This window comes from Emys orbicularis, chromosome 5 (assembly GCF_028017835.1).
Source record: "Emys orbicularis isolate rEmyOrb1 chromosome 5, rEmyOrb1.hap1, whole genome shotgun sequence".
NCBI lineage: Eukaryota > Metazoa > Chordata > Testudines > Emydidae > Emys > Emys orbicularis.
This window is the reverse complement of record NC_088687.1, coordinates 25,290,875-25,362,963: the sequence shown is the minus strand read 5'-3', so window position 1 is coordinate 25,362,963 and position 72,089 is coordinate 25,290,875. Positions and strand designations below refer to the sequence as shown.

Here is a 72,089-nt window from a genome sequence, read left to right as displayed (position 1 = left end):
ACCTTGGGCCTACATGTTCCCTTCACATAAAACTCCTGCTGAAGTCTTGCGTGAGTCAGATGAGCAGGGCATGGCCCCTTGCGATGGCATTCATAGACCTTATGCTGCAATAGCCACTAAGGAGTTAATGGCCAGAACTGCTACTCCCCCACCTGTGGCTCATTATTTGACTATCAAAAGCCATGATAAAAAACTGCAGCTCAGGCAGAAGTGGGCTACTGTCAGAGAGGCAAGGGAGCATCCCAGCGGAGAGCTGGCAAGGAGCTGCTTTAGAAACAGACCCAGAAACCCAGGGGGAGTGGGGTGAGATTGCTGAGAAACAGTTAAAAGGGACTGGACTTTCTGCACCTTGTCAAGCCCTTGGGAGGATTACAAGACAGGGATTGAAGAGTAGCTGGCATAGGCAGGCATGCTGGAACAGTTTTTATAGTGAGGGTGCTGATGATGGAAATCATGTATTTGGTGTTTGTTATTGCTGCGTCAAGCCAGGGGGTGTGGCAGCACCCCTAGTTCCAGCACCACTGTGCCAAGGCCAGATGACCAGGTGAATGGGGTCTTAAGGGCCAGCGTACCCTTAAATAGTCCCTTGGGGAGAGGGAACAAGCCCTCTCTCGTCTCTGTATCAGATGCTGTCATGCTAGACAATGTTTCATAACAGTTTTTCAGCAGCCTCTATGTCTCATTTAACACTATTATAAAAGGTCATTGTCTTATGTATCCACAATATTGTTTGGTAAGAGTCCATGCACACACGCCCCGACACTCTACTTTGAACCTTCTCAGGTCATCCTAGATGCTGTATGCACTGTTACTGCATTCACTAGTCCTGAATCTTTGTCTGGTTAAAGATACAAAGAGCTCCAGTTTGCCTTTATTTATGCCCTGCATTTTGGAGGTTAGTAAAAAAAAAGAAAAATTGGCAGAGGGAGGAGAGTGGCTCACTCCTGTGGTGGGACTGATAAGAAGCAGGACTGGAAGTATGTTGCTGTGAACTTTGGGAGAAGCCATGGGGCTTGGTTCACTTACACTGATATGAATCAGGAGTAACTCCACTGAAGTCAATGGAGTCAGTGATCGAACTGGGAAGGGGAGACTGGCTAATCAGTTCTGATCTGTGCACTTACATTGGATACATTTGTAAGGACAAAAATAAGTGGTGCTGAGTTCCCTCAACTCCCACTGATTTCAGTGGGAATGGAAGCCACTGAGTGGCTTGCAGGATTGTGCCCATAATCAGACTCTTCATCGCCCACTCAGAGGCCAGATTCCCTACTGTTCACTTGGGGTGCACATTTTCCTCACCCCTCAAAATCACTCCCCCAAATAGTTGCTCAGAGCAATCAGTAGTAAAGGGGAAACCAGCAGCCACGGTGGTGTTTCTAAGCCTCATTTCATACATAGCATGAAAATAACGATACAAATAAAAACCGCAGCAGGAAAAGTGACCCTGAAAGTCGCATCCCTCAGTTGTGTTGTTAAAGATATTGCTTACCAAACACTGAGGCCTCCTGTCACATGTCATTTGCAATACGCCTCTCCATGCTGCCTATCTTATCTTTACTCCCAGCCAGCTGGCTTCCCTAGAAAGAAAGCCACAGAAAGGTAGTTACACCCCACTGTCCAACTAATACCATATTCACCGGGAGACTTCACTAACGGAAAAGATGAAAGGGACAGTACAAATTTTATTTTAAAAAATGTCTATCCCGGTCATTTTCTAACATACCTGCACTTTAGGACTATGACTGATACATTTTTTTCCTTTGCATCTTTGAGTTGTTTTAAAGACTTTTCTCTCCCCTGCTGTTGTTTGTGTGTGTCACCCACCAGGGAGTGCCTGGGGGTGGGGGGCCCAACACCAGCAGCAGCAGATTTCCATCAAATTTCTGGATGTTCATCTGTTAGCAGAGAAACAGCAGCAGCTTCTTCCCAGTCCTCCTTCCCTGCAGCCCTTAGCTGCTTGCAGCCTGCTTCCCAGACTTGGTGATTCTGAATCTGAGCTCGCCTGAAATTTGGGATTGTTCAGACTGGGATTCCAGTCCATTCTCCTCGTAGATATAGGATCAAGTCATGAGGTTCATATCCAGTTCCAAATATCCCCAAAATTCAGGGGTTTGGATCCAGGGGATTCTAGTTTAGGTCTATATATAATAGGAAGTATTATAACCTCAGGCAGGATTCCTTCAAATACAGAGCCACTGATTTACATATTTTTAAAGACAGATCTGAGTATTACACATAAAGAAGGGTAAGGAGATACATGAGGTAAGGACATCGGGTGAGAGCTGGGGAACAATTCTGGAAACAAATATATGCCAGATTTCTGTGCATGTTTATATTAGCTGCATTTTTACAATCATCACACATTTTAATTAGCACAGTGCTGTGTCCTTTAATAAAGAAGTTTAGAGCGGGTCTGAGAGCTGCTGATGGATGAATGCTGATACCGTGGTGCTGCTAAGGGTACTTACTCTACTGTTTCTTTCCCTTTTGGAGTCACGATTTTGGAGCCAGGATTCTCCCTCTTGTGGTCAAATATAAGTATTACGTTAACACATCTGACCATGTCTTTGTAGGGAAAATACAGACAAGCACAAGCACTTCATCATGATTTTATTTCAGAGATAAAAAAGGTTTGAATTCAGAATTCATGTTTTCAGCATTATTGGTGCAATTAACAGTCCTGCTTTTTCCTGTATCTATATTTATAGAGATGTTAAAAAAGCACAGTTAATCTGCATAGGTCACAACATTGACCTGACATTAGAAAGGTAAATAGCAGTCCTGAATAATGGATGGACCTGGGCTCAATAGATAGTAATCCCTGAGTCTTATCAGGTAAAGCTTCAGCACTCTTAAATTGGAAGGCAGCTCGAAGTTTGACATTGATACTGCAGTGACTTGGGATCAGGGAAATGAAGAGGCCTAACAGATGGAGACCTTGACAGACAGTGCATGGTTGCTAAGACTGAAATCAAAGAACTGTTTCCTTCACTCTCTATGTTCCCTCCAGGGAGAGAAAAACTTCCCCTTCATTCTCTGAAACTGTACTCTGTGATGAGCCAACTTTTGAGTGGGTGTTAGGAGAGATTACTAACGCCAGAGCTTTGTTAGCACAGCGGTAGGTTCATTATGGAGCTGACTCCAGCCCTGACACTACTTAGAGCAAAAGGTCTCTCTATATTTTTTAGCCAGAGCCTAACCTGTTAAAACCTTTTAAAATCTACATGGTCAGCCCATCACCTTATAGGCATGGACATATCTATTATAGAAAAATGGCTATTGTACAATAAAATGGCTCCATTCCATTTAAATGGCAAAAGTCTTTAAGAGGGAAAGTGGTGTACGGATCTCTGAGCTCTTAGTATCTCCTAATTATGGATATAGATGTTCTGTATCACTCTGGGAATTCTCTCGGGTCTGTTTCTTTAGTCCTCTGCTGGCTTTTTCTCTGCATTCAAAATACTTGTGATTTTCTCTTTTTCCAAACTTCTTTTACTCAGATTGTTCATGAATAGCCATTTACCATGTCATGTCAACATCGCATTCTTAATTATTTATATTATCTGAATTACTGTAATCCCTAGAAACCCCAGTCATAGACCAGGACCCCATTGTGCTTGGTGCTGTACAAACATGGAACAAACAGACAGTCCCTGCCCCAAAGAGCTTACAACCTAAGTATGAGACAAGAGACAACAAATGGAGACAGACAGATGGGGGAGTACAAGGAAACAATGAAACAATATTGGTCCATATGTTAGGCAGTGGTCTCAGCACACCACCAGCCTAGCTGTTGTGAAGTTTTTTGTAGGCATCATAGCAAAGGAGCGTTGTAAGGAGGGTTTTGTAGGAGGATAATGAGTTAGTTGTGCAGATGGTTACAGGGAGCTTCTCCCAGGCATGAGGGGTAGCATGGGAGAAAGCACAAAAATGCTACTTATCATAGAATCATTGAAGTGTAGGACTGGAAGGGACCTCGAGAGGTCATCTAGTCCAATCCCCTGCAATCAAGGCAGGACTAAGTATTGTCTAGATCATTCCTGACAGGTGTTTGTCTAACCTGCTCTTAAAAATCTCCAATGACAGACATTCCACAACCTCCCTAGGCAATTTATTCCAATGCTTAACTATCCTGGCAGTTATGAAGTTTTCCCTAATATCCAACCTAAACCTCCCTTGCTGCAATTTTAGCCCATTGCTTTTTGTCCTATCCTCAGAGGTTAAGGAGAACAATTTTTCTCCCTCCTCCTTATACCAACCTTTGATGTACTCGAAAACTGTTGTTATGTCCTCCCTCAGTCTTCTCTTCTCCAGACTAAACAAACCCAATTCTTTCAATCTTCCCTCATGGGTCATGTTTTCTAGACCTTTAATCACTATTTTTTTTTTTGCTCTCCTCTGGACTTTCTCCAATTTGTCCACATCTTTCTTGAAATGTGGACACAATACTCCAATTGAGGCCTAATCAGCGTGGAGTAGAACGGAAGAATTACTTCTTGTGTCTTGCTTACAACACTCCTGCTAATACATCCCAGAATGATGTTTGCTTTTTTTGCAACAGTGTTACACTATTAACTCATATGTAGCTTGTGATCCACTATGACTTCTAGATCCCTTTCTGCAGTACTCCTGCCTAGGCAGTCATTTCCCATTTTATATGTGTGCAACTGATTGTTCCTTCCTAAGTGGAGTACTTTGCATTTGTCCTTATTGAGTTTCATCCTATTTACTTCAGACCATTTCTCCAGTTTGTCCAGATCATTTTGAATTTTAATCCTATCCTCCAAAGCACTTGCAACCCCTCCCAGCTTGGTATCATCCGCAAACTTTATATGTGTACTCTCTATGCCATTATCTAAATCATTGATGAAGATATTGAACAGAACCAGAACCAGGACTGATCCCTGTGGGACCCCACTTGATATGCCCTTCCAGCTTGACTGTGAACCATTGATAACTACTTCCTGGGATCGGTTTTCCAACCACTTATGTACCCATCTTATAAGTAGCTCCATCTAGGTTGTATTTCCCTAGTTTGTTTATGAGAAGGTCATGTGAGACAGCATCAAAAGCCTTACTAAAGTCAATATATATCACATCTACCACTTCCCCCCTATCTACAAGGCTTGTTATCCTGTCAAAGAAAGCTATTAGGTTGGTTTGACACAATTTGTTATTGACAAATCTATGCTGACTGTTACTTATCACCTTATTATCTTCCAAGTGTTTGCAAATTGATTGCTTAATTATATGGTAGCCCAGAGACTGGGAAGCATAGTGTAGCATGAAAAGCAAGTCTGTGCTTTTGTAAAGATTGGCAGTTTGCTTGACAAGCAAGGGATTGGAACTAGGCTGTTTCCAATTCTATGTTTCCAGCTGTGAGCTCTACAAAGCAAAACTCCAGTTTCTCATGACAACCACCAGATGGGGCTATTTCTTTCTTTTCATAGTTTCTTTTCAGGGACACACTGCTACACTATGTTTTGTCTCCCATGTGTGCACTGAGTTCCTGAATTGTTGAGTTCTTTGCCAAATGAAATGAGATGCAAACTGCTTCTGTAATGCAGATCTTTTTTCTTTGATTTTGTAAACCAGGTTCTCAATTCCCCAGCCCCAGAAGACCCTGCTCCTTCCCCCACGCTCCATCTAATCAAGATTCCTGATTTTCAGAGGTGCTGATCACCCACAACTCCAGTTGAAGCACTCTGGGGTCTTTGTACCTTGACAGTGGCATCAACCAGCCCTCAGCCCTAAAACCCACAAATTCAGTCACTAGAGGATGTCCCTCATTTAGGGGACTCCGGGGGGGTAGAGCACATTATGGTAGCCCCGCCTAGTCCCCAGCACTGAAGGTATTGTCAGGGAAAAGTGATGTGACTGGAGACCCTGTGTTTAGCTGATCCAGGTTGCCAGTTCATTACCAGCCAGCGCATAATAGAGCAGCCTTCAGCTGCCCCAGGCCATGCCAGTGTCTGATTTTACCAGGATGGAGGTACACAAAGATGTCTTAAAGGCCCCTCCCCCAGATGTGCACCAAACATCCCCTGGCAGAGTCAGAGTACCCAGCTCTATGGCCTCATTTTCCCCCCAGAATAATTTGTTTTCTCACTGGAAATGTCTTTCTTACTTTGCAACTTCTCCCTTACTTTTAAACTCTGTGAATTCACAGCAAATATTTCCCCTCAAGTCAGCTAGCAGGTGGTAGGCTGATGCTCCAACACAGGAAGGCATCAAAATGCCATAACCCCATTGACTGTTATACAAAGCACAAAGGATTGGACAACTCATCTTGAAAAAGTAATACAAAATGTGAATGAAAATCTGACTGAATCAAAGGAAATAATGTTACTCAGTTGCATCTTATGTCTTTTGTTTGTCCATTTACGCTTGCGGTGCAGAATGCTGTAATTGTATTCATGTTACTGCTTTTGTCTCTGACTCTCAACTCATTAACAAAATATCATAATTTAAAAAAAGAAATCTGGACACTATTCTTAAAATATTGTTTCCTGTGTTCTAGGAGAGAAGATGGTAACTCTATATCCTCTTCTCATTCAGGCCTTAGTTCAGACAGGTTCTTAAGCAAGTTCCTGGTTTTAAACATGTGAGCAGTCCCATTGATGTTAGCTGGATTACTTGTAGGCTTAAAGTTAGGCATGTGCATAAGAGCTAAATATCCCACTGAATTGGGATCCCTAGGCCTAATCCAAATCACACTGAAGTTAATTGCAGACTTTCCATTGACTTGAGTGGAAGTTAAATTGTGTCCTCAAATTCCTTCTAACATTATGCTCTCTCCCAGAATATCCATCAAAAGGGAGTTGATAACATTTATCCAATAAATAATAATTAGCTCATACTATTTGTATTGCCTTTTCCGGATTTCCAAGGGTTTCCTGTCTTCTCTGTGTCTGTCTTCCAGACTGTCAGCTCTTTGAGGCAATCACTATCTCTATTTTTGTGTACGCCTCAGAGCAAAGCACACTGATGATTCTAAAGAAATTTATCTTTGTGCCTCAGTTCTTCATCTGTAAAGGGGAATATTAGTACTTCCTACCACGTAGGGGTGTAGTGAGGTTAAATACATTAAAGACAGCAAGGTGCCCAGATAGTACAGTAATGGGCATCATATAAGTACCTTTGATAGATAATCACTTCTCCTAGCTCTTAGCAATTTGATGGCCCAAAGATACGGTACCTTCAGAACCTAATTCACTACTCTAATATACCAGATCTGTACAGGTGCAGCTCAGTTGTCATGCATTGTTGAATTTGGCCTTTTGTCTCTTCATGTGATGGCAGTGTGCTTTGCTCTTTGGGGAAGGCTAAGGGACCAGGGAAGGCATTCATGGAGACCTAACTGGAGTTTACTTTCATAGACGGAGGATTGTCTTGCTGGTACCTACACCATACAAAAAGGGTAGTCAGATAAAAAGGGGGGAATAAGACCTTCCTGAGGGCACAGCCCCATGCTCCCAACTGCCCAGCACCCAGATTTCTGGCCTGACCAGCTTACCCAGGCGTGAAGTATGAGACTATGAGTTCATATTCTGTACAAGCCTTTTATTTATTTAGTATCTTTCAGGCCCCGTGAAGGCTGGTGATGCTGGAAAATGGGGAGGTGAAACTGACACAGAAATGTACCCTCAGCTCATGTATAGCAGCCAGCTAATCCATAACGGAGTAAGCAATATCTGCTGTGTCCACCCTGAGGAGCCTGCTCAGCTCTAAGAAGAGTCTTACCATGTAGAATCAGTTTATAACATGTGCTGTGTAGGGTTTATCCATTGCATGCACCTCTGTACATCATCTGGCAAGGAGCACAATGTAAGACCCGGAACAGGATAGAATGGAATTGATCACCCACCTTTATAAAGTGCTTTGGGGCATCCAGCTGACAAACGCTATGTAAGACTTAGGTATTATTGTTAACGCAATCTAGATTTTAATGGACCCTGACAGGGTTGATTGTTCCAAGTTTGATTCTTTCCTATAAATAAATAAACTGAGAAGAGACTCTAGCAAAGTGATTTGTAATGTTAGGAAGGACTATCTGAAGTGACAGTCTGCCCCCTGCTCCTGGTGAGTTGCAATATTGTTAACATCCCAGGCAATAAGTCAGCTGCCCTCATGGGCATAGATTTGTCAAGAGTGCAGAGGTCTGCAGCTGTTCCCCCTCGCTGTGCTCCCTCCAGGGTGTGAGCCATCCCCAAATAAATGACTCCAATTTACTCTTCCATGGCACCACAGCCATCACTTATCTCCCAGTGATGCCACTTTGGAAGTCACTGCCATATTGTGGCAGGGGAAAAAGGGAACTGGCTCAGAGTGAGCTCGCCCCACCAGGGCACTGTTTTTGCCTCACCCCAATGAAGACAATTCCCTAGATTCTAGGTCATGAAAGAAAAGAAAACCATTTGACCATCTTACAAACAGAGCCTCAGGCTGCAGCCCCTGCTAAGGTAGGACTTTGCCCTCAGAGTGCATAAAAGGCTCGTGTCTATAATAGCTCCTTAGCTCCTGGAGTACCGCCACCCAGACACTACAGTGCTTGTATTATAGACCCAAGCTCCAGGTCTGCAGCCTCACAGCCCTTCTCCATCACTGTGGCCATCTGTGACTGGGTCTATCAGGCCTTCTCTGCCCCTTGCTGGATGTACTGGCACCCTGGTGCCACTTGACTTGCTCAAAGAAAATCCATTCAGACTGGGTTACCAGCAAGACAGTCCTCCAGAGGCCTAGATGGGCCAGGAAAAATACTGCCCAATCAAGACTCAGCAGGCCAGTTAAGAAGGCTTGCCTACATCTTCTCAGGGCAGTGAAGGGTGAGACTGGGACTGAGGAGGAGCTGCATTATGATAACCCAGAACCCCAGGGCCAGGTCAGGTGCTGCAGGTAGCTGTTTGCCTTGGAGTTATGTTTGTTTATTTAAGTTTCAGACTGCCAAAGACTGAGTTTATTACTGAGCTGGGTATAGACTCATTCCAAGCTTATGGCCACAACCTGTGGATTGAGGCAGGGAGCTCCTCCTGTTTGAGGACATGTTTGGCCCTGCAGGAGGTGCTAGGGAGCAGTCCTATCTGACACACCCTCTGATACCATGGGAGGGTGTAGCCCCTTTGAATGCCTGCCTGGCATACCCAGAACGAGTCACTAGAATAAACCACGGGAACTAATGCAGCACCTGCTGCCAGTTATAAAGGCACCAGCTCCCACAGCAGATTCTCATGGATTGTTGCAATACACAGCCTCACAATGAGCAATTCCTACCTGCAGCACACTGCTCGGGCTGCCTGTTCACGACATGCCCCCAAAACATTCTGTGTTGATGCAGCTGACTCTAGTAGTGTCTCTAATGCTCCTCCCTCTTAATTCCTCTCTCCAGGTCAGAGAGGCAACCTGATACAGCATTACTGCTTATTCCTGGCTCCCTGCCCTCCTAATCACCAATTCTAAATCCCTGTCTGTACTTTCCCGGCTGAACAAGCCTCCAAATCCTGCCTAACTCCACTCCTGCCTCTGAGCTGCCCTGGCAGACCCTGTGGCCATTCAAAGGCTGCTTGGAGATCTTCTAACCTGCATCACCAGGGCTTATGCCTCATGTAGCCCATTCCCAATGACCCCTCTCTATGCAGCTCTGAACATGAGGCCTGTTTATTGATCTCACAGGCACACCTTTCCTTCAGCCTTTGCATGCTCTGTGGATGCCTGGCCAGGGCCATCCCCTTTGAAAAAAACGTAGCCTTGCTTGAGACTGAATTGAGCACAACAGCTGAAAGTTGAGGAGTTGAGCTCAGTTGAAATCCAGATGGAGGGAGGACAAAGATGACTGTGTGCCATTGAACCCCCATCTGGATTCTGGAGTCATTTGGGGACCAGAGGCCAGGGGCTGCTCTAACTTACAATGTGCCGCAAAGACTCCCCAGGAGCTATCCAGCAGCACAGCATAGCTGGAATTTGGTTTGCTCCAGCCACACCTCTTCCCTTCCCTAAACTGCCCAGACCACTGTGGGGGGTGAAGGACCATTCTAGAAGGAAGGCCGGGGGTAAGACAATATACTGGCTTTGCAGCTCCTGTATGCCCACAGGGCCGCAGTGCACACCTGAATGCGTCCCTGTATGTGTACACCTGCACACACCCCTGGTTACCTATGGCCATTCTGAAATTCCAGCTCAAAATATATTTCAAAAGCCCTGTTTCATTAAAATGTAAAATCACCCTGGGGTTTTAAAAACTCATTTTAGAGTCGAGGGTCAAACGGCTTAGCTGCAGACTAGTAAACAGATCCGTAGCAAACTCATCCTCAGAATAAAAATACAGCCTTCCTTGTGGATGTGCTGCATTATGCACAGGTTCCAGAGAAGACTCAGAGTAGGTGCCACAAACAGCTTGCAGAAGGCAAGGGGGTAGGGCTCGCAGCAAGTCTTTTGATTGGAAAGGAGCAGCCTCACCCCAAGTGGTGTTGACATTAAGATAATTATAGTTAGAGTCTGTGACGTTGTGCAGTCTATATGGTTTTATAAAAATATAAGTGAGTATAATGTAACTGGGATATGCTTCATGCAAAAGGTCTCTTGTAAGGTATCATTACAAAGCTTATAATCTACTGAGTGTGATCATCCGATTTGTATAAATGTACCACTCTTGTATCTAAAACTAGAAATATAAAACATAACTCTGAGGGCCTATTGTAATTATGTAAAGTGTGGGCCATTAATGATGGTTTGGAATCTTGATGACTCCCATTAACAAGGACCATTGTCTGCAGATGACTGTGTTTACCTGTGAGTCTTCCTGTATATGTGTGCTGGCAAGTGAGTAATGAAGTCTTGCAGTGACATGTGATCATGTCACCTGAACTGGAATCCATCTTTAACCTGGTGCTTTTCCAGTGAGGGGGGGTGGAAACCCAGAGAGACAAAGGTTCCCGCCTTATGCAAAAGATATATAAAGGGGTGGAAGAGAACAGAGAGGGAGAGGAGCCATCATGGAGAATCTCCTAGATAACACCTAAGCTGGAACAAAAGCTGTACCAGGGGAAAGAATTGTGCCCAGGCCTGGAAGGTGTCCAGTCTGAGAAAAACTTACTGAAGCATCTCTGAGGGTGAGATTATCTGTATTTAGTTTAATTAGGCATAGATTTGCGCATTTTATTTTATTTTGCTTGTGACTTACTTTGTTCTGTCTGTTACTACTTTGAACCACTTAAATCCTACTGTCTGTATTTAATAAAATCACTTTTTATTTAGTAATTTACTCAGAGTATGTATTAATACCTGGGGGAGCAAACAACTGTGCATATCTCTCTATCAGTGTTATAGAGGGCGAACAATTTATGAGTTTGCCCTGCATAAGCTTTATGCAGGGTAAAACGGATTTATCTGGGTTTAGACCCCATTGGGAGTTGGGCATCTGAGTGCTAAAGACAAGCACACTCCTGTGAGCTGGTTTTCAGGTAAACTTGCAGCTTTGGGACAAGTGATTCAGACCCTGAGTCTTTGTTAGAGCAGACTGGAGTGTCTGGCTCAGCAAGACGGGGTGCTGGAATCCTGAGCTGGCAGGGAAAACAGAAGCAGGGGTAGTCTTTGCACATTGGGTGGCAGCTCCCAAGGGGGTTTCTGTGATCCAACCCGTCACAGAGTCCCTGTGCCAAATCAGCTGTTGGCCTGTGTTAGTCTGGCACCCTTCAGGCTGTGCTGGGGAGGGGTCAGATAAAGAGGCAATTATGGAAAACACACACTTTGGCTGATTTCCCCATAACATTTTTGGTTGGGGAAAGAAATAAGAACAGCGAGCTCCAAAATTCAACACAGCTCCTGTGTCAACATCTGAGCCCACGCAAGCAAACCAGCTGCTTTGCTAGAGGTCCGGGACCAGGCCAGGAATGTAACAATGCATTATTGCAAGTGCACCAGCTTTTACCTCTGGCTTTTCCATAGCCTGCTCCATCCCAGAAGGAGATTCCTGCAGTTTCTCTCAGATCAATGGCTAGATTTTTAGAAAGAGCTCAGCTTCCATTTAGGGGCCAAAATAAGTAGCCAACTCTTTAGCAAACTTCACCCTTGTGTGTTGGGTGCACGCTGGGTACTAATCACTCTTGGAAATGTGCATGTTAACAGACTGCAAATAAGTCTATATGAGCTGCAGTACAGACAGACCCTTAGTCTTTATCTCAGGAGCAGACAAATAATTGATCTCTTGGGGCTTTTTAATTTCATTTTTCCATTTAGTATTATGATGATGATTATTATTTGTATTACGATTGTGCCAGGTACTGTACAAACTCTGAGTAACCCAGGGCTCTAGCAATGTGTCTATCATGTGTTTTCTTAACTATCGGCATCAAAATAACACCAGGCTTTTTGTGAACTATAATGGAGAATCTCATTCAGTTCAATATTCAATATTCAAGCTAAACAGATTTTCCAAATTTCCTGAGCATGTCATAGTAGCTGCTTTTTGAGACTGCTGGAAAACATTGTCCCTTACATAGGTGGTCAATGTTTGGCTTTGAGTGTTCACAAGGGTGAAAATTGCAGGGTTTTTATAGTATTAAAATATTTTGCATTATATTATTACTAACAAAAGGATGATGCATTATCCAATGTCCTTACAAACTGTCAATTCATTCTGGGTGCTGGTGAGTCACCGGAGCAAAAACCAGCTAGTCCCCACTTAGACCCCACACTGTGTAGGAAGCTGCCACCACAGGGTGTGACTGCAGTTCATATAGACATACCTGAGCTAGCTTTTATTTAGCTCGGGTCCCAGAGTAGTGAAGCTGCAGCCGCACAGACGGCAGTGTGGCTGTATAAGCCCGCCTAGAACCCCAGGTAATTACTTGGGTGGCTATCCTGCACCTAAGCCCTTTTGTGTGGCTTCACTACTCTGTTACCCGTGGTAACTTAAAGCTAGCTGGCGTGTATCTACATAGCTGCAGTCACCCCTTGTGGTTGCGGTATTGACAGACCCTTAGGCTTTACCTCAGGAGCAGACAAATGACTGAACTCTTGTTTTTTTTTATTTAATTTTTCTGTTCAGCCTTATTTGTATTACTGTAGCACCTAGAGACCCCCACCGAGATCTGGGACCCATTGTGCCAGGCACTGTACAAACACAGAGTATGAGACAGTCCCTGACCTGGAGAGCTTCCAATCTAAATAGACAAGACAAAGGGTGGGAGGAAGGAAGTATTATTTACAGATGTGAATCTAAAGCACTGAGGCCAGATCCTCAAAGGTATTGAGGCTCCTAACTTCTGTTGAGATCCTTTGAGGAGCTGGGCCAGAGCGATGAAGTGATTTGCCCAGGGTCACACAGGGAGTCTGTGGCAGAGTGAAGCCAAATCTCCTGAGTCCCCGTCCAGTGCCTTAGTTTTTACACAGCAAAGGAAAAACCTGTGGCACTGAGTCTCAGACTTGAGTTTGGGCTGCCGGGCTAAAGATAGCTGTCTAGCTGTTCAGGCTCGATCTGGGCTCTGAGACCCTCCTACCATGCCAGGTTTCAGAGCCCAGGCTTTAGCCTGAGCCTGAACTTGTGTAGTGCCATTTGTAGCCCTGCAGCCTGAGCCCCACAAACCCAAGTCAATTGTTCTGGGCTCCGAGACTCGGTGCCACAGGTTTTTCTTTGCAATATAGACATACCCTGGACCACAGAAATGTCCTTCACCCCAACCTGTCTTTCACCAACACCTAATTAGGGGAATTAAAAATACCAGGTGAACAGGAAAGTAACAAAGATTTGGCTAACTGGCATTTTTGGATACAATCGGAAAATGTCTGTTTTTATATATACTCCTCCTCTCCATCCACCCAAACCACATCACAGGGCCCAGTCCTGCTCTCCACGAAATCAAGAGAGATGGGGGTTGGCCTTTATTTTGCACACCCGGTGACATGGCCAGGCAGCCTCATCAGACAACATGGGGATTTGTTTGGTTTTCAACCAGTAAATTTGGGGCTCTGAGTTGTTAACTAGAGGGAATGTTAAAGCAAAATGATGTCCGCTTTGGTAAAGGAGTTTTGAGCCAGGCTCATGCTCTTGGCATGAGAACTAATTTCCAGACTGAGACGCTTTGGAGTAATGCTCCTCCTTATTTGATAAGCCCTTTGCCTTTTTAATTGAGCGGACAGAATCTCTGGCCACTGTTGAAAAGATTATAAGACTTGATGCTTAACTACATTGTGTAACAAAGGGGGTGGGGGGAGAAACATCCTCCCTTTTAGCAAGCTTCAGAGAAGTGAGCAAACAACCCCAAACAAAAACCCACAGGGTGCAGAGTCCCCTCCCCAGCAGTGGAGGCAAGTGAAACACAAACAAAGTGCTGATGGCCCACTAGCCCAAGAGCCAGTCCGGTCCTGCATTCCATGTGGCAGCACTGCAGAAAGTGGTAGGAGCGCTGCAGAATCATGAAGGCTGCTGGTCAGATGAAGGGCCATGCTCAGGTAGAAGCCATGTGCAGCTTCCTCAGCCAGCAATAGTTACTCTGAAGCAGGGCCTCTGAAAGAAGGTGGGGGAAAAGGGATCCCTGAGAGAACCTTTCCCTTCTGCGCTAAAGAGAGAATGAAACAGAGTGGCACTCTGCTAATATTGTAGTCTACTCTACATGATCACAGAATGAGACTGCTCTGTTCTCTTGGGAAGGCTGCCGAAAGGTTGAGTAGCTCAGATAGGGAGAGATACTGACATGTGTTGGCATAAATGTGAGAAGAGGGGCTCGTTCCAGCACCTGCCATGGGGGTGTCCTGTTACACAACCCTTTTGGAAGAGGATACAGTGCCATATAAGGAACACAACTTCACTGCAGTCAACACTGGAGCCAAGTTTGTTTGTTTTTAAACTTGACTTCTGTCCTAAGATCCTTTTCATGAACTTTTACCCCGATTCACACAATCGTCGGAGCCAGGCAGGGAAACACTTCGCTGGTGTTGGAACACAGCCACTCTCCTTCCCTTCAGAAGGTACAAAAAAACCAGAAGGTCATAGGGACACTCATTACAAGACAAATACTCTCATTACAGAGGAGCCTGGCAGCAATTTCCTGGCTACTGTGAAAATGCTGAAGGCAAGACCAGCAAAGGCGAGTCTGATAAATTATTCTGCTTGACATCTGGACTAAAGAATTCACCATATAAGTAACCTAACTGATAAGAGATGAGGCAATGTAATCCTACCAGCATCTGGTGAGATGGCTCCTGAGCCGTGTAGCCGACTGAAGCGAAGATACTAATAATAAGACTAACTTGAATTTTTGCTTAAGATGGAAGGGCAGATCCTGAACAGCAGTAAATTGTCATCGCTTATAGTCTAGGGAACTATGACAATTTACACCATCTGAGGATCTGCCCTGGAGTTTTTTCTCTTGTTTTTCCTTCTGGGGGGGATAAGAGAGGAGTTGGGGCTGCGGGGTTGAGTACAGGAGTACAAATCTATAGAAACTGAAATCAGTTAAGAATGGTTAAGAATCAGTAGCAGATTTAACTGTGCCCAGGGATTGTATTCCTGAACTGTTAGCTTGCCTTATGGAGAGTCGGTTGGAAGTTTTGAATCCAACCAGTCATTTGAAACCAAAATATTTCCCTTTCATTAAATATTCTACTTTGCTTTTTTCCATATCTTCAGAAGTGGAAGTCAGCTCTAGAGCTGAATGCCCAGGGTTCTTCTGGCTCAGGAAGAGAATTACTTCCAACTGTACATACTCTTTCAGGAAGAGAGAAAGAGGCTTTTACATTTTCCTAATTTTTTTTAATCTTATGTATTGAAACAAAACAAAATACAAACAAGACAAAATAGTTAAAGGAAAAAAAGCGATAGAGGAATCCAAATAGAACATCCAAGAACTAACTTAGGGCCCCAATCCTGCAGTGGACTGCTGCACCCACTGACTTCTGTGGGGGGCTCTGTGTGAGCACAGAAGTCTGTCCAGTCACTGTCAATTGTATGATCAGAGTGTAAGTCAACCAAAGCCATTTATCAATCCTGGGGGAGGGCAGTAGGGATTCCTGAGTGCAAACCTAGCTCTGTCACTGAATGTGTGTGTGTCCTTGGACAAGTCCTGTATCCTGGGTGTTTTCTTCACTCCAATGTGTACAATGGAGATAACAACTAATAGTTATGTCACGGGGGCTGGTCCCGACGGGGTCGGGCACTCAGCTTACCCATGACAGACTCCTTTAAGCAGTTAAGGAAGGAGCTAGCAAACAGGTGCAGCAGGGGAGTTTTGTATGGGAATTTAGACCGGAATTGCAAGAGGCAGCTACATCTAGCAAACATACTTTAAGATAAGGCCAACCCCCTCCAAGAAACAAAACATACAAGAGTAAAAATAATGCAGGCAGAAGTCCAGCAGCAGCATGGAGGCTATCCAGCGTATTGCACTGAATGCAGCATGTACTATTGCCTGCCTCATGGGCATATGTGTGCACTTGGTGCAAACAGCTCTGGGTCCCCAGAGACACAGCACAGGCTCTGGAAGCGAGTAGCTGAACTGGAGGAACTGAGGGGAGACAGACTGATACAGACAAGACCTTCAGGGACACAGTAGTGTGGTCCCACGTCCAGTCTGACAGCCTCTGTGCTGTTAAGGAGGATGAAAGTCTCGGGGAAGAACAACATCAGGCTGGAGCAAAGCAAAATAATCCCATAGTTGGGACCCTCCTTCCAGATGATGTCACAGTGAGGATACACCTCATAGGGTGGGACCCCCGTTACTAGGAAGAGCCAGGTAATAGTAATGAGGGATTTATTAGAAGTATAGAACTGCATAGTAAATTGTCTGCCAGATGCAAAGATTGCAGATCTCCCGAGACATCTCACAAGACTGGGCTAGATGGACCATTGGTCTGACCCACTGTGGCCATTCTTCTGAGCACATGAGCCTAATAAATACTTATGAGGGCTCAGTCAGGAAGCCCCATACCAGAGGAAGCTCCTCAGGACAGAGACTCCTCAGGGGAGCTGGTTAGGAAGCTACTCCCATTGGTGTTTCCCTGGAGAGCAGAGGCTCATGGAGAGGGAGGCTAAGACACACTGACAATGTCCTGGGCAAACCTCATGGAATTAAGATAAACTTTATTGAATTAAGTTAAACCTTCCTGAGTTAGGGTTAATACCTTTGGGGATCCACTGTATTAAAAACACAGTTATGTATGTGTGATTGTGGCATTGTATGTACTTCAGGGGATGCTAACATAATTCTTCTGGTTATCAGCTCTTTTGAAGCCACCTCCTGAAGAGGTGCGCATATACTAATTCAAACTGGATTCTCCAAGGACCACCAGACAGAGAAAGGATTTGAGGATAAACACCCTGAGTTTAAACTGGCTCTGGGCAGCCTTTCTGATCCAGCAAACAGACAGGACTTCTGGTCCAAGGTGGACCCAATCCTTGCCTTCCACTCAAGAGTGCAACATCAAATATAACAATGAGATGGCAAACCGGACTGTTTCACACTGTACATACTACTAGGTATGACAAAAGTAAAACCCACATTTTCTTGTTGTCACCAACACAGCTGATGGAGAGAAGTCAAGGTGGAGAGAAGTCAAGGAAAGACCAGGGAGAACAGTAAAAATGTGAATACCACCCCCATGATCACAAAATGTTGGGAGAAGAAAAAATAGACAGCTCTTGACGCAAAAACTTTATTAAAAGATCCTTTAAGCATTCATATTTAGCCTGTTCACATTGTACAGCTGCTTCGTTTAAAAACACATGTTAAAAAACAGAACATTCACTTCAAATTAAGTAGTAGATGAATTATGGATTTTGATTACACCAAATATATACATCGAACCATGGAGAATCTAAGTAGTCCCAAGGCAAACTATGTAACAAGTTTACACAACTGTACTTTTGCATTTATAGAGTTATGACATGCAAAGTTGCCACACTCAAAACATAAGGTAAAGAGGAAACCTTGTAGCTGCCTCTGTGCTGAGGCATAGCCGCTTCAACAGCCAGGAACACACCTGTGCAGTGGATATACAGTACATTCAGCTAGTTGGATAAATGACCTCTCTATTTATCTAACTAACGGTGACAAACAGTTTGTCAAAGATGAAGAACTAATCTTAGTTATTCTGTTTTATTGATCTAAATTGTTTTCTAGTTCTGTATTAACTGGAAAAGTCAAAAGCCTTTAATTATAGCATTTCCATCTACCAAAAGACAGAGGGTGGAATCCTGACCCTACTGAAGTGAGTGGGAGTTTTGCCATTGACTTCAGTAGGGCTAGGATTTCACCCAGACTTCTTTTTCCCCAAACACATAATAAGCAGCAACCTCAGTACTTTGTTTTCCCCACCACCATTACTTTGACCACAAATTTTTCTCCATGATTATTCACAGATTCATACATTTTAAGGTCAGAAGGGATCGTTACGATCAACTAGTCTGACCTGTATTTCACAGACCATGGAACTTCACCCAATTTCTGCATCAAGCTTATAACTTGCGTGAGCCAGAGCATTATCTTTTAGAAAGATCTCCAGACATGATTTAAACACTGCAAGTGAGGGAGAATTCACCACATCTCTATCTAAGAATCAGCATTTCATTCTCCGCTTAGTTGGAGGAGAAAGAACAAGTAGCTTGGATTACTCTTGTGACTTCACTACTCAGCTTCTCCAAAGATCTTGCCAAGGTCCTCCAGCAAAGAGAGAAGAGCGAGGCAAACGGAACTCTCCTAATCTTCGTAGTAAAAATAAATTGCTATGTGTATGATTTTTAAAATACTGAAACAGTCTTTCTGCATCCTAAGGGCTAGATTGTGATACACTTAGTGACAATGAGTAGCACCTTACTCCACTGAAATTGCTTTCAGCCCTATTTAACATGCATACGTGCATCAAAATTGGGCCCAGAAAACCAATGAAGAGCAAAACAATCCTTTGCTTTGCAGTTCACCTCTAATATACAGTTTCGTTTGTAATACAAAAGCAATCTCCTGTCCATTGATATAATAGATGCATATGGGGTAAAAAAACAGAGATTACATTTAATTCACTTCACAAAACGTTTGGGTATATATAGTTAGTCCTGCACTAAAAGCCTCTTACAATAGGCAACTGCTGTCATAAATGGCCACTGTAACTACAGTGGCACAGATTTTCAGATCAATTTTGTTCCTACATTTTAAAAGATCCCTTCTATTAGGCCACAGATTTTTGCTGGTCCCTTGGGGCTTAAGACCGGTTTCTCTGTGTATGTGTTAGGAGCTGCCAGAGACAGCAAGAGGCTGACAGACTAGAATGTATTGTTTCAAAACGCGTCTTGGACGTAGAGAAACAGCTGAGTCTGACTTGGACACCTTGAAATTCCACATAAGCAGATAGCTGGCTAAAAGCTAGAAGGAGACTGTTAATTTGATCCCTATACACTATCAGAATGCACCTCTTCCTTCCCTCTGACAGGCTCTAAGCCACCAAATTCACCTTCAATGCCCGAAAAATGATATTCAATAAATAAACATTTGCTGCATTCAACTCATTAACTAGTTCTCAAAGTCCAAATTCTGAACAGTACATAAATAGCCACAACATTGAAAGGCAAAGGAGTGGTTTTATTCTACTCTTTCCTCACTCAGTGTCAAATGCCAAACCATAAACTCAAGAGCCCAGCAACACCTGTAGTGCCTGACACATTGGAGAAAAACAGGCCCTGTCACAAATGCCTTTAATTCCACTGACCGCGTGGACTGGACTGTGGTGGGGGAAAAGTGTGATTGTGGTTCTGAAGAAGGGCAAATAGCTATGATTGTGTAAGGAAGAAGAGCCCTGAGAAGCAGGATGTCTTCTACAAACAATGTAACATAATGTATCTTTCTAGCATGTGATCAATGTGGTACTGAGTACACTACCCACCTTAGATCCACATGAAAGGCTACAGTCCTACATGGAAATGCCACAACTCTGGTCTTTACTAGGGAGATAGGCATTGCCATACCAGATCAGATCAATGGGACAGTTAGCCAGTATCTTGACTCCCATAGTAGCTATATGTTTCAGGGGAAGATGCCAAAAACTCCACAGTGGACAGTTATGAAATAGGAAACGCTTTTCCTAACCCCCCAGCTGCTCACTGACAGGAGGTGGTATATGCCCTAAATCCAGTAAACCCCATGGGCTCAATGATATCTAGTGGCAAGGTGTTCCACAGGTTGTGTTGTGTTTAAAAAGTATTTCCTTCTATCAGTTTTAAATATGGTGCCTCTGAATGTCCCTTTAAGACATGGTGAGAAAGGTTAATGGGAGCCCCTCTACACCACACTTTTTGTAGAGCTTTATCATATCCCCTTCTTGGCTATCTCCTTCCTAACATGATAAGAAATTATTTATTAATTCTTTCTCTATGAGAGGACAGCCAGACAACAGACTCAACAATCTCCAATTCGCTATAAAACTAGGTGATAGGCTATAGGACAGTGATGTAGCAAAACCCTAAGGAACCTAAACTCACATTCCACTTGAAGATGGGGTTTAAGTATGACCCCTAACAATATTTCAAGCTACTCTTTGAGTTACTCGCCTATTAACTGGCGCACAGACGCTCTAGGTACAGTATTATTCATTATCCCCAGCCATTCGATAGAGGGGTTCAGCTCAGAAAGTGGCAAACAAACACTAACAAAAACCAGAACTAAATCAATCGAACATGTGCTACTAAAAGCCTATGTCTCTGAGGTGCCTTCAGACCGGATACATGGCTAATAGACCTCATGAAAGGGAGGGACTAAGCACCAGTTGGAGTGAGGCAAAATGTTGATGGACCTCCTGCAAAACTGTTCCCATACAGTTCTGCTAATGCATATCTATCATTTGTTGCCTATGCCACCACCCCAGCTGCTCCACTCCCAGGCCTCTCCTGAAAACAAACCTCTACTTGTACCAAGGCAAGGATGGATTTATCATGTGGTTAAACATTCACTAGGGATTAAGTGGAAATCATCAGATTTGTATCGTTACCAAGGCTGCAGTTGTCGCAGGAGAAAGGCTAGTAGTACTGCACACTGCAGCACTTTGTTCTCGTCTCACCACTTTATTATTAGTGGCACGCATTCACAAAGCGGCACTCAGAACATACACTGTGAGTTGAGGCTATTGTAGTACCCATAGAAAGATGTGGCCTATGATACTCATCAAACGTCTTTAGCAAGAGTCCTGTGGTTAGTTTCTCTATACATGCAATAGCCACTTTGAAAGCCTTGCTCTCAGGCCTACACATTTAAAGTTTTGAAATAAACCGTTGAGTCCCAGAAGTGCACAAAGAGACGCAGAGTGGAAAGAAGGCCCCACTGAAGGCAATGACAAAACTCTCACTGACTTCAGCGGGGCCAGGAGTTCACCCTAAATGCTCAAGGGAAGAAGTGTTTTGTCAACACCAAATACAAACCCAATCCAAGTTTATTGGGGAATCAATTTGTTCCAGACTAAGAACCTGTTCTTACTCCCACTAATGGCAACTCAGGGGAAGCAGGGCTGGGCCCAGGACTTTGGACACAAACCCTTAACCCAAAGTAAAAATCTTACTCCAAACCCTCAGCAATGGGAGCTGGGGGCAGGGAAGGATTATAATTGTAAAACACTAATATACACCCATTCCAGTGAGCTATGCAATAACACTGGATATAATATATATATATATATATATTTATTTACAAATATTGTTTCACAAACTCTTTACTTATAAAAGCAATATAAATATTATTTACACCATATAATACACTGAGTAATGAGACAAGCAGGACACTTTCTGTATGCAAAGCACTTCAGTACAATATTAAGCATAGTTGTCTAAAGGATGCTCATGAATCTTTAAATATATGCAAAGAGAAACATCTGGAATGGCTGTACAAGTTTGAGCCTGGGCATGGGAAGAGTTAAAGTAACAGAGGTTCAAGATTCACATTGTAATAAGTGTTTGACCAGGCAGCTCAGCAGAATTTTCCCTCAGGTGATTTCTTTCATTTTAAAATCTTTCTTGCCAGAAGCAGGTCCAATGTGAAAAATATGATGGCAAAACTAATGAGAACGCGACTCCAATTTCACTCTTCCTGACTTTACTTACACTGGTGTCTAACTAGTGTAACTCTGTTGATGTCAGGAGAGTTGTGCAGCTGATTTACAATGGAGTAAATGAGAACAGAACTGGGTGCTCTCGGACAGATCTTTAGCTGGCCTGAATTGGGGCCATTCACAGAAGTCAACAGAATCTGTCCCTTTGTGCCTAATTTGACAGACTCCCATATTCCCCCTTCCACATTAAAAAAAATGGAAGAGGAAAAAAGAAAGATGCTGTCAACTTGAACAAAATAAATCATATTTCTGTCTGAAAATCTGGCAGCTACTGTTGTTACAAGCAATGCCCAAGGCTACAAAAGCTAAAAAAATTAGTTAAAAACAAAAAAAGTGTATTTCTTCCTGTGGTGGGGTGTCTATCCTACACTGACATGAAAGGGGTTAACCCCAGGAGGGAGTAGTGGAGGGGAGGCCTCCGAGCGGCGGCCTCCGAGCGGCCTAGAGTGGCTGTGCAGATTGCAACCAATCTGAGAGGGGTTGCAGGGAGCAACCAATCTGGGGTCAGCAGGGCTCACGTAAAAGAAGCTGCGGGGCCACATTTGGGCAGTCATGGCCTGGAGCTCCAGGGGTAAGGACTGGGTTCCTAGCAGCTAAAAGAGGCGTTAGCACCATGGACAGGGCAGCTGCTGGTAGGGACCGGAGTGAGGGAGCTCCCACCTGGCTGCTGGGACTGAGTAGCAGGGGCCCTGAAGTAAAGGTGAACAAGGTGCTGGGGCTGGGGGGAAGTGGCCCAGGGAAATGTCAGAGGGGACGCAGCATGTGGCTGCCAACTACAGAGTCCCTGGGTTGGGACCTGTAGTAGTAGACGGGCCTGGATTCCCCACATTTCCCACGGATGGAAATGGGTGGACGAATGGACTGCAAGGTACTGGCTCCCGGAAGGGGAAAACAGGTGGTGACATGGCCGGAGAGACGTGGCAGTTCCTGGAGAGACCGCCAGCAGACATGGGACAGAGTGACGGGGTGCAAACTGCAGACGGGGGATGTCATCCTTGAGCTAATCCCCAGAGTAACCAGGAGGAGGCGCCAGTTCAGCAGTGAGTGTTGCGCCCCATGACACTCCCCTTTTTCCAGTTTACTTTGTGCACTTGATGGCATCCTGTGCACAGTCAACTAGCAACTGGCTTTTCTGGAGAGCACAAAAGCCCTTACTCATTTTTTAAAGAATTAAAACATTCCTGTTGCACTGTTTCCAGGGAGCTCTACTAGAAAATGGAATAGTTAGAAATTAAATCATTAAAAAATGGAATTCAAGTTCACAGTGCCTCTTAATTTGAAAAATATGCAGCTTTTTGCACCCCTGTAGACCAGCTTCATGTTCCTCTCAGTGAAATTGTGCTAGGGGTCTACACAGAGGACTGCAATGTGGCCTCCAAATCACACATTGGCCAGAGACGTAGGACAGCAGAGACCTCACAAACTCCAGGCCATTGTAGGGAATCCCCTCTGCCCCCAGTGGCAGCATATCTGCCTTGGCTGCCATGCATGTTTGGCTCCTGGCCTGCGCACATACTTTGACTTGCAGAGCGTGGAGGTCAAGGTATTGTTCTGCTTAGCAGCATTAATTTAGACAGGACTTTTGGGCTAAACTTACACTATTGTGTCAGAGGAGCTTGCTGCATAGAATAGCCTCTTCCTCAATCCTCTCTAGCCATGCCACTATTTTTCACATGCTTCTCCTGAAGCGCAGAGGGACTTTTTTGGTTGCTGTGACACAGTGGAAGACAAAACAGGCATCTTTCGTCTCCTCATGATTACGTGTTTGCTCCCCTCCCTGGTGTTTTGTGCACAGAGGGGAGCACAGGGCTCAGTCTATCCAGCGTAACAATCTTTCACAGAGGACTAGATAAATCAGTCAGAACAAAACATGTATTGAATATTGCCCTGCACCTAGTCCATCTGCACAGGACTACCCATCATCTTCTGGGATTGGAAACCAAAAAAGTCAGTAAAATGAACACTTGCCTAAAATCTGAAAACATCAATAAAAATGGTAAAATGGGACATGTACGTGATGAGGGTTTGTTACCCAGAAAGCAGTAAGCTTACTATTTTGTACAATAGTGGGAGAAAAATAAATGGGCAAGATGTGTTCTCCTGTAGCATGCGGCATACAGATTATTGCACAGAAAATCTGATTCCAGCGGGTCCTCATGCCCACCTTCCGCTCGAGGCAAAGCTGCGGGTGAATGAGAAGTTGACCTCAGAGTTTTTGTATTTTCCCCATGCTCCAAATGGTACTATGACAGCAGTGCTGTTATCTTCAGTACCATACTGTATAGCCTGAGAAGAGAAATAAATCATTAGAAGAGATAAGTATCATTATGATAAAGTACTATTTATCTGCGAGATTGAAATGTTTTACAAAGGAAGGTGAGTATCCAGCCCCACAGATTCAAGAGACCCCGGGCCTCCAGAGAGCCTCTGTCTCCAGCACCTGTCTCCTCCCAGCTCCTGGCGGATTCATTGAAGCAATTCTGCCAGGAGCTCCCACCCCCCAGGTGTGGTGATGCCCGGAACCCCAGGTGTCGCCCCCAACTTTAGCCTGTGTTTGGAAAAAAACAAAAACCCCATTTCTTGAATACTCAATCCCACTTCAATTGGTGCCAATTTGCTGCCATAATATCATCTATGCACTGCAATGGATCTGTCAGTCTGAGCATATTCAGCATTACACAGTCTATTCCCTGCTAAGCTGCATTATCCCTGCATCATCAGCAGAGCACTAGTTCAGCCCAAAGCCAAACATTACCTGCTCAGTCACAACATGGGCTGCTTCAGGGGGATCATGGCACTGGTTAATAAAGTCACATATCTCTTGACTGTTCACCATGAAGTTAATGCCATCTGTAGTAAGGACCAGGAAGCTATCGCTTGCATGATGCAACTGTAATTAGACAGCACAATATAAATCATCTTATAAATAAATCATTGCAGGGCAGAACAGTTCTACTTTTTTTTTTTCCTTTGTTACAACAGACTTTTCCTGTTGTTGCTGCATGTTCCTCCATTTTCTACATGGGTAATCCCAACAGCACCAAAACTCTTAACTATGTCACCACATTGCTTTAAAGCCCTGGCACACAAAACAGTCAAGATAGCCATATTCCAAACATCATGAGTAAATCACTTGAGGGTGCTTCCAATGCTTGGTAAGAACCCTGTCCTAGGTTCAATAAATTGAGGCCCAAAGCCCAGCAGCTCGGTGTATTACCCAGTTACCAATGAACAACCTCAAGTTATTACAGATTTTAAGGCAAGAAAGGACCATTATGATAATCTCGTCTGGTCTCCTAATAGGGAAGTGTGCTCTGTCCTCACTCTGGCAACTGCCCTAAGAACACCATCTATATTGGTCCACCTCAAACATGACTCCCTCAGCTTCTGACTATTACCACCTGGAGGTGAGGGAGGAGATACTGAGAAGATTAAGTTTAAGTGAGGGTAGAAGGGTGGGAAGTGGAGGTTGGGGGAGGAGGGGGCAGAAACTGAGAGCCATGTTTAATTGATTTTGAGACGCTAACTCATTTTTCCTCATATGCTGAACTGTGGAGCCCCAATAAAATGTGTCACTTACACATCTCCTGTATTTCCCCCTCACAGGTGTGCAAAATTCACACGTTTGCTATTTTTTAAAATGATTTAAATTCTGGACCAACCTGTGAAAATCAACATGCCAACCCCACTGCTGAGGTGACATTTTCCTTTCAGCATATAACTAGTTTCAACAAAACACAACACTCATTACAGTTAACAGATGGCTGTCATGTTTTATTCCCTTCCCCTCCCCCCCCCCGCCCCCACACACACACTAAACCATGCTATTTAAGTTCGACATTTATTCATGTCAACATTTATTACTGGGGCCAGATGCTGTTCAGTGTCAATCTGGAATGACCCCACTGACTACAGCATAAATGAGATCAGAACTTGGCCCACAGTCAGACTAAAGGTCCCAAAAGCATTCTGACTGCTAGACACACATGCTGTGCACATCGCAGGATCCAAATGCGCAGGTTCAATGTCCCCCGTTAATCCCCTCTTACCTGAACCCTTTTAGTTTCTGGCTCTGCTGTTACTCCACTGCTTTTAAGGTCCAAATCTCCTATACTCCGTGTCATTGCAAGTCTACCATTCACATGGGGCTGCCCCAGACTGTTCCACACTATAAAGCCACCACATTTCTTTATCCTGTCCAAAGCACAAAACAGAAGAAGGAAAATATGAAATAAAGGGTCAGACCAACAACAAAGGTGTAAAATTCTGGTCCAGTGTCTTTAGCTTGGATTATACCATGCAGAGGGATGGAGAGGGTATGGAGGCCCAACCCAGAGACATTCACAGAGTCAGACTTCTATTCTGAAGGACTTCCAGGGGGCGATATGGTTTAGGAGACTGAGTACTGGACGGGAAACATGAGCACATGAGTTCTAATTTTGGCTCTACCTCTGTGTCCTTGGACAAGTCACTTAACCTTCCAGCCTCAGTTCTGCACCCATCTCTAGATAGAGAGGAATGTTGTGAGGATGAGTTCAAGATGTAAAGCGCTATGGGCCAAATCCCCAGACCCAGTAAATCTACCTAGTGCCATTGACCTCAGAGGAGCTGCACTGATTTACACCAGCTGGTCCTATTTATTTACTTTGATTCCCTTTTACTCAGAACAAAATTAGCCAAGAGTTTGAACAAGGCTGTCCCAAGTGGTGATATTAGCATAACTGAGCTGTACCTTTCCTTCTCGTCCTTCCTTTCTGGAGTATGATCAATGGTGAGTTTTAGGGCCTTTCCCTTTCGACACAACAGTGCACGACTGTCCCCAACACTGGCCACAACCAGTTCAATACCATCTCGCAGCAGGGCCACTGTGGCAGTGGTCCCAGCGTTCAGCAGGGTTGCTACAAACATCACATAAAAGAGAGAAGATTTAAGACTGTCCAGCAATGTTGCCGCATTTATAACAGAACAATGGTTTTAACGGTCAAAAACATGTGTGCTCTAAATTACTCAGTCACTAGATTTAAGTTTCAACTAAAGCTATGAAAATAATGGACAGTGGGGGGAAAAACATGCATGGGAGGGGGGAGGTAAAGGTGTTCTGTGCAACAACATGGCTCCATGCAAAGATTGCAAACGTGATAAATAGGTGTCGGAGGGGGTGGGGGAGGGGGAAATGGCTGCTCTTTGGGTCTGTGGCAAGTATATTTTCTATTCCAGTACCTCAGCTTTAGATATTGGAATGTACATGGGCAACAGTCAGGATAAATCCCACTGCAGAGCTTTCCTCCTGTAGATGCAGGTGGGTAATTCATCAATGCTAATGAGAGTTGGGTGTATGCTTTGAAAGAAGAGACATTTTATATCTCCTTCCTAGCCCCAGGCCCTGTCAGAGTCGTCATGATCTGACCATTTCCCTCCCCCTGCCAATAGGCCAATATTGCGGCCAGTATTTTTCTAGCTGTGTAGGAGAAGACTCCCTTCTGAGCTCTTCAGTGCCACTCTATTTGTTGGAAAGGCCACTGACAAGAGACCAGATGTGCTCCAGACCTGATTCTGCCCTGCCTGGCACCCTGTGTAGTAATCCATACTGGTGCAAAGCAGCTGGGAATGCTACTAAATCTCAATCCACCAATTGCCTTGGTGGTGGCATTTTACACAGGTATAAATTAACTACACAAAGTGCAGTGGAGTGCAAGACAGGTCCTCCACTGCCTTCCCCCCTTCCTCTATCCCTTGTGGGTTGAACAACATGCTCGGAGCTGGGGTTTTGGTTTTTTTATTAGAATGGATTAACTAATGCAATTATATTTAGGGATTCTGGTTTCAAATACTCATTTGCTTTAACATCCTTGGGAAAAGTCATTTGGGTAGGTTAATATGAATTGTGACTGCACCAATTTGAGCACAGACCAGTTGTTTCATTAGCAATGAAGTAAATCCCCAAAGCTAAAAGAATTACTTCCTTTTTTTTAGAACAGCTCCCCCTTTATTGCTAGCGCACACAGTGTATGCAACTATGACAGAGAGAGAGCTGCTTAACATGCTTCTGCGGTGAGCTACTGCAGAGGAAAGCATGGACAGGAAGAGGTGCAGCCTAGAATTTACAGCAGATGTGAATTCAGTTGAAAGCCTGGCTTGGGACCGGGCCATATTCTGGGTTTTTCTTTTCAACTGTTAGTTTTTAAAAACAGATTTTAAAAATTACAGCCGGTATTTTGTTGGTTTAAGCTAGAAATCCAAATCCTCATTTATATTCCTCTACTTCCAAATGAGAAAGTAATAATAATTAAAGATCTTCCTGCAACCACTCCTTTTCCTTAAAGGACATGGACTTCAGTCTTGTCCACACCTATCCACACTCTAACTGTGCATCTGGGGATTGAGTGACTGGAGGCATCACAAGGAGCTGGCATAGAGCTGGCTAATCCATCTTTGTGAGACTCAGGGATTCCACCCTGCCAGGGCGATCCCCAGTTGCCCCATTAGGGCCCATACCGATTTCTTTAATTAATGCATTATGGGTCTGGTCCTGATGGATGCTAAGCACCTATTAACTCTCACTGTGGTCCATGAGAGTTGCAGATTTCAGCACATTCCATAGTCAGCCCGTGTCATATTTACAGAGCATGATTTTCAGACGCGTTGACCACTGACAGCTCCAGTCACATCCACTGGAACTGTGGGCGCTCAGCACCTCTGAAATAGTTAGACTTGTAACGTGCTTGGGAGGAATTTTTCATGTGGGCAAGGTTTAAAGATGCATTGAGCCTTGTTGTAGAGCGAAAACAGTGTGAGTTGACAAATGAAAAAATAAAGCAAATCCATAAAACAGTCTAAACTAGACTGTCAGTACTATTAAAACAGGTATTATCACTGCACTGAAGTCTTCTGGTTCAATAAGTCTCTATCAACTATATCCTCAAACAAAGTATCCATCATTATACGTCTCAACCAACTCCACTGTAATTTGTATCAGATCTTTGATTATTTTGGGGCTCAGATACAGGAGGCAAAACCAGATTTTTCCAGCCACTAAGCTGGCTGTAGCTTTTAATTTTTTTAAATGAAGTGTCTGCATTTTATTTCAAACTTTAGAAGGCCACACAAGAATTAGTGTGCTGCAGGTCCACTCTGAAACATGCTTGAAAATATGCCATTAAAATTTAGCAGTGAAATCATATTTTAGCAAAGCCAGTAAAATACCTGTTTTAACCAGACAGTTAAAGCAAAGTGAAATGAAAAGCTGACATAAAACTATCTTTAATTCATGCTAAATATATTTTGTTTAGAAATTAAAAACTAATGAGGAGTTGCCACTAGCCTCTGATATCATTCCTTGCTTTTGGAACTGTAATGCCAAGTATCAAATGCTATATTCTAGAAGGCATAAAAGAGAATTATTGCATAAGTTATCAAATTCTCTTGCGACTCTAAATATTTGGGGATGTGCCTCAACTCTTTAAGGCACAGCAAACACACACATCCCAAATACTCTTGAGTATTTAAAAAAAAAAATCAAATCAACCTTCAGTACCAATTCTAGGGATATTACTAAAGAGCCAGACATATGTATGGCAAAGCTGTAGTACGTACCATAGTGACAGGCACCTTACAAATACCTATAGACCAAACAAAAGCTTAACATCATTGTTTGGAAATATAAGTGCCACTCATGCTCCCTTCGCTGGGCCTGATTCTGCTCTCAGCAAGACCACTCATGAAGGTAATACTCAATGTGAGTAAGGGAGGAAGAATCAGGCCCTTATTAAATTAAAGGGGGCTTCAGACTCATTTGGGTCACTAACAGTTCCAAAATCTAGGAATTATGAATGTATCAAATTTCTAGTGCTTTATTACTATTGCTTCTAATTTATTTGTTAACACTTTAAAGATATGCTGCATCAGCACATACATTGGTTTTAACGTTTAAAAAAATAAAGTAAAAGAAGTTTTCACTTTTCCTAATAATATGACTATAAAACTAAGATCTTTCAATAGGTTCTTAACACTCACTGGACAATTTTTACTGCATGTCATCTCAACTAATGTGACAAAGAGGATGTGGGAACCTTCCAGTAGTCCAGGCTAGGAACCGCCGGACTCCTTCACCTGGGACAAAATTAAGCAGATCTCTCTTTCCACTGAAGCCCAGCATATAGTGTCCAGGGCCTCCAGTTCTAGAGCTGCTGACCAGGTACAGTCTCTGCCACAAATAACACGTACACAGAGGCAAATAGGAAATTCACCCAGGGATTTTGTTCAGACAAAACAAACCTGCAACACTGGGGATGACAGAGTAAGAGCTGCAAAGCAAGGGGACGTATTCACTTTGGGTTTGCTGGCTCTGCTTTTCACGAGTGGTGTGATAGAATAGGGAAGTCTTATGACAATGCATAATGTCCAATTTGACCATGGCTCAATCTTGTCTAAAGACATACATGGTCTCAAATAGGTTCACTTTTCTCAATGATTTTCCCCCTGACACTTTCACTACAGCCGTGTGTCACCTCTGTTGTAGCTTCAGCCTAAACAAAAGCCACAAAGTATTTTTGTAACAGTATTGGATGACCAAACAAATCAGTGGAAAACGCCCAGCCAGCTCATATTTGGCAAAGATAGACGTTCTAAAGAGCATTTCAAGTACAGTATATGGATCAACCTGTTTACACTCTTCATTTCTAAACAAAAAGGTTCCAAGAAACTGACTGCTAAAAATAAACAGCTTTCTAGCCATTGGATATAGATTCATGGCTCGTCATGACCCATTGAACACTGAATGTGGATAAAAACTTAAGAAAATTATTTAGACCAAGAGTCTTCTAACTTGATTAGATAATAACCAAGTACCGTTACCAAGACTCAAACATTTTAAGTTGATGACAATATAATATATATATTTTCAGCAGCTCTCTCTTTTCCTCAGTGTTGCAGGTTAACATATTAAAAATAGTCATGTTTTTGAATGGTAACTTTAAAAAAAAATTGATTCAGTATTTTATTCTCTTTATAGAAAGAGACCTTTACTATTTGCGCAGCGTAATAAGATTTCAAGAGTGCCCCAAACAACACATACATCAACTAACAACCAACCTTGTTCAATAAAATGGCTATTCTAGATATGAATAGCCAGTGTGAATAGGGTCTGATACAATGAGCACTGAAGTCAATGGAAAAATTCCTATTGTCTTCAATGTGTATTGGACTAGGCTTTCAATAAACTGAAGCAATAGCGGCACCTTACATGGCTGTCCTAGGCCAAGTCAGGAGAGTTGGTGGCAGTGTTTTCATCAAGAAACCTTGGACGTACAGCACTAGTCCTCTATAAGGTTGAGAATGTGCAAAAATGATCTATCATGAAGGGTCTTCCCTCACATGCTAAATCAGGGTCTCTCAGCTGGGGGCTCGGAGAGCTTCCCTTCAGGGCCAGCGGAATAGTCCAGGTGGGAGGATGCAAGGCAGAGAGAGGAGCTGTGGGGACACGGAAAGCTGCAGGACCCTGGATTTATCCCCAAAGCAACAAGGCCAGAAGAAAAGAGAAAAAAAAAAACCCATCATTAGGAAAGTAACTGGTCCTGCTTCAGTTCTTCAAAAAGTTTGTGTTTATTCAGCTCTGGGCCACTGATATAGGGAGAAAAATGCAGCTTTTTAACATTTTAAGAAATACACACTCGAGATATCTAGATCAGAAATGTAACAAACCTTGAAGTTGTACATGCTTGTAGGGAACATGGTCCTTGATCGAAATTAGTGGGAGAAGGAGATTGTTGCATTAATTGCACTTTGCTCTGAACTGAAATTTTAAAAGGACAAAATCTTCGCAAGATTCAAAGAGGGACTGCACGTGTATGTGGACAGTAAGAACCTCCAGTTACAACAGTTAATGCTGGCATACATTTTTGAAAGAGATATTAAACCTTCAGGGTTTAAGCCAAACTCTGTTAGGGATTAGAGGGAGACCTAATGCGGAGGGCAGATTATCCTACATGTGCCGACTGTGAGGTTTCTATGCCTTTCTCTGAAAAATCTGGTACTGCCCCAGTCAGAGACAGGATACTGGACTAGATGGACCACAGTCCCGTATGGCAAATCCTGTTTCCTAAAGAGCCCATCAAACCCATCCGTCTATGCGCTGCACAGAAGACACAGCACTGTAGTGTTGAATGTGTAGCTTTTTTTACATTGGAAACTTGATGTAAGCATTACTTTATATATATTTTTTAATATTTTAGTACCGGAAGGACTGATTTCAAAAAATAATGACCACAGTTCCTAGAAGAATGCACAAATTGTAAGACCTGTTCAATTTCTGCCATAATTAAGTAGATAGTCTTTTTAAACAGCAACTTAAAAAACTCCATCTTCCCCAGATTATCTACTGTTTTAGTGACAGAGATTTGCCCGGTGAGGCCCAGATCCTGCAAACATTCATATATATATATTTTAAGTGTGTGTAGTTCCATTGACTAGTTTGTAGGTGTTAGCAGTATCAAGGCCTCCATCATCCTAAAAATCCACTGTACTTTAAAAAAAAATAAAAATCAGAAGTACAGACCACCAGCCCAAGAAATCAACAGATGGAGTCACCTATCAGAAACATTTAATTGAACTATTGTCTTCCAATACCCAGGATGAGGCAGGATTTAAATATGAAGACCTGGCTTGGGTGCCATCACACATGTCTTGAGCAGCCAGTATTCCAGGAACATTGTTTCCAAGAGACTTTGGTGACACTCTTGACTCTATCACATCTAGAATAGCCAAAAATAATCTGTAGCTTTGCTAACCAACTGTCCCGACAGTGTAGAGTTAAGTTTCTGATGAGGATACATGCAAAACAGTTCAATTTTATTTAATGTTTCAAACAAAAACAGTCTCAAAAATATTTAGAGTTTTCAACACCACACATGCAAAGAGTTAATTACATTAATAAACTGGTATCTGTCTATGTCTTTACATCCCATTACTACACTCCTTTATGGCCTGATTTCAGCGACTGCTCAGCACCTGGCAAAGAGTGCTGTGGGCCTTCAGCTCCTACTAGCTTCTACAACAACTTGAGGGCAATCAATACCTCAAAGGAGGTACTCAGCACCCTGCAGAATGAGGCCCTTTCACATCTGGATACCACTTCCTGATGACTGTCTTTACAGAAGGGTTCCATGTCCACTGAGAGTAGGACAAGAAGCAATAGACTTAATCTGCAGCAAAGGAGATTTAGGTTAGATATTAGAAAAAACCTTCTAACTATAAGGGTAGTTAAGCTCTGGAATCGGCTTCCAAGAGAGGTTGTGGAATCCCCATTATTGGAGGTTTTTTAAAAACAGGTTTGACACCTGTCAGAGATGGTCTAGATTAACTTGGTTCTGCCTCAGCACAGGGGCCTGGAGTTTATAACCTGCTAAACTCCAGCCCTGCATTTTAATGATTCTGTGAAATTACTCATGAAAACTAACATACCTCTGCTTAATTTTCATATATTCTTGAGCTGTATTAATGAAAAGATTTTACCCAGTGTCTCGGAACTGCATTTGTTTAGCTGTTCTCAAAGTTTACCAGCATTAGCATTAGGTTCCTAATAAGTTAATGGGGGCATTTTCAGAGAAGTGCCTAGTCGTTTAGCCATGCTGCTCCTGTTAAAGATGGTGAAAATTGCAAAGTAAAATCCCAGACAGCATTTTGAAAGCCCACCCTTACTGCACAGCTTGTCAATTAGAGAGTCTCTTTAGCTAATTCAATAAGACTCAAGTACTAAATGTTGTAATTATTTTCAGCATAACAAAATCATATTTTAAGTACCAATGTTTTCTTTCATTACACTGTCTTTCTCCTCATGGAGCTGCTGTGAACACAAACTTCCATTGAAATGAGTCACTCTAAACAAGCTCTTTTAGGAACAGAGTTTGACAAATAAAACAAGGGGCCTTCAAGATAAGCCATTTCTACGGAAGCATTTTAGATCATTCAGGTGGGTATGAGGCAGACTCACTATTACTGCTGTATTTCAGACCCCCTCAGTAAAAACACTAACTTCACAATTAAAATATGCGACTTAATTCTTCATCTCACTCCCCAAAATCAGGTTCAAATAATCAGAGGTTACTAAAACGGTAATGCCAATTATTTTGTATTGCTTCTTCAGTCGGGTTAAAAATCACTTTTAAATCAGTAAATATCACCGTAGCTTATTAACGTTGTTTTTTAAATGGGTCTCTGTTTATCCATTCATGCAGTTTACTTTTTGTACTTCAGTTTGAACAAAAACTGGGTCAGTCCATTTCACTTTCCAGTTTTCACACACTAGACAACACAGCAACGTTTGGCTTGCAAACAGCAAAGCGGAATATTTAAATCCAAACCAAAAGCGTGTGCTGGCATTTTTTAATGTCAATGCGCTCAGCAGTGCAACTAGGGTGACCAGATGTCCTGATTATATAGGGACAGTCCCAATTTTGGAGTCTTCTTCTTATATAGGCTCCTATTACCCCCCCACTCCCCTGTCCCAATTTTTCACACTTGCTGTCTGGTCACCCTAAGTGCAACATGGCTGTAAAATGGGCTTAGCCAACCACAGGAGTAACACCCCACTGTCACAGAGCCCTCTGGTGACACCCACTTCTCAGGGCCAATTTCCCTGTGCTCCTGCAAGCTCCAGATGTTCTAACAGCCCCTTGGGCCACTGGCAATCAACATAAACATCTGCTAGTGGAATAACTCACCACGCAACCAGCCCAGGATTAGGGGAATACCAAAATTGCTTAATGCCACCTTCATACACAAGTCATCCTGAGGCATGCAGCAGGCTCCTTGACCATAGCTGAGGATCTGGGACATACTTTTCCCTACTGACTATGTCCCTTTCTCTTTGTCAAACGTAGCTACATTATTTATTTGTATAGAGTTGCATCTCTCTGAACCTAGTTTGTTACTTAACTGCAGCAGCAGAGCCAAGAGGGAACATTTAGACACTGTTTCTTCTAAAACCTACAGAATTAGCAGCATTTTTTTTTCAAATTGGTGTCTGAGTGAATTTCTCATCATAGAGTGTTTAAATATATACCAAATTTGAACCATTGTAGCGTATAGCACGTTTGGTAAATAAGCTACTTGACAGTATCCCTTTAGGATAAAAGCTCAGTGGAATGTTTGGCATTCAGCCTCAGATCCGCTCCCCAGATAAATTTCAGAGAGGATTTTCATATCATTTCATTTTAAAGTGCTCGTGCGTGATTGACGCCGGTTGTTTCATTTGCAAGAAATGTTCAAAGCAAATCCTTGTGTTAAATAAAATTGTTTTCAATATCAAACATATTTTATTAATACAAAACATCTCCGCAGCTATTTCTAAAACCATTTCCCCCACCGCTGCAAAGTAGGATACAGTCGTTCTACCTACCATCCACAGATAAGTGAGCATGCCTCGCAAACGCGTTGTCTATTTCTAGAAAAGCTTTGGTCAACACGGTTTCCAAATTCTTCTCCTGAGAAAGGAATTCTCTGGAAACAAAATAAAGACAGGTTCAACTTCTTCCACAAAGATACCTCTCCATCTACAGCAGTTTCCACAGGCTTGTCTTCACACTACAAAAGTTGAATCACGCTATATCATCCTTTTGAGGTAACAGGAAGCCATTAGCATTCTTCCCTGTCCTTCTGATAAGGGAATTTGACCTTCAGGATTGCAGTTGATTTTTAATGGTTGCATAATTCTGGTTTATATAGAAAGTATGCAGCCTTCGTTTAAGCCACTTTAATTATTCAAATGGAGTGGTGCAAGTGGTACACCTTGCACCTGTACTGCAGGCATTACAACCTATAACTCCCACATGCTCTTGGCAGGCCCAATCCTGGAGGATGCTGAGCACCTTCAATTCCCCAGTGAATTCAATGGGTTTGACTAGATGGGAGGGTGGGATTTTACCCACCAGCCCCACAGTGCAGAGGATCCATGTAAGGACTAAGACCACTTAAGCCTTGAGTTGTCCCTTTGCACAGGGGAAGTTTCATGGAGGCGAATAGAGGAGGGAAGCACTACCTACCCTCTGTTAATTGCTAGGAGTGCCCACAGGACCTGACTTTTCTATACTTCAGAAGGGTAAAGAACGAAATGCTCATCATGGCAGCGTCCAATCTCTGACACTGTTCCAGCACCAGGGAATCCTTCTCAACTCCAGAAACAAGAGGCGAACAGTGAGACAGAAGTGCCACCAAGTTTTATATTTCAATGATCAAAATTACCCTATGTGATGGTGGGCAACTCACTTTGTCTCTCTCTGCTGCAGTCCCCTCGCTCTAAACTAGGGATAATCATATTTACCTTCTCCTGCTCTCTGTGTCTTGTCCATTTGAACTGTAAGCTCTTCAGGGCAGGGGCTGTGTCTTACTACACCTCTACCCCAATATAACGCGACCTGATATAACATGAATTCAGATATAACGCGGTAAAGCAGTGCTCTGGGGGGGCGGGGCTGCGCACTCCGGTGGATCAAAACAAGTTCGATATAACGCAGTTTCACCTATAACGTGGTAAGATTTTTTGGCTCCCGAGAACAGCGTTATATCGGGGTAGAGGTGTATGTATTCGTACAGCGCCTTGGACAAGGGAGCCCCAAGCTAGTAGGCACTAGTAGTAATGCAAATAATAAAACAAATGCCAGGCATCAGACCCTTGCTTACGTACTGAATGTACTTTTCCATGTACTTAGCACAGAAATCAGCTGCTGCAGCCCCGCCATGCCCATCATACACTGCAAAATACAGGACATCATCTGTCAGCTGAGCGTAATCAAACCGGTCCTCATTTTCCTTCCGCTTTCCAATCTGGCTTGCGCAGCCCACCTTGGCCAGACTGATTTTGGGAATCAGCTTCCCATACTTTATGCTGGGTGGGAGGAGTATGGGCTCATCAATGCGATTGTCCCAGATACCAAAAGCATCCCATGTGGCTGGACGCCCACTGCCGTCTGGATCGAAGCGGGAAGCCCGGCGTTCTGTGGTGGAGCTCTGGCACACGGCAGTCAAGCGTTTGTCGTCTGCCAAGAGGCGGGATGTCAGCAGCGCTCGCCTTCTCACTTGATACCCTCCATTTCTAACCAAATTAATTAAAGCAGCTGTTGACATAACTTGATTCCACAGAGCTTTGCAGTGAATGAAAGATCAATATACAGCTTCCGGAATGTCTTCAAGGACAATGAGAGAACTGGTCAGGAAACAAGAAATATAGAAAGGGGAAATTCAAGTTATACCACCCAAGAAACATTTTCACCATCGGAGATAGTTAATTGTGGATTGCATTGCCCAGAAGCAGCTGGAAAGATCCATCTGCAGGATTCACTGAGAAATAATCTTACTCAGACTAGCCCATAGGTGGGGTTTAAATCAGCGGCGGCTCCAGGCACCAGCACTCCAAGCGCGTGCCTGGGACGGCAAGCCGCGGGGGGCGCTCTGCCGGTCCCTGCAAGGGCGGCAGTCAGGCTGCCTTCAGCGGCATGCCTGCGGGAGGTCTGCCGGTCCCGCGGATTCGGCGGCGGGTACACAGAAGCCGCGGAACCGGCGGACCTCCCGCAGGCACGCTGCCGAAGGCAGCCTGCCTGCCATGCTTAATGCGGCAAAAAAGCTAGAGCTGCCCCTGGTTTAAATATATAGTATTGCAAATAGACCAAAACAAGGCATTGGATGATGCATTTCTGCTGATCATTTGGCTGCTGACCACCAACTGTAATAAAATGAACATTAGTGGCAATAAGAACAGGAGTACTTGTGGCACCTTAGAGACTAACAAATTTATTAGAGCATAAGCTTTCGTGGGCTACAACCCACTTCTTCGGATGCATAACCCAGAAGTGGGTTGTAGCCCACGAAAGCTTATGCTCGAATACATTTGTTAGTCTCTAAGGTGCCACAAGTACTCCTGTTCTTTTTGCGGATACAGACTAACACGGCTGCTACTCTGAAACCTGTCATTAGCGGCAATGACTTTATTGCTTGGTTGCTCAGAGAAAACCACCACAGCTCACATGGTAACGTGATGAGTGAGCATATTATAAATTACCTTAATCATGTAACTGCTGAAAAGCTTGCATTGTTGCTCTATAGGGAAGTAAAGAATATCAGACTAAAATGACACAAAATAAAAATATACAGAGTTCCAATTTTTTATCTAGTTGCCAGCACATGAAATTTGCCAGAACTGGGCATCATGTACTTTTTTCAGGGCCTGATCAATATTTTCCAGCACAGATCAATGAATTGAATCATAACTCTCCCTCTTCTTCTGGGAGCGACAGTTGTTTTGTATTAATTCATTTAAGAATCCTCTTTAAAGTGTTTCTATGAACTCACACACACTCTTTTCATAGATAACTTTGCCCAAGTACACTCTTTATAATTTTCCCCTCTGGAGTTCTGTGCTACTTGACGTTTAAATTAGATTCCTCGAATAACACAAAGAAAGTTCCCACCTGTTTTCATATATCTCTTGGGGCCCAGACGACTTCTCAAATCAAACAGAACAGTCATTATCTCAGAATAAATAAAATAATAAATACCCCTAATGATGATTCTGAGAGATAATAAAATGAATGAAACTGGACAGCTAAAATATATCTGTTACCCATAACACTTTATTTAACTTATATGTTAGCATAAAGGGATTAAAAACAGACAGGCTCCATGTAGATTCCATTGAATAATGCTGCAAGCTGCCTTGACATAATCAAGGAACAACAGAGTTACATTACAGATACTGTATATTTGGCCTGTTGCCAACAGTGTGCTGTAATATCACTAATGATAGGTATAGTCTAATCACGCTTTTATCTGCAGCATTTGAAATACTTCTGTATAAGGAGATGTGCAAGGTTATTTTAAAAAAACCTCTGTGCTTGCCAACCCTACAATCATAGGAAATTCTATAAGCAGTCATTTTGTTGGCAATAGCTGTACAGTGTGCTTTCTGGTGGTGCACGTTAAACTTGTTCACAGCTCAAAGAAATGAAGGCTGGACAGGAAACCTCCCTTGCTGTGCTTAGCTTATCTTTAATACAATTCTTGGTTGATGAAAGGAATGTTTACTCTTACCATTTGTATATAAGTAAGTGATGAAAGTCAAACATGCTGTGAAGGAATTTATAATAAGCCAATTTAGAGTTGCATCATGGATGATTTTGGCCTAAAGTGTAAAAATGGTTAAGATGGTCATTTCAATGGGTAGCTAGATTAGAGATTGTAAAGAATATAGATATGTCAATATTTTAAAGCCAGATGTCCAAATATCTGAAGTTTATTATTCCTCTCCATATAACCCTATACCATCCCATCCTTTCAGTAATATCCTGGGTCACATAGATGGACTATTATTTTCCATTTGTCACCTTCACTCACCTTTTCAGTATGTTAACATCCTTTTGTACAGCCTGACAAAACTGAAATACAGGAGTGGCTTTGGGATTCACTTCCAAGTGTGGCTTTGATGCAAGAGGAACAGAAGTGTTCGCTATACTTAGAGCTCAGAATACTGCAGCATGAATAAAGCACTATTCTAACGCGCAAGTAACCATTTAACATTCATTTTCCACCAAATTCATCTCTCAAAAGCTAATCCGCCTCCAAACTTATATAAAAAAACTGACAACTGGGGGGATAAACAAAAGATACAGGACCTCAAGCTTTATTCTGCCACAGCATATGACTGCAGTGTCACTGTTTAGAAGACATGTTTGTTTGTATGTAAAAATACAGCAAGGTTGTTTGGCAATACATCACTGCTGGGGAAAAAACAAGGTGGTGGGACAAGAATAAGGTATTCTTCATGTATCTAAAGTGAAAGCCCACCTCGGATTGCTATAGATGGTAGCCACTCTTTTTAAGTGGAACTCTACAGGGATCAGGTAAATTGTACACATTTGGGTTTATGAAAGTAGTTACCGAATGTAATCTTACAAACATACTATCAAACAAAAATTCCACAATGGGTCTAGCTGTACAAAGCCCTTTTCACATGATGACTTTTATTCTTGGAATAGTGGAATTTTTCAGATTGCTACCCAAAAAAATGTGGTGGAGAGAGTATATGTCTGTATATATGTCTGCCGTCCCCAAAGGGTTAAGCCACTGCACAAATATATATATGTACAAAGAAGATAAGTGACCTTGCTCTGAGTGTTTGCCAACAGCCACAACAGTGATCAAGACTAACTAGCAACCAAAAGGAAATTGTTGTATATTTAATATTTATAAGGGAGGAATAAAATATTGTGTGAAAAAAATCTGCATTTTCCTAAACCAAAAAAAAAAAAAAAAAAAAAAAAAAAGAGCATAGACTATTACCTTCTTATCCTCCTGCTTATACAATAACAGGCACAGAATAATTTAAGAAGCTTTACATTTTTACAAAGAAAGAAATAATTGACCAACTTAAATATACATTTCTAGCCTATTTCACATGTACAAATAATCTGCAATTATTTTAGAGTGGTTTTGAGCATTTCAACAAAGCTATTGGTTACACCAGAACAAGTATTTTTAAGCACTCTATACAGCCTTGATCTTCCAAGTGAGAATGCACGTGCTTAAGTTTAAGCACACAAAGAGTCCAATTAAAGTCAATGGAACTACTCACATACTCAAAGTTAAGCAGATGCACAGGTGTTTGCAGGATCAGAGCCTTAGTTTTGAGCAGTATCTTCCCCATGGAACAATCAAACTGAGAACTAGGTCATGCCCTAAGGACCCTTCACATGCAGCTCTCTTTTATCCTATGGAGAAAGGGGAAGGGTAGCTGTCAGTGCAGCAGTCTTCCCCCCCTTTGTCCCCACAGGTCCCATGGAGCGCTCTCTACATTGGTAAATGGAGATGGAGAGTGACCAGGAGTGGGAGCAGACACAATTGTGCCCCCACCATCTCTGTGGAGTTCCATAGGTAATTAGTAGAGCCAGTGGGGTGGCCTTATCTTTTCCACTGAGCCCCCAGTGCAGTGAGGGAACCAACCTCCCCCTCTTTAAGGACAGCCCTGGGGGAAGCTGATGTGTCCCTGACAGGAGAGCACCACTGGAGACTCAATGTGAGCGAGGAGGGGTGGCTAGGAGGCCAGAGCTGGTGTGGAAGCATGCAAATGGCTCCAACTCCTCTGGATCATGGTCCATTCATAGAGAGGACAGCCCACAAGTCCCCAGTGAAACAAGGTAGGGGAAACTCTTCCAGGTTCTCTTCCTCCCCCTTACTCTCTCCCAGGTTTACAGTGGGAGGGGGTTATTTGGACCTCATTTATTCTGGCAGGGAGGGATGGCACAGCCCAACACTGGGGGTAGAGAGAGGAGCTCTTGCCTCAAAGAACTTCTTGCTTGAGCTCCCAACATAGACTCATAGATTCCAAGGCCAATCTGCCCTCTTGTACAACACGGGCCATAGAACTTCCCCAAAATAATTCCTAGAACAGATCTTTTAGAAAAGCCTCTGATCTTGATTTAAACATTGCCATGATGAAGAATCCACCACGATCTCCAGTAAATTGGGGGGAAGGAGGTTCTCAATGCAATACCTCTTTGGGGAATTGCAACATGCTCCCCTTACACAGCTCTGCCTCCTTTCTTGTCTTTTGGGTGTGTGGGGCTCTTCTCACCCCACAGAACAGCAGGGCGTCAGCTGGGTCCACAGAAAGAGAAAAGGAGAAAACTAAGGCCTTGTCTACACTACAGGGGAAATTCGATTTAAGCTATGCAATTTGAGTTACGTGAATAGCATAACTCAAATCGACGTAGCTTAGACCTACTTACCACCTGGTCCACACTATGCGGCGCTCTCCCTTCGACTCCCCCTACTCTTCTCGATCCGGTGGAGTACAGGAGTCGATAGGAGAGCAATCTGCAGTCGATTTAGCATTGATCGCTGCTCATCGATCCCCCAATAAGTGTAGACGAGCCCTAAGAGGCAGCAAAGAGGTGGGAAGAGAAGCAAGATGGAAGGAGGGAGAAGGGGAAGGGAATGGATAGGAAAGAACAAAAGGGATAATACAAAACAAGAATGCTGCTATGGCCTGTAAGACTCACAATAAGAGCCAGTTTGTCTGGTGACAATAAAGGTTAGGCTGAATAAAGAGAGAACAAAACAGAACAGACTAGGATAGAAAATAGAAGGGAGAGAATAAAAAGGAAACAAAAATGGGCAAGAAAACAATAGAGAAGAGGCCCACTACAGCAAATAGGTTAGTAAAAGGGTGTTCTCTTCAGCTGTATTTCTGGGGAATTAATCTAGAGGATAGAAGGTTATTGGCAGACTGTTGCCGCTGCTGAGACTGGAATCAAGTAGCTGCTTTTACTGCAGGCATTTAAACAGGTTAACAGGGCACACAGCAAGCAGGTATTTTTAGAAGTTGCTTGCTACAGTGCCAGGCAGACTGTTTTCCAGAATTTCAAGTGCTGACTTATGTTATCGGAACCCAAGTTCCTAACTTTGATTCTCAGATGCTTGTGCTTCTAAACCTGATGTTTCTCAGGGTAGCTTAAACGAAACATGCAACACCTTCTTTAAACAATGCCTTTTATTAACTCAAATCTATATTTTTATACCCTTCAGACTGAACAGTTGTGGGTTTTTTTTAATTTAAATGCTACAGTGGAAATTCATGTCCTGAGTCTAAATCCTTTTACAATTCTGAGAAATGGATCCTGGATTACAACTGAGCTGCTCCTGAAAAAAGAGATGTTCTGTTGCATGAGTCAACAGTGAGGCTATGCCACACTCCAAGAGAACAGTGATTACCCAGGGAGACAGCATAAATGATCATATAAAGTTGGAGAGCTATGAGAATTACAGCAATACAAATAACTGTTCTTCCTACAATGCAGCGTGCTTATCTGCAAGGAAGGAGACAAATGAGAGAAAAGCAGGTTTCATTTCCCTTTCCCCTACTAATACAAACCCAGAAAAGAAAAAACTAATTTTTTTTTAAATGTCCAAATTTCCCCCCTTTTTGGTGCCCTTACTGAGACCTTTTTGCACAATGTGGATATTTGACTCTTTTCTACAGTAGACCTTTTGCCAAGTGTCTAATCTAGGGGCAGATACCCAGGGCAGCAGCCAAATTCTTCTGGCACAGAAACTATGTAGGTTACGAACCAGCATTTACAATCTACTTTCACTGACTCAATAGGGCATCCTCGTTAGCCCGCAGCAAAGAGGTAATGGTGATTTAAGCTAAACATTCTTCTTATATTTCAGCATCAATGCCAAGGGGCGGGGAGTTGACTTTATGCTAGGGCTGGTCCATTATCAAAACCGTTTTCCAAATCTTCAATTGCACTGACTGGAGAATGGTATTGCTATGGTGGGGGGGAGGGAGGCGCACAGACAGTTGTGATTGATAGTGCAAATCATAAACCAACAGGGCGGGTGGGAATCCGATCCTGGGGGCTGGAGAGTGGATTGATTTTTTTTAGAGCCGGGGGACTGTGAATAGGGGAGGCTACTTTGGTTACCCGCTGTACTCTGGCAAACGCGCAAGCCCCAACGACAAGGCTCTCAAGGGAAGAGCTGGCAGCTGCAAGCCCTGTGCTCACATTGGAGCGGACCCACCCCCAGCCCAGCGGCCTTGCTGCAGGGAGGCGGGAACCCCATCCTGCTATTTCTCCGCCTCCCCATCCCCATCGACAGGGGTCAGCACTGCAGCGGCGAGATATAAGGAACCGCCCCTCCCTTCCGAATTTAGAACTCCCCGGGCCGAGTTCTAGAACCCACTGGGTTTTACACCGCGCCGCCGCCTCTCTGCTGGTGCTGCAGGGCAGCGCCATTTGTGTCCGACCGCAGCCACCGAGGTAATGAATGGACCCGTCACCCGGCCTTTCTCTCCCATCCCCCGCACCCCCAAGCGATCGGCTCCCAGAACAGCAACCCTCCGCGGCACGGTGCCTCCAACACCCCCATGTACCGACCGGGGCGGGCACAGCTGGGAAAGCGTCGCCCGAGAAAACGAGGGCCAGACACTCCTCACGGCGGGCGCGATGTGCAGTCCCTGCCGCAACAAGATGCTATTTAGCATTTCCCCAGCCCACAGAGAAGGCGCGGGGTGGAGGGAGAGGGGAATTCGCCGATTTATTTTTAAGCCGACAAAAAGCAGTTAAAGAGCGACCGCGATCGGTCTGCCTCACTGACCGGGGGGAGATGCAGCTACATGCATTTAGTGCCCGCAATCCATGCCGTGCTCAGAGGCAGGGATCCCGTTACCGCCCGCATTTCGAGGTGCAAGTCTAATGCAATGGCAGTCGGAGGCGTTTTTCCTTTCTCCGAAGCCAACAAAAACGTCGCTCGAACGAGCAGAGCCCATCCCGAACCCAGGCAGATTGGGCTGGGTAGGCGTGGCAGACGAAGAAGAAGAGACAGCGAGAGATTAGAGAAACTGGGCGGTTCAGAGGCAGGATTGAGGGATAATTTCAGCCCCTCTCTTACCTGGCTGAGCCCGCGTTAAGGAAAAGCGTGCAAAAGCTGTTTCGCCCTTTCTTTTCAATGCACCGAACGAAGCTGAGCTTGTCCCAGCGAGCCACCCGGACCGACTGATCCTCCTTCCGCGGCCGTCTCGGAGAAATTCTCGAAATGTTTTGCGGCAATTGCCTAAGTAAAGGAGGAAACCTGACTCCCCGTCACGCTGGCAGCTCCCTTACCCAATAGTTCCACAGATGGGGCTGGGCATGCACCCGCCCTTCTCTCTGCAAGGGCCAATGGCACCTGCGAAACCGAACGAGCCTCCTTCTGCCCCCTTCCCTCTCCCTGTGCCTGGGCCCCATTCTGCTCTCACTGACCGCAGTGAGATTCCTTCCTGTTCCTGCCACATTTCAATGGAGTTACTCCTGATTTACACCCGGGGGGAGAATCAGGGCAAGTCCCTAACCTGCATGGCAATGAAGTGAGTGACAGTAATGGAGAGCAGATTTCCTCCCCACCCTCTGTTGGTCCCAATGGGAGTGGGAAGGGGTAGGTGTAAGGCTGTGGGATGTGCCTGGATCTTTATGAAACTGGAGAGGAGACCAGTGGAAGATTAATTTCTCCTTTGCTTAGTGGCTAAAAGTCAGAGATCTGGCTGGGCAAACTGCATCCAGCATATTCTGAGCTGCAGAGAGCCTAAGAAGAGTGCAAACAGCAGTTCGGGATGTAGACAGGAACTATTTTGCATCTCGGTTATTTATTGTTGTGGAGAATAAATAATTCACTCTGTTTGCAAAATCAAATTATTTGTTTGTCTCTGGGCTCTCTTGGAAAAAGATTTGTTATCAGAGTCACCTCTGACCTTGGATCACGTCACCCAAATGACTGGTTTGAATCTCATCTGTAATGTGACAGAATCAGGTACACAAAGTTTCCAACACTTCTTGCTGACGGCAACACCACCGTGTCCCCACGTCTGACGTGTGCCAGGGGGAAAATAGCAAATGTTTCCCTGCCAAAAGTTGATAATGGGATACTGGAAGGCTGCATTTTTCGCTGATCCTTTCAGGACCTGCTATTAGCCAGGATGGGCAGGGATGGTGTCCCTAGCTTCTGTTTGCCAGAAGCTGGGAATGGGCAACAGGGGATGGATTATTTGATCATTTGTTTGTTCATTCCCTCTGGGGCACCTGGAATTGGCCACGGTTGGAACACAGGATACTAGGCTAGATAAACCTTTGGTCTGACCCAGTTCTTATGCAGGGAGGCAATACTTGTTACAAGCTCCCAAATTCTTTAGCTGGTCCTTGGCTCCCCTGGCATTCCGCATGCTTCTGTAAGGGAGTTTGTTTTCTATGGCACTTAGACCAATCTCAGGGCCACCAGGGCCAGGGGATTTCTTTAAAAGCTCTCTGTATAAGCAGCCACTGGTAAATACTGAATGGGTAACTTCACTTCATGAAAGTTACGCCTGTCCTAACTTCCCATCTCTGCGTCCCATATTGGGCCGCTGTCATTGGACTGATCAGGTGTGTAGCTTTAGATAGGGGGGAGGGATGCTTGAAATTCAGTCACTACTTGGCAACGATTCATTATTTCATTTCCTCCTCCGCGTGACCCCAGCATGCCCCGGTCCTCCCCTTAGCCCCAGGTTCCCACACAAGTTCCACGGCTTCCATTCTGGACTCTGCAGCCGGAACCTTGTCTTTCTACATGTTCATGTCATGTCACCCTGATCACTTACCTCCGGGCAGGGCACATAAAGCTGATGTCTTCTGTGGGGGACTTAGCTTGTCACTGGGGCTTCATCATACCACAATGGGAATCTCTTCTGGGAGGAGCCTATCAGCAGGTTCCTCCTTTCCACCAGGAAATTTGGGAATCCAAGACCACATCCTTTTTCTCCTCCAATGGGGAAACAGACAGCTGCTCTTCACCCCTTCCAGGGAATCAGTAGTGGCAATCCTAGCCGATAGCTCTCAGTCCTCTCAACCAGCAACTTCCCTCACTATTTTCCCCCCACAGAATGGCAGCAACATCCACACATCTTAATGATTATAACACATAGGCAACACTCTTCCCAGCAGCCATTTATTCTTCCCATGTGTCTCTGTGCTCCTGGTCTGTGCAATGTGAACTTGAGTAACAGAAGAGGAGCACACGAAGGGAACAAGCACTTCAGGATGGGCTGGCAGAAGGATTCATTGTCATCATCAAAAGCAGGGCCACCTCACGTGCCTCCCTAGAACATGGTACCTATGCAGCTGCCAAGTTAGACTGTGCCGAAAGCTGTCCCTGGCTAGATGTGTTGTCCCATGAGCTACATCTTCTGAAATGAATTGAAATAAGAAGTCAGTGGGCTATACCATATTTTTTATTGGATGCAGCTCCATTGCCTTCAACAGAGTTTTGTGCATTTTACACCAGCAAAGAATTTCGCCCAATACCTGCTTATTAAACCAGTTAATAGTATACATATTTTACTATATCTAAGAGTAGAATCACATTAATCACTGGTGTAACTCCACCAAAGAGAATATAGTTGCACTAGTTGAATCTGTCCCATTTTGTGTTCATTTTCTGGAGAAGAGTAATAAAAAAATCATAAGTCACATATGGCAATAGATTAAAATAACAAATCCCTAAAGAAAGAGAGTCTCATCTAGTTAAAAAAAGACCAGTTCTTGTTTTCTCAGATGTTCCCCTTCAGGGTTATTTGAAGGAAAGAGAGGCGGATTTTCTGCAGTGCACACTTCTCTTCCAAAGCAGTCGGTTGTAGGGAAAGAGCTGACTCATCTTCAGGTAACACATCCCACAAGGTCACTCTTATGTTGTGTCATATGGTGCCACCAAAATGTAATCTTTGACTAGGCACAGAATCCGATGAGATTAATTGCAAAAGCTTTTGAAATAAATCCTCCTATTAATCTTACTCTGTCTACTCAGAGCAGAGAGCCTACACAATAGGAATCAAGGGAAAGGAAATCATCTGGCATCATTTATGAAGATGAAGAAAGGACAGCATCAGCTTTATTCAATGTTCAAAACACATGGGATTTTTCTTTATTTGGTTAAGATTCCTACAGTATTAGTACTTCATAAAGTGTAACCTCTGCCATTGTTTTCCTTGTGTCTTGCTTTGACATCCAAATCCCATCACTCTGGCAGACTCATTACAGCAAGTGGCGTTACATATAGGAACAAGATTTTCAGAAGAAACTAATCATTTGGGGTGCCCAACTTGAGACACCTTAAAGACACCTAATTTTCAGAGGGCTTAGCACTTAGGCCCCTTTAAGGTGTCTCAGATTGGGCACCCAAAAACTGAAGCGCCCAAAATCACTAGGAAGATCTTGGCCATGTATGTGTATATGCAAAGTCATCACAAGGCAACTGTTTTACTCTTTCAGAGCTACCCACGGGTATCATCATCTTCTGCAGTGCCAGCTTTACTCTCCGCTCTGAATCAGACTTGAATGTCAGTTGTCCCTGTTCCAAATCCTCTAGTCTCTAGCTAAATAGCCTAGCGTCAGCCACAGAATCAGCACTTCCATCACTATGTCTTTGCTACTAAATGGATTCGCTTCTGGTTTCCAAATGGTAGAAATGCAGCCAAAGAGCCTTCTCAAAGAATCCATCCCAGTGGTCTGCGTGTGAAACAAGAGTTAGATAGCCGTAGCAGCAGCCAAGACCCGTCAGAATGTTATGTGGTTTCCAGAAGACGTACATCCTTGGCAGCATTCAGAATTGAATCCACCCTGGCAAATCTTACAACTGTGGCGCTAGTGTTCGCTGAATCTCTGTTTAAGCAACACAAAGAAAATAAACCCTCTCTGGAAACTACTAATTCTGGAGTCCTAAAAAGAGTTGGAATTTTTCCTGAAGGGAGGGGTTCCTTTCTGAAATGGATCCAAGTGGTGCAAGGCCCTGTCAGTGATGAAAAACAAGGGGTTAACATTTAAACGCAATGGCTATTATTGGTGTTACAGTAGCAGCTAGGGCCCCAACTGACACTGATGCACTTTTGTACTAGGCACTGTATAAACAAATACTGAGTGAGAGACAGTCCCTGCCCTTACCTGTTCACAGGCTAAGTCTCTGATCCAGCAAAACTCTTGCTTAACCCTAAGCTTGTCAGTAGTCCCAGTGACTTAAACAGGGGCCTAAACAGACAAAAGGTGGGCGGGGAAATGCAGGCACAGTAACTTACAATGGTCACACAGCAGGTCACGGGCAGAGCGGGAAAGAAAACTGCTCTCATGACTCCCATTACCAGAGCCTTATCCACCAGTCTACATTTCCTGTCCGCAATGCTGAGCTGATTTGGACCTTCCTCTCACTGCTGTTTCTTCATGACATGGGAATTTGTTTTTCCAGAAGCAGCCCCTCTTCACTATGATTCCCTGTTCCTGCAAGATTTCCTCTCATTTTTTCCACCTTACTTTCTGTTTTCTGCTTCCTCTTCTGTGTTTCTCTCCCTGCATTATTGTCTCTGCCCTCTTCTCCCCACCTTGGTTTTTTTTCCCCCTTTCTTCCCGCCCGTCATTAGTACACTCTACTCAAGTTCTTCTGCAATTGTCTCTCTCATTCTTTTTATTTCCCTCCTCGTTCACATTGCCTTCTGCTCTAAGTGCTTTGGAGTCTAGACGCGTGATAGTGTTGTCTCATTTAGTCAGGGAACAAGCCAAGCTGTCCAGAGCGGGATTTGAATGGTGCCATGTCAGTTCAGTAGTAAGTGCCCAGACTCACGTCCACAGGCTGCACTGAAACTTGGGAAAATGTATTTTAATCTCCATGGACAGTTTGTATTAGGTCTGCAATCAGAGCAGAGACTCAGAGGCAATGTAATCTGAATGTAATCATAGGGATTACACTGTTAGGCCATCTCGTCTATACCCCTGCCAGTGCAAGATTGTTTGCCCTCTCTAGGATTGGTAATAGAGTGTGGAGCCAGGTAACATCTCCATGTCGTCACTCCAGATCCAGCCCAGGTCAACAGTGACCAAAAATCATCTGATGGCCTACGTGAACTGAGATGGTCACACTCCAGCGCTCACCATCAAACAACTGTTTCTCTTCTTGGTAGTCCCAAGAGTATTCAACAAAGTGAAACCAATGTACTGGAGACTGATTTGCCCTCTTGTCCCTAGAGTAGGCCTCTCCACCTCAGATGTAAATCACAGTGGCAGGTTAGTGTGGGCAAAGCATGTATAGCTGCCACCCATACTGTGCCTGGTTTGGTGGATAAAGGAGATCTGTTTCTCCAGGGATGTCACTCTGATACATTTCACAAGCATTGCATGTGCTCAAAAATAAAAATAAAATAAACCTAAGGCCGTCATATGATACCATATGAGACAATCTAAGCCATGTGTTCTGATAGACACTGGCACTTCTCAGGTGAGTTACAGCATTTAGCCTTTGGCCTGATACTTACATGATCTCACCATAAGGGTATTATTGCTATTTGTCATAAGACTTTATTGTGTTGCAAGCCCCTATCCCTAAGATACTTTATGTGCTTGCTCTGCCTCTGACTTTGGGCTCACTAGGTATATAAGGGATCATGTTTTGAAATATTAATTATGTGACCCAACTGAACCTTGTAAAATGAACAAGGTCACAGAGTTGGGTCCATACCAGAATCTTAGATCCAAACACTCCTGATTCTTAGGGAAGATCAGAACTGGTTACACATCTGTGAGCTATATAAATAATATCATCTGTATCCAAACTTCATGGCTGGCTTCTATCTCTACAAAGGTTCAAACCAGATCCAACGTTCAGATCAAGAGTGATAATTAGGGCTGTAGTGAGTCCATATTGGTTAACCGCTGCCCCAGAAGGGGAAGAGCCCATGCGGAGGCTGGAGTGGGCGGAGCTAGGGAGTTCTGAGCCCGCCCCTCAGAGGGTCAGGCGGCGACCCGGAAGTATAAAACCGGGCCCTCAGAACTCAGTCTGGCCCCAGCAGCCGGAGAGACCAGACGTCTCCAGCCTAGCTCGGGGCTGGGAAACCTCCGCAGCCCAGAGTGACCGCCAGGAGCCGCCGGGCCTGCCCGGCGCCCGCTACCCCGAGGAGCCACCAGGCCTGCCCGGCGCCCGCTACCCCAAGGAGCCGCCGGGCCTGCCCTGCGCCTCCTATCCGGAGGAGCTCCTGGACTTGCCAAACGATCCCTGGCCAGATGAACCCATGGTCCAGGATCCCCCCGAGGCCGACGCCAGCACCCAGGTAGGCCCAGAGGGGGAGTCTGGAAGTAGCCCGGGGGGCAGCCGACCCCAGTCTGGCTGCAGCACTGCCAGAGCCGATGTCAGTGTGTTGCGGCCAGGATCCCCACTGACGAAGCAGCGGGTGTTCTGCCGCTGCTAGGGCCCCGGGCTGGGACGCAGTGGAGTGGGAGGGCCTGCGTCCCCCCTGCCACCCAACCTGTGGGTGGCCGTCTCCCCCTCTCCCAGGCCTGTCGAGGCTCAGGCCTATTACTGGTGCTCAGCCCTGCCTGAGGGCCTGAGCTCTGCCTCAGCGTTTGTTGCCCCGCCCTGACCTAGGGCCTGGGCTAAATACTTTGTTTACTGTTGCTCAACCCTGACTAAGGGTCTGAGCCCTGACCTAACGCTGGTGCCCACCCTGAGCCTAGGTCGGGCTTCCTGTATCTTTCAGGACTGCAAGGGCTGCCAGACAAGACCCGACAGCTAGACAAAGCACTCAGGCCCCAGCAGGTAGTGAGTCGGTGTGGCTCCCCGCCGACCCGGGAGCGGGTCGTGCCCCGGCCAACTTCTGTACAAGGGCCCATCTCTAATCACTAAAACAAAAATCTATTGTCTTTAACCAGGGAGTCCGTGCTTTCTGAAAAGAGCACTCAGAAAAGGTTATTTTGATTACACTCCAACTTGAAAAGATTGTAGAATTTGTATGTTGTTTTACTATTTAAAAAATCACATAGATTTTTGTTAAGATATTAGTGCCACTGTGTAGTGAAAAATCCACTATTTAAAATATATATTTTTAAAAATCCATGGTAGAATGGTGCCAGACCTTCACAGTGGTGCCTTTGGCACTCTCCCTGAATAGCATTTCAACTGTCTGAGTTGAAATTGTCCCTGAACGTTGGTCATTGCTGTAAAGCAGCATAAATTAGTGCTGTCTTGAATCAAAGCATTAGTTAAGCATTATGTACTTGAAATACAATAGACCAGATTCTGATCTCAGTGATGTCTTTGTAAATCTGGAGTAACCTAACTGACTTCAATGCAGTTACTCCAGATTTACACAGGCGAAACTGAGTTCAAAATCTGTCCCTAACTCTGCTGAGAGAAATCATAAACATTGTTATAATATAATGGTAAATTAACTTTTTTTAAGAGTTGTATTTTATTTGCACAGCTAAACCTTCAGGCAATTGTAATTCAGTGACAGGAGATTATTCTTTCAAGTACTATAAGGTGAATATTTTAAAACAGATTTTAAAAAGTATCCACAGCAGCTATTCTTCATCAATTTTGTTAGAGAGCATTGTTTGGTACTAAGCATGAAGCAATGTTTGGGACAGTCTGTGTTAGATATACGGGCTCATACACTCCTTTAACATAGTGCCACTCCTCCACAGATCATGCCTTTATTGCCATCTGCAAAGCTGCTCCCTCTGCTTCCAGCTCCAAACTTGACGCTAAAGTATTGAGAGTAGGGATGACTGTAACGTACTTGGTTATGGAATGAAAGATCACTGCCTGCCTGATTTCTTTCCATACAAACAAGCACACACCTCCCTGTTATGAAACAGTATGCAGATGGGCGTAGGCACTGATTTGGATTGCTATTGGTCAACTTCTCATCCAATGACTGCAAAGAAAATAACCTATTTTTTTTCTTCTCATTCATATACCCTGGGAAAGAACATGCTTGTGACTTGCAATTCTTGTTCAAAGATGTATCACATACATACAGCTCTTAACTGAGCATAATTCACAATCTTTTCTGAATAGTTATTTTATTGTTGACCTCTATGTGCTCTGCTCTTTAAGTTTATTATATTTCCCCATCTATTCACCTCTTGTTTAACATGTAGTTGCGGCTGTTAGGAGGTTTAATGAGGAAGCACAGGTTGTGGTGTCTTCAGTATGTGTATGCCACCCACGCTTGTGTTTCTGTATCATCCAGCTCGGCTGTTTCAGCTGAGTGCTGTCCTAGGATCTGGGGCATGGATGAAAGCAAGCTGTCTGAGAGCTGGTCCACATAACCCCCGACTTCGAACTAAGATACGCAACTTCAGCTACGTGAATAACGTAGCTGAAGAGAAGTATCTTAGTTCGAACTTACCGCGAGTCCACACACGGCAGGCAGGCTCCCCCGTCGACTCCGTGTACTCCTCTCGCGGCGCAGGAGTACCGGCGTCCACGGCGAGCACTTGCGGGATCGATCCGGGATCGATTTATCGTGTCTAGACAAGACGTGATAAATCGATCCCAGAAGATCGATTGCTTACCGCCGGACCCGGAGGTAAGTATAGACGTACCCTGAGGCTCAGCTCAACCAGAGGGGATGTTGGTGGCTTGTGGAAAGGAATTGAAAAACATGGGAGGATTGTATCTGGCTTTGTGATTTTTCCTGCTGTTTGTTACTCACTTGGGGAGTCTGGTTCAATCCCCAACTGTTGTTGGGTGATTGTGGGGCAGGCTTTTCATCTACATCTAGCTAGAAGGTTGCAGCTTTTTCTTTCTGATGTGAAATTTGCCACTGTGCTTCATGCCTTTGTCATCTCAAGATTAGACTTGCAATGTGCTCTCTTTGGGGCATATGATACATGTTTGTGGAAAACAAAAAGCACATGGCATCAATGCTACATGGTTTGCAAAATGAAATTTTACAGCCTAAAGTAAATGCACTCAGAGTAACCAAAGCAGAACACTTGAGTCCTTCCGTCCTTTGCCACAGACTTCTTGTATGAGCTTGGGAAAGTCACTTAGTCTCTTTCTGCCTCAGTTCCCCATCTGTGACCTGGGGATAATAACAACTGCCCTGTCACACACACGGGTGTTATGAGGATAAGTACATTAAAGATTCTGAAGTGCTCAAACCGTATAAGTACCATGGAGCTTAGAAGCTGCAGGTTGTTTGGCAGTGTGAAGCCAATCAGCCATATATCTAGGACTAGCACAATACACAGAAGCTGGAATGCTCCAGCCAGTTGCTTGCATTGCTGGTACATGATGTGGCTGATGTGAGGCCCTGATGAAATGTTAAGGAAGAATTTGCATCATCTGTCAACTATCCTTGGCCTGCCCGCTTGCTGGTCAGATTCACTGCTCACTTTGCTTCCCTGTTCCCGGAGGTGTGTAAAATTCAACAGACAGTCATATCCGTGTGGTTCTTCTTTCTTCTACAAAAGGGAACATGATGTAGGGAGCCCATACAGTGACTGGGCACCGCAGGGATCTGTTTATCTAAGTGTTGAGATGGACTTGGGGTTATCTGCCCTCAGAAAACTAAGATATTCAGCCTGTCAATTAATTGACACTTCAGCTCCTGATGCACATTCCAGCCAATGACTCACCGCTCTTTTGGAACTTAAAAGCAAACTGCAGTGTTAAGTTATAATACATTTGATAGCTCAGTGTGTGTGTGCATGTTTATAACTTGGAATGGATCAAATTGATTTGATATGCCAGTCAATGAAAAAAATGCCAGTGTCAAGAAATATCTAACATATTATTTTGAAGCTACTAAGGTTTTTAGATTTGTGTTATTAATATGTGAAGTCAACAGTCTCTTGTCATCTTCACAAATTAGTTATTGCATCTCTATCAGATTCATGAACTAAAAGAAAACATTCCAGAAAGATCTGAACCAGGACAGTGGATAGCTGGAAAAGAAATAGAGGAATAGAACCTAAACCAACATTTTCTGTTCTATAGTTGTATTTAGTATTGTGACTGACTCATAGTTTAATATAGATTTCACTAGCCTGACACAATGACAAATGGTTTGAAGTAGTATATTGTTATGATTGGATTGATTGGGTTGTTGTTGCAATTTCAGGTAAGAAATAATATTAACTATGGGAGATAAGGGCCTTGAGTCTCTGGTGCCCTATCGCTGTGCTCTGTGTGCTCAATGCAGCACTAAACCCAGCAGGTCTGACCAGGGAAGGATTTCCCAGCAGTTCTTATATCGTATCCCCTTCTAGCTGCTGGGGTAGGAGACATGGCCAGCGAAAAGGGTTATGGCTGGGTTGTCGCTGCATCCTACTGATCCCCAGGTGCCTTCAGGTTGCTCTGACTTATACCAGAGAACCAGATGTACTTGGGAGACACAAAGCCACCTTTTCATGCCACCCACCTCCATACTTTTACCTTGTTCTCCTGGGTCTGTCTGGAGAATTTGCGCCACACAGTAGACTTTGTCCAAGTGACATTGCTACAACGAACTATAAGCTCGGAGCAAACCAGCCTTGGAGTCAGAGCCACTTTACGCTCCTGAATGACTCCACTTCGTTATACAAGTTGTTAAATGTACCGAGCTGTGCTGCTATCAAAACAGGTTGAGCAGGTGTTTACGGAAAAATTTTCCTTTCGGTTAACTCAGAGGGAAGCGTGTGACTGACTCACTATTTCCTGCAGCACCTGGCATTCTTGTGACCAGAGGGGTGTCAACCCTGGACAAATTCCAATGTAGGTAATTGCATTCTTCTTTCCTGAAACGCCTCCTGCAGTTGGATATGCAGGAGTTATTTTTCCTCTTCACTCCTTTAAAAAAAAAGAGAAAAAAGCTGGTTATGTAGTCAAATGTTTCTAGGACAAAATTGTTGCTGCTTTTCACCTAAGAGGAAGCTACATTTCACTGTTCCTTTCTCGTAATACACCACTCAGCATGGTGGATAGCCAAATGGATAACTGCATATGGTTTAATGCTGTAAGCAGGACCAGGAGTCCTATTCTGCCCTGAACCCGTTTAGAAAGGGGCTGGGGTTGCACAGGCGTAAGTTGAGGAGCTGATGGCAGAATAGTTCCAGAAGGAACTTTGATACCTGGAGATCACCTCGACCTCAGCTTCGCATGTCACTCAGCAGGTAGTATTCCACATAGATACTCCCTCTCCTGCTCTTGGCCATCACATATCTCAGATGACATTTTAGCTGACATGGCCGATCATAACTAACCTAATGCTCTCTGATGCTTGGAGCGGCTAAAGAAAAAATCCAGGGCTTTTTACAGGTATATAATGTATGTACAGATATATGAGATTGAAGGTATGTATTACCATTTGTATCATATACACAGGTCTACCTGATAGACAGAACCAGCAGTTAGCCAGGAGATAAACATATTTAATGACTGTTTTGCAGTTTGCCAGGGTAACAGAAACCCTAGAATGAGTATTGGTGTATGTGTTGTTATTACTGTGTGGATGTAAGCATGTTTGAGTCATTCTGTGTGTAAGTGGATGTTTGCATGGATAAATGGGTGCATATACCTGGACCAAACCAGAGCTGATATTTATATCTGTGTGCTTGTGTAATTGAGTAATATGGTGGCGCTTTGCAAGAAGGTTAAATTGTCTTCATTTCACATACTTGGACAAACATCCTGGATCTGCATATTAGCCTTCTGCAAATTTTTCTCTTCCTTATACAGGGTTTAAACCCCCACCGTTTTAAAAAACAACCTAATGGGGGGCCCTTTCCCTCATCTTCCCCCCTGGCCTAGAAGAATCCTGAACTGCTGATAGAAAATCTGCCTGGATGGTTCATAGTTGTTTTATTTTAAAGGTCAATATGAATGGGATATCTGGGTTCCAAAAGTTCAGAGGGGAACCCCATTTTGGGTATGCCTGTAGTCACTCTGACACACAACATGATCCAATAAGTAGGTAAAGTATGTAGTAGGCACATGCATGTTTGCTTTGAACAAGTAGGCATGGAGATGTCTGTAGAGATAGGTGGGCTCACAGCAAATCACCTGGGGGAAGATTTGATATAGTATCTGTACAGTGCTCAGCACAGCTGTGTCCAGACTCTGACTGGGGCCTCTGAATGCTACTGTAACACAAAGTAAACTAATAATAGACATACTAGAGCAGGAGACTGGAAGCCGGGGATCTGGGTTCAGTTCCTGGCTCTGCCACTGGCTCTCTGGACAAGTAACTTTTAAAAAGAAAACTCTTTGACTCAGTTTTTCCATCTGTAAAATAGGGATAATAGTACTTAGCGACATCAACACAACTAAAGTGCATTGAGATAATCAGTGAATGGTATTTATTTTGTTTAAAGCTTCATTTCCCCAAGTTCTCGTTTTCTTAATCTAGTATTACTGTAGTTATACTGCACCTTATCTCCATTTAACCACAAGAAATGTGTGGTGTTGTTGATGTTGTCATTGGAAAAATGAAAGTTAAAACAGCAGAGGCATTGGTAGAAATATTCAAGTTGGTTATGTGATTTGTCACTTTACAATATTGACATTAAAAAGCTGGAAGGAAATACAGCATTGCTGAATAAACAGTAATTTAAAATGTGCTAACGATTGGCCTATTATTTTAAATTATACCCACTTGGCTTTGTGGTTTCTTATCATACTGGTAACATTGATTGCTGAAGTTTCTTTCTCTCTGTTATTTTGACAATACCAAGCGAATCTTTTTTTAAATGAAATGAAAATATCTTATCGAAAAGTCCTATACAATTTAGTAGAAAGTGATAACCTTTCTGTAGGTTGTTTGAACCATCCTATAGAATTTCAGAGAAAATTCTCTCTATATACCAGAATTCTATTTAAATGGTTAAACAGACACAATTCTCTATTAAATTTTGTACATTTTAGAGTAATTTCTACAGAAGCTATTGTATTTCTATAGAATTCTTCTGTTTTCACTCCTACTAAATTCCACAAGGGAATGCCTGATGGTATGTACCAAAGGGTGCCAAAAGATGGCACATTGGACACCAACTTTTCAGTACAAAGAGAGAACCAACACTGAAATATTGTGGGTGAAGTCCCGGCCCCCTAAACCCCAACTACTTTGTCCTTGGATGCCAATCTTGGGGCCAGGATTTCATCCTCTGAGTGGAAAGTCATAGAAACAGATTTTCTTTTCATATTTGAAACTGGTTTCTGAAAGTTGGCAGGTCTCTTCCAAAGGCAAGCAATGACATCAGCTGATCTAGCAGAAAATAACTATATTCTTTTCAGTTGCACGGTCCCAGAAATCTAGGGACCCTAGCGAAAGATCATGCCAACCCTTTAGCTCTTCCTGTTACAGAGCAGCTCTCAAGTAGCTAAGGAATTTAAAAAGTGAGAAAGAAAAATTGAGAATAACCCTGAGAGAAGTTAAAGCAATAGCCTCACTCTGCGGCATACTGGCACTGAATTAGAAGGGAACTGTTATGCTATCCCTGTGAAATGTCTCCTAGCTAGATGATTATAGTGCATTTAATTTCGATAACATTTGGCAATATCCTGTCATGCCAATAAAGTTTATTGAGCTGCAGCAAAAACTGTTTGAACAGTTACATGTTGCTTCTCAAGTCAATGAAAACCACAGATGTGTAGATTTGAAAGCCACTCCAGAGGGCTGGGTTTTATTTAACGAAGCTATAACAGGTTTCACAATGAACACAGACACTAGTAGCAAGTGGACTGAGATATAATATTACTTCCCTGGGTTACAGTAGTCACGCAACAAACATTGGGAGTGAGGAAAATAAATTGTCTCGAGTGAATTTCAGGGAAACAGTAAATAGGTAATAAGGATACTTTTCCAATGGACTCCTCCATTGGCCCCTTAACATCTTGATCATCAGCAGACCAGGATTTACCTTCAAGGGGATGTCTGTTAGGGAATTTTGCTGATTATGTTAAAAGTTGGTAGCATCCTGTTACTTTTTACAGAAGCCAGTGGGCGTTATGCCATTGACTTCAGTGGAGCCAGGATTTTACCTTCAGTCGTGCAATTGTACTCCAGCATTTATGGCTGCAAATAGGCAAGAAGAGTAAAGACAGGAGACTGGTTTCAGACAATAACCACCTCCCTGTTCTCCCCAACTCTCAGGCTCCTCCCTTTCAGGGTCTGTAAAACATGTAATCCTTCAGGCAGAATGGAAGATTTAATTCCAAGAAAATGGCTGGGAGGACACTACTCCACCCTCCTGCTGGAAGATCCCTGTATCACATACAAAGGCCATGTCTATGTTACGGGCTAAATCAACACTACTGTGATCGATGCAGCAGTGTCGATTTATTGGGTCTGATGAAGACACGCTAAGTCGACGTCTGTACTTCCTCCCCCTGAAGACACCAGTGTAAGTCAACCTAAGTTACCTCGATTTCAGTTACGTAACTGAACTAGCGTAGCTTAGATCGACTTGCCTCTTTAGTGTAGACCAGCCCAAAGAAAATTGGACAATTAATGTTGGACAGAGTTTGGAATGTGTGGGAGCTCTGTCACTTGCTAGAGCTCAGGACCATCCTGGGAACTGGGCTGGTCTGTAACTTTGGCTGGAGAGAGAGAACATCAAATCTGGGGCTGAGACAACACAGCCTCACATCAACCACCACCAGACACTCAAGATAACATTGTTAGTGTCTAGATCTTGTGGTTATAAAATGTTAGGGCCTGATTCTGCAAATGCTAACTGACTTGAGTAATCCTTACTCATGCAAGTAGCCCAGTAAGGGTTTACGGGATATGTTACTTAAGGTTTCATGACATATTCCCTTTCCATTCAAAAAACACATTGATACATTATTCCCACCTATCCGTGCCCTGGCCTCACAAGACATATATTGCCATCCTTTTGGGGTTGCGGATAGTTCTGGTTTCCCTCTTATCACATGATAGATGAGACAGGACAGACAAACTGACAGAGAAGGTAGAACGGATTCGGCTTTGCAGTGTTTGGGGTAATGTTGATAAGACAAACTCTGAGCCTTTTTAGGTTTGCCTGTCACAACTCTTAATGCATTGTAAATTCAAAGTCCTCCCAATGTGCACTTGTGCACCTGTGATATATTCAGCTATTCTGTTTTATTAGCCGCTTCAGAGAGAGAGATAATTACACCTTAATTTGAGGTGTCGCTGTAGCTTATGTTATAGCACCTCACAGCCTCTGGCTAACTGTTTCCCATTCTGTAATATTTTAAATATAGATCCTTACATGCTCAAGCATCTCCAAAGCTGCTAATAAAACTGAATAGCTGAATATATCCCAGATGCACACGTGCACATTGGCACATGGTATTTGCAATGGATTAAGAGTTGTGACTAACGGCACTATAACTACCCCTTTAATTTGCAGTAGATGTACCACAGAGTGAAAATAAACAGCATTGTGATCCTGATCCTGAGAGCTGCTGGGCATCTGCAACTCCCACTGACCTCAGCCAGGCTGAGACTCTGCATGAGGTATAGTAAATTAACAATTGTGAAGATTATTTGAAAGGCCTTTTCTCTGAGTCACCACATTGGTAGCATTCCTTCCCCATCTACCTTACCAGGACTGACCACTGCAGCTTGCCTTATTCTGCCCTGATTGAAGAGGGGCCTTTTGTAAATGGCTCCCTTTACTTATTAACGTTCATTTTTGCATTGACTGGCCAGTATCTGGATTAGCTCAGGAGCCAGTAATTCCTCCTTGACCGTTTTCTACATTCTTCTCCCTCTTTCATTAATGTCTTGGTGAGAATCCAGAAAGCATTAAATAGGGTGTATAAAAAGCAACAATGGACTATTCTGCAGATAAGTAACCTGTTTAGATGTGCAGTTTGCATTACAATTGACAAAGGCTCATTTTACAGTTGGAAATGGACTTTTCGTTAATGCTATGGGCTATTTTAAAAATATGGGGTGACTTTCAGTCCTGTACAGAAAGCCAGTGCAAAGCCTATGCACCACTCGAGTCCCATCGAGGGTTTAAGTGGGATTTAAACAGTGCACAAGTCTTGTGCTGAAATGAATTTCACCCTCTGGTTATGATTACACCAGATTGTGGTTTTGTGATTGCCTACAAGGTGCAGCATGGTCCGGTGGTTAGGACGATAATTTGGGAGAGCTAGGTTCAATTCCCTGCTCCATCACAGGATTCCTGTATGACCTTGGGCAAGTCATGTTGGCTCTCTGTGCCTCAAAATGGAGATTTTAGCACCTCCCTACCTCAGAGGCATGTTGAGTATAAATAGGTTAGCATGTAAGGCACTGAGGTACTGCAGTGATGGGGTACCTAAAGTAGATAGGGAGATATGCAGCTACACACTCCGAACCATCTAAGACCAGCTCTGCCAGGGCTTCATGTAAACAATCATCCAGGTAAGCAACCCTGCAGGTAACTTACCATTCATTGAATGGTGATGGGAGTCATGACAACAGGTCACTGGGGGAGAGGGTGGGAATGACGTGCAGTAGCCTTCCTGTGCAAGGCTTCAGTTTCAGATAATGGGAAACATTTTGCTCCATGAAGTTGGTCAAACGTTTCTTCCACCCTCTTGGAGAGCAGACAGCTCTCTTACAGATGGAGGGGGTGCAGCCTTCAGGGATCTGCCCATAGCCAATGGTACCATCTAACTTCTTTCCTAGGACCGGGTGAGACCCATCCACTTCCATTTCTTTGAACATCAGTGTCACAAATTCCTGGAGAGTTAGTACTGTGCATTGAACTGCTTGTCTCCGCTGGGACCCCTTGACATTAACGCTTTACTCATCAAAGCGCCCTTACACGCACTGCCTTCTTCAACGAAGCCTGGAAACTGAGAACAGACTCTGACGCTGGCTGTAATATAACCTGACACAGAGCCACAATAGGTGCCGTCCCGGGCTTGACATGATTCTGCTCCATCTCTTGCAGTGGAAGCTACAGTGCTCATAAAAGGGCATGACCCAGGCCAAGTGACCTGTCACATGGCCTGCATTTTTCTCTCATTCCAGCCACCAAGGGTACTCTCACACCATGTATGACCAAGTGGTTGTCTTTGACGACTGACATTTTTATGTGGCGTGCATGCAGAAAACCTTTTCCTGACACCATCTCTGCTGAAATGCCTAGGCTAGAACTCCCAGTGTAGGGCAAAACTCTCATTGACTTCAATGGGGCCAGGTTTTTACCCTCTAAAGGTATGTCTACACTGATGGCAGCATGTAGAGTACAGACCCTGCACGCCAGCTAGCACGAGTGTAAATAGCAGTGTAGACAGTGAGGCACAGCTTAGGTGAGTAGAGTAGAATGCCCTACGTGCCTCACCCTTAGGGCTTGTCTACACTACAAAATTAGGTCGGATTTATAGAAGCCGGATTTATAGAAGCCGGTTTTATGCAGCCGACTGTGTGTGTCCCCACATAAAATGCTCTAAGTGCATGAAGTCGGCGGACCGCGTCCACAGTACCGAGGCTAGCGTCGACTTCCGGCGCATTGCACTATGGGTGCCTATGGGTACCTATCCCACAGTTCCCGGAGTCTCCGGCGCCCATTGGAATTATGGGTTGAGATCGCAATGCCCGAATGATGCAAAGCAGTGCCGCGGGGGGTTCTGGGTACATTGCGTCACGCACCTCCCCCGCCGTCACAGCAACGGCAGACAATAGATTCGCGCCTTTTTACCTGGGTTACCTGTGCAGACAACATACCACGCCAAGCATGGAGCCCGCTCAGCTCAGCTCACCGTCACCATATGTCTTCCGGGTGCCGGCAAACGTGTGACTGCATTGCTAAACAGCAGCAGCAGATTACTGCCTTTTGGCGGTAGACGGTGCAGCATGAGTAGTAGCCTTCATCGGCGCTCGGGATGCTGGTAGCTGTGGGGCTGGCAGCCGTAGGGCTGCATTGCACCAGCCCCTTGCCTTTTGGCAGTAGATAGTTTATTACGACTGGTAACCGTCCTGTCAGTATTGTCTGCTGAGCATCCAGAAGAGGCCGAGGGCAATCTGGGTGCTCAGCAGATCTGAAAGAAGAGCTTTCCTCAGGTCTGAAAGCAAGTAAATTTAGAGGTTGCCTGAAATGCTCATAGATTATTGTAGCCTGAGCGCCTTTACCGAGCCTTCTGGCTACTGTACAGCAGCAACCTCTTGCCTTTAACCGTCCTCGTTGGACAATGATGGTTACCAGTCGTAGTATACTATTTGCTGCCAAGTATTGTCTGCTAAGCACCCAGAAAAGGCCGAGGGCGATCTGGGTGCTGGCAGACATGTGGCTGGCACACGTGGGGCTACATTGCTACACAGCAGCAACCCCTTGCCTTTAACCGTCCTCGTTGGACAATGATGGTTACCAGTCGTAGTATACTATTTGCTGCCAAGTATTGGCTGCCAAGCACCCAGAAAAGGCCGAGGGCTATCAGTCATGCTGCACTGTCGTCTTAAGATGTAAAAAATAGATTTGTGTTTTATTCATTTCCTTCCCCCCTCCCTCCGTCAAATCAACGGCCCGCTAAACCCAGGCTTAGGAGTTCAATCTCTGGGGGGGGGGCATTCTGTGTGACAGTTGTTTGTATTTCTCCCTGATGCACAGCCACCTTTCTTGATTTTAATTCCCTGTACCTGTACGCCATGTCGTCAGTCGCCCGCCCCTCCCTCCCTCCCTCCCTTCTTCCCCTGGTCTTTAGATACTAGTTTCGCGCCTTTTTTCAGACCAGACGCCATAGCTAGCACTGGGATCATGGAGCCCGCTCAGATCACCGCGGCAATTATGAGCACTATGAACACCACGCGCATTGTCCTGGAGTATATGCAGAGCCTGGACATGCCAAAGCAAAACCAGGAGGACCAGCTGAGGAGGAGGAGGCGATTGCAGCGCGGCGACGATAGTGATGAGGAAATTGACATGGACCTCTCACAAGGCACAGGCCCCAGCAATGTGGAAATCATGGTGTTACTGGGGCAGGTTCATGCCATGGAACGCCGATTCTGGGCCCGGGAAACAAGCACAGACTGGTGGGACCGCATCGTGTTGCAGGTCTGGGACGATTCCCAGTGGCTGCGAAACTTTCGCATGCGTAAGGGCACTTTCATGGAACTTTGTGACTTGCTTTCCCCTGCCCTGAAGCGCCAGAATACCAAGATGAGAGCAGCCCTCACAGTTGAGAAGCGAGTGGCAATAGCCCTGTGGAAGCTTGCAACGCCAGACAGCTACCGGTCAGTCGGGAATCAATTTGGAGTGGGCAAATCTACTGTGGGGGCTGCTGTGATCCAAGTTGCCAGGGCAATGAGAGGCCTGGTGATATCAAGGGTAGTGACTCTGGGAAACGTGCAGGACATAGTGGATGGCTTTGCTGCAATGGGATTCCCAAACTGTGGTGGGGCGATAGACGGAACCCATATCCCTATCTTGGCACCGGCGCACCAAGCCACCGAGTACATAAACCGCAAGGGGTACTTTTCAATGCTGCTGCAAGCCCTGGTGGATCACAAGGGACGTTTCACCGACATCAACGTGGGCTGGCCGGGAAGGGTACATGATGCTCGCGTCTTCAGGCACTCTCTTCTGTTTCGAAAGCTGGAGGAAGGGACTTTCTTCCCGGACCAGAAAATAACCATTGGGGATGTTGAAATGCCTATCGTGATCCTTGGGGACCCAGCCTACCCCTTAATGCCATGGCTCATGAAGCCATACACAGGCAGCCTGGACAGGAGTCAGGACCTGTTCAACTACAGGCTGAGCAAGTGCCGAATGGTGGTGGAATGTGCATTTGGGCGTTTAAAAGCGCGCTGGCGCAGCTTACTGACTCGCTGTGACCTCAGCGAAAAGAATATCCCCATTGTTATTGCTACTTGCTGTGCGCTCCACAATATCTGAGAGTAAGGGGGAGACATTTATGGCGGGGTGGGAGGTAGAGGCAAATCGCCTGGCCGCTGATTACGCGCAGCCAGACACCAGGTCGGTTAGAGCAGCACAGCAGGGCGCGGTGCGCATCAGAGAGGCTTTGAAAACTAGTTTTGTGACTGGGCAGGCTTTGGTGTGAAACTTCTGTTTGTTTCTCCTTGATGAAATCGCAGCCCCCCCCCACGCACCCGGTTAACTCTACTACCCTGTAAACCAAGCACCCCAACCTCCCCTACCCTCCCCTCTTCAAGCACCACTTGCAGAGGCAATAAAGTCATTGTTACTTCACATTCATGCATTCTTTATTAATTGAGCACACAACTAGGGGGATAATTGCAAAGGTAGCCCGGGATGGGTGGGGGAGGAGGGAAGGAAAAGGACACACTGCACTTTAAAACTTTAAAACTTATTGCTGTGGAAATCATCTAGGGTGGAGTGATTGGGTGGCCGGAGGCCCCCCCCACCGTGTTCTTGGGCGTCTGGGTGAGGAGGCAATGGGACTTGGGGAGGAGGGCTGGTGGTTACAGAGGGGCTGTAGCGGCGGTCTCTGCTCCTGCTGTTGGTTACAGAGGGGCTGTAGCGGCGGTCTCTGCTCATGCTGTTGGTTACAGAGGGGCTGTAGCGGCGGTCTCTGCTCCTGCTGCCTTTCCTGCAGCTCAACCATACGCAGGAGCATATCACTTTGATGCTCCAGCAGCCGGAGCATCGACTTTTGCTTTATGAGTAAAAGTTGACGCCACTTCTGCTCTTCAGCCCGCGTTTCAGCACGCAACTTCTCCTCTTGAGCACGCGATTTCTCCTCTTCAGCCCGCGATTCAGCACGCCACCTCTCCTCTCGCTCATATTGGGCTTTTTTAAAATCAGTCATTGACTGCCTCCACGCATTCTGCTGTGCTCTGTCAGCGTTGGAGGCAGTCTGTAGTTCAGTGAACATTTCGTCACGCGTCCTTCGCTTCCTTCTTCGAATATTCACTAGCCTCTGTGAAGGTGAAACATTTGCAGCTGGTGGAGGAGAAGGGAGAGTTGTTTAAAAAAGATACATTTTGGAGAACAATGGGTACACTCTTTCACGTTAGATTTTGCTGTTCACATCACACAGCACATGTGCTTTCGTTACAAGGTCGCATTTTTACTCTTATATTGAGGGCCTGCCGGTTTGGTGTGAGAGATCACTCACGCAGTGCCAGGCCACAGACTGCAGCTTGTAGGCAGCCATGGTAAGACACAGTCTTTTGGCTTTTTTAACCTTGTTAACAAGTGGGGATGGTTTAAAACAGTACTGCTCTCATTAACCATACCAAGCACCCGTTGGGTTGGCCATTTAAAATGGGTTTGCAATGTAAAAGGAGGGCCTGCGGTTTCAGGTTTAACATGCAGCACAAACCCAACTAACTCCCCTCCCCCACACACCCAATTCTCTGGGATGGTCACTTCACCCCTCCCCCCCACCGCGTGGTTAACAGCGGGGAATATTTCTGTTCAGCAGAGCAGGAAGGGGCACCTCTGAATGTCCCCTTAATAAAATCGCCCCATTTCAACCAGGTGACCGTGAATGATATCACTCTCCTGAGGATAACAAAGAGAGATAAGGAATGGATGTTGTCTGCATGCCAGCAAACACCGGGACCATACGCTGCCATGCTTTGTTATGCAATGATTCCAGACTACGTGATACTGGCCTGGCGTGGTAAAGTGTCCTACCATGGCGGACGGGATAAGGCAGCCCTCCCCAGAAACCTTTTGCAAAGGCTTTGGGAGTACATGAAGGAGAGCTTTCTGGAGATGTCCCTGGAGGATTTCCGCTACATCCCCATACACGTTAACAGACTTTTCCAGTAGCTGTACTGGCCGCGATTGCCAGGGCAAATTAATCATTAATCATTAAACACGCTTGTTTTTAAACCATGTGTAATATTTACAAAGGTACACTCACCAGAGGTCCCCTGTGTGCCCACAGGGTCTTGGGTGAGTTCGGGGGTTACTGGTTCCAGGTCCAGGGTGACAAACATATCCTGGCTGTTGGGGAAACTGGTTTCTCCGCTTCCTTGCTGCTGTGAGCTATCTATGATGTTCTCTCCATCCTCATCTTCCTCGTCCGCCGAACCCGCTTCCCTGTCTCCAGTGAGGGACTCATAGCACACGCTTGGGCTACTGGTGGCTGCACCCCCTAGAATGGCATGCAGGTCCTCGTAGTAGCGGCATGTTTGCGGCTCAGCCCCGGACCTTCCGTTTGCGTCTCTGGCTTTGTGGTAGGCTTGCCTTAGCTCCTTAATTTTCACGCGGCACTGCTGTGCGTCCCTGTTATGGCCTCTGTCCTTCATGGCCTTGGAGATCTTTTCTAATGTTTTGCCATTTCTTTTACTGTTTCGGAGTTCGGCCAGCACTGCTTCATCTCCCCAGATGGCGATCAGATCCCGTACCTCCCGTTCGGTCCAGGCTGGAGCTCTTTTGCGATCCTGAGACTGGGACTGGGACTCCATCACGGTTACCTGTGCTGATGAGCTCTGCATGGTCACCTGTGCTCTCCACGCTGAGCAAACAGGAAATGAAATTCAAACGTTCGCGGGGCTTTTCCTGTCTACCTGGCCAGTGCATCTGAGATGAGAGTGCTGTCCAGAGCGGTCACAATGAAGCACTGTGGGATAGCTCCCGGAGGCCACTAATGTCGAATTCCGTCCTCACTACCCAATTCCGACCCCCATAAGGCCGATTTTATCGCTAATCCCCTCGTCGAGGTGGTGTAAAGAAACCGGTTTAAAGGGCCCTTTAAGTCGAAAGAAAGGGCTTCGTCGTGTAAACGTGTCCAGGCTTAAGTCGACTTAACGCAGCTAAAGTCGACCTAAACTCGTAGTGTAGACCAGGCCTTAGGTATAAACCCAATACAACTCTTGACACCCCCAAGCAATGCCTCCCACATCTATACTGCTATTTTTAGCAGTGTAGTGGCCCACTGCCTCCCTGCTGCAGGAGTCTCCCTGCTGTGTGTAGCTACACACCAGTAACAAGTGTGGACATTGCCTGCCTTTCACTGTGGCATGTAGCGATGCACGTAGTGTCCACGTCTACATAGGCATTGTCTATGTTGCAGCAACATCTGTGTTTCTCCCAGATCTCAGCACTTCCACAGCTCCCTGGCTGATTTATTATTAACAGTTTAGCCATTTCTAATCTATTGTTCTGCAAAACAAGATAATTGACTTCGATCCCTGACACTGACTCATGAAGCACTTGCGGTCTGATCATTTACAGACCCCAGGCTAAATAACTGGCCTTGATTCTTCTGTTGAACCTGTATAATTCCTCCACATGTGGTGAGGTTTCTTCCTCCTCCAACGCAAAGAAAAGCACCTGTGATGGGTTGGATCACAGAAACCCCCTTGGGAGCTGCCACCCGATGTGCAAAGACTACCCCTGCTTCTGTTTTCCCTGCCAGCTCAGGACTCCAGCACCCTGTCTTGCTGAGCCAGACACTCCAGTCTGCTCTAACAAAGACTCAGGGTCTGAATCACTTGCCCCAAAGCTGCAAGTTTACCTGAAAACAGCTCACAGTAGTGTGCTTGTCTTTAGCACTCAGATGCCCAACTCCCAATGGGGTCTAAACCCAGATAAATCCGTTTTACCCTGCATAAAGTTTATGCAGGGCAAACTCATAAATTGTTCGCCCTGCATGGACTACAAGCTATCAGGAACAGTATCCCCGATAATGTCACAGCTAACCTGGTGGCTGAACTCTGTGACTTTGTCCTCACCCACAACTATTTCACATTTGGGAACAATATATACCTTCAAGTCAGCGGCACTGCTATGGGTACCCGCATGGCCCCACAGTATGCCAACATTTTTATGGCTGACTTAGAACAACGCTTCCTTAGCTCTCGTCCCCTAACGCCCCTACTCTACTTGCGCTACATTGATGACATCTTCATCATCTGGACCCATGGAAAAGAAGCCCTTGAGGATTCCACCATGATTTCAATAATTTCCATCCCACCATCAACCTCAGCCTAGATCAATCCACACAAGCGGTCCATTTCCTGGACACTACTGTGCTAATAAGCGATGGTCACATAAATACCACCCTATACCGGAAACCTACTGACCGCTACACTTACCTACATGCCTCCAGCTTCCATACAGGACACACCACACGATCCATTGTCTACAGCCAAGCTCTAAGATATAACCGCATTTGCTCCAATCCCTCAGATAGAGACAAGCACCTACAAGATCTCTATCAAGCATTCTTAAAACTACAATACCCACCTGCTGAAGTGAAAAAACAGATTGACAGAGCCAGACGAGTACCCAGAAGTCATCTCCTACAAGACAGGGCCAACAAAGAAAATAACAGAACACCACTAGCTGTCACCTTCAGCCCCCAACTAAAACCTCTCCAGCGCATCATCAGAGATCTACAACCTATCCTGAAAGATGATCCTTTACTCTCACAGATCTTGGGAGACAGACCTGTCCTCGCTTACAGACAACCCCCCAACCTAAAGCAAATACTCACCAGCAACCACGCATCACTGAACAAAAACACTGACCCAGGAACCTATCCTTGTAACAAAGCCCGATGCCAACTCTGTCCACATATCTATTCAAGTGACATCATCATAGGGCCTAATCACATCAGCCATACCATCAGGGGCTCGTTCACCTGCACATCTACCAATGTGATATATGCCATCATGTGCCAGCAATGCCCCTCTGCCATGTACATTGGCCAAACCGGACAGTCTCTACGCAAAAGAATTAATGGACACAAATCTGACATCAGGAATCATAATACTCAAAAACCAGTGGGAGAACACTTTAACCTGTCTGGCCATTCTATGACAGACCTGCGGGTGGCTATCTTAAAACAGAAAAACTTCAAAAACAGACTCCAACGAGAGACTGCTGAGCTGGAATTGATATGCAAACTAGACACAATCAACTCAGGATTAAATAAAGATTGGGAATGGCTGAGCCATTACAAACATTGAATCTATCTCCCCTTGTAAGTATTTTCACACTTGCTTCTTATCAAACTGTCTGTACTGAGCTATCTTGATTATCACTTCAAAAGTTTTTTTTTCCCCTCTTACTTAATTGGCCTCTCAGAGTTGGTAAAACAACTCCCACCTGTTCATGCTCTCTGTATGTGTGTGTATATATATCTCCTCAATATATGTTTCACTCTATATGCATCCAAAGAAGTGGGTTGTAGCCCACGAAAGCTTATGCTCTAATAAATTTGTTAGTCTCTAAGCTGCCACAAGTACTCCTGTTCTTTTTGCGGATACAGACTAACACAGCTGCTACTCTGAAACCTGAAATTCGCCCTCTATAACACTGATAGAGAGATATGCACAGTTGTTTGCTCCCCCAGGTATTAATACATACTCTGAGTAAATTACTAAATAAAAAGTGATTTTATTAAATACAGACAGTAGGATTTAAGTGGTTCCAAGTAGTGACAGAACAAAGTAAGTCACAAGCAAAATAAAATAAAATGCGCAAATCTATGCCTAATCAAACTGAATACAGATAATCTCACCCTCAGAGATGCTTCAGTAAGCTTTTTCTCAGACTGGACACCTTCCAGGCCTGGGCACAATTCTTTCCCCTGGTACAGCTCTTGTTCCAGCTCAGGTGATAGCTAGGGGATTCTTCATGATGGCTTCTCCTCCTCTCTGTTCTCTTCCACCCCTTTATATATCTTTTGCATAAGGCGGGAACCCTTTGTCTCTCTGGGTTTCCACCCACCCCCCCCCTCACTGGAAAAGCACCAGGTTAAAGATGGATTCCAGTTCAGGTGACATGATCACATGTCACTGCAAGACTTCATTACTCACTTGCCAGCACACACATATACAGGGAGACTCACAGGTAAACAGCCATCTGCAGACAATGGGAGTCCTCAAGATTCCAAACCATCATTAACGGCCCACACTTTACATAATTACAATAGGCCCTCAGAGTTACATTTTATATTTCTAGTTTTAGATACAAGAGTGGTACATTTCTACAAATAGGATGATCACACTCAGTAAATTATGAGCTTTGTAATGATACCTTACAAGAGACCTTTTGCACAAAGCATATCCCATTTGCATTATAGTCACTTATTATCAATTTTTTTATAAAACTATCCCAGTTACATTATATTCACTTATTATCATGTTTTTATAAAACCATGTAGACTGCACAACGTCACAGCACCCTCAACAGGGAATTGCATGGGGCCCAATGTCAGCATCCCTACAAGTGTTGTTGATAAGGGCTGTCTCTCAGCCTCCCAGCCAGCCCAAGGTTTAACTTGGCAGCACTCTCAGTTCTCAGGGAAATCAGTTCTGCTGTTTACCAGCACATCTACCTCCCACCCTCCCACAAAAATCCCTTAATATCAAAAGATACATTTTTAAAACCACAAAATGCCACAGAACCCTGGTAACCAAAATGAAGTACTAATAATACAGTAAAATTTGGGGGGGGGGGAATCTGGCTCTATAGCAATAAAATCACCCACTAAATGAAACTGGGCTCAGCTCTCCTGTTTCAGTCCACGGGCTCCCAGTGGGCCCACCTAAGAGGGCAAGACAGCACCTGGGGAGCTTTAGAAGCTCATTCAGCCGTCAGAGCAGACCGAGTTAGTCAGGAGTCTGACAGCAGAAGGGCAGCAGATGAGAACTGCCAGAGACAAGTTGGTTCCTGGGAGAGGGCTGATGGCAGGAGAGCAGCAAGAGGGGTTTGCTGGCTGACCTTCCCCAACCCAGAGGGCCAGGGCTGCAGAGGGCTGGAGGCAGGAGCAGCAGCAGCAGCGAGAGATGCCTGCTGGCTCTAAGCTGGAGCCAAGGGCCAGAGAGGGCTGAATGAAGGGGGAGCAGTGGATAGACCTTGCTGGAGTGTTAGACCCTGAGGAGCAGTGAGAGGGCTGGGGGAGTGCGGCATGCTCCCAGCAGAGAGTGGGAGTTCCTTCCGGGAGGAGCAGGGTTCTACCCTAGAAGGAATGGCTGGGTGGCTGTCTTGGCAGAGGGAAAGAAGAGGCTGGATAAGGGCCTAGCTTTGGGATTTTAGCTATAGCCTATCTGCACAATGTTCTTGTAATAAACTGGCCCCCAGGAGGAGAATTGTTTAAGTAAGATCGTGAAGTGGAGTCCTTTGGGTTATCCAAGAGGGAAACTGAGGCACGGGGCTATTAGTAAGGCTGCCATGAGGAGGCGCCCAGGAGGAGGCCACTCTTTTTTACAATGGCCAGATACCTTCAAAAATCTGGTCCTTGGGAGCCTAATCCTGCAGCAACATCTGCTTCAGTGGGATTCTATATAGCCTCAATCCTGCATCCGGATATGCTATCTACAGTATACAAAACACAAATAGTAATACTAAGATGTTTATCAACGTTCACTCTGTTTGTTTCATCTCTTTTCCCCACTGTTTGTCTTTTTTATTTAGTTTGGAAGTTCTGCAGGACAGCAGCTGTTTCTTACTGTGTGTTTATACAATAGTCACCCATCACCAAAATGCAGCAGTCATAACAGCAACACTGATCAATCCCCTTGGGAAAGCAAGTGAAAAGCAATTCCATTACCAGTTAAAAGTGACAGGGGAATTTGGGTAAATAGCATGTTCCCTTAACTGGCTTCTTCCTTTAGGTCTACCAATGGCTATTAGCCAAGATGGCAAAGCCTCTGACTGTCAGATGTTGGGACTGGATGACAGGGGATGGATCAGTTGATGATTGCTATATTCTGTTCATTCCCTCTGAAGCACCTGGCATTGGCCACTATCAGAAGACAGGATACTGGGCTTTATGGACCACTG

General features: G+C 44.6%; 1 protein-coding gene across 1 annotated transcript; it reads right to left on the bottom strand.

The window, feature by feature from the left end:
- Positions 1-23,069: 23,069 nt before the first annotated feature.
- Positions 23,070-45,275, bottom strand: PPM1K (protein phosphatase, Mg2+/Mn2+ dependent 1K). Its single transcript, XM_065405007.1, has 7 exons — positions 44,515-45,275; positions 36,755-37,273; positions 35,471-35,571; positions 26,810-26,975; positions 26,127-26,271; positions 24,833-24,967; positions 23,070-24,363 (listed from the first exon to the last, which is right to left on the bottom strand). The coding sequence occupies exons 2-7, from the start codon at positions 37,192-37,194 to the stop codon at positions 24,232-24,234; spliced, it is 1,119 nt and encodes a 372-aa protein (XP_065261079.1). The 5' UTR covers positions 37,195-37,273; positions 44,515-45,275; the 3' UTR covers positions 23,070-24,231.
- Positions 45,276-72,089: the final 26,814 nt, after the last annotated feature.

Bases quoted from the DNA above. Each gene is read 5' to 3' on its own strand.
- PPM1K (XM_065405007.1), bottom strand. From the start codon at position 37,194: ATGTCAACAGCTGCTTTAATTAATTTGGTTAGAAATGGAGGGTATCAA. The intron at 24,968-26,126 runs GTAAGAGGGGAT...GTCTAATTACAG, and splicing joins CAGAAACTAAAAGGGTTCAG to TTGCATCATGCAAGCGATAG. The intron at 24,364-24,832 runs GTAATGTTTGGC...TTCTCTTCTCAG, and splicing joins CCCATGTTGTGACTGAGCAG to GCTATACAGTATGGTACTGA.